The following is a 72,089-nucleotide window of genomic DNA, read 5'->3' on the forward strand; positions in this document are numbered from 1 at the left end:
ATCAGAGTGGCAAAGGGTTGAAAATGTATATATTCCTAAGAGATAATAAAATTATCTCTTTTAAAATTACACAATACCATATAAACAGTCTGTCAATAGCATGATATGCCTGAGAAAGTGTTAAGCATAATGGGGAGTATTCATTGGGATCAAATGTAAGTTGGTGATATTTATTTAGAGCTTTCTCTCTCAATAGAAAAGTAATTTAGGAGCTATCATATTAATTAATATAGATAATAGCTTTAACTTTTTTATGATACAGAACTTCATCCTATGGATTAAAATGATGAATAATATCTGTGCCTTCCAGAAATCAGAAAGAATATAGTGAAAGCTATCTGTACAAAGCAATCACAATATTACATTAAAAGTGTTTTAACAGATACTGAAGCCAAATTCCTAGAGAAGGGAATTTGAGTTAACAATCTGCACATATTTTATGGTAATGATAAAAAGAACAAACACAGACAGATAAAGATTTCAGTGATTGAAACCTTTCCTTCACCCTCCACTTCCTGTTCTCACTCTTCAGTAGGAAAGTCTACATGAAATTACATGTGGTAAAAGACAGGCATAAATTAAGGCCAAGTAAGTAAGACAGTTCTGGCATCTATGAATTGATGCAGCAAAGGAAAAATGAGTCATTTATCCCAAATAGGAGGACACGACAGGCAATTATGAAGACTCTAGAACCTATAAAATATTTTGAAGAAAAAAATCTTATTAAATCCCTTTTTCATGTACAAATTGCCATTCCTTTATTCTTCAGATAAAAAGTGTAGTACAAATAATTTTATAGAAGCATCAGTTATCTCTCCACTGCTTTGTAATAAAAGGAAAATGGTCACTTAAAATCACCAAATATGTCTTCATGATAATTTTGAATAGTCATATTTTTTAAAATTTTTATTTGACATTCTACTAAAAATATTTATAAAATAAATACTACCATAGATTCAAGTATCTCCTACATACCAAATTATTAGACATTTTTTAAAAATGGTGTACTCCATGATTTTCATTCAAAATGTCAATTTATCCATTTAATTACTTTAAATTATTTTAAGATCTTTAACAAACATAAAAATTCCTGAGCTACCAACTATTATAGCATCTTTATTTTGACTTGTTATTGAAATTATGTTTTACAATTCTCAGTATTTTTCTAATCGTATGTCTGAATTGTTTTTATCATTGCAACCTCATCACTTCTGATTTTATTATTGAGCTGAAGAGATTCAGTCAAAAATCAATAATGCATAAAACACATTAATTTTGAATATATCTTCAAAGTATTATGATAATAAGTTAAAATTTACTATAATTTTAGGTTTGGTTAATTCATGTGAAACATGTTCATATTCACTATTTTGTTTTCTAAATCTATATTACAGTATTTCCATTGCTTAACCCTCTGTTAGGATTCTTTGGTATAAGAAACAGAGAAATCAAGCTCCTATAAGCAAAAACATGATTTTTTCCCCTCACTTAGAAGACTAGAAATGTGGTTTTAAGCAGAATTTCATGCAGGTATTTAGAGAAATCATCAAAATCCATTTGACCTCTTTTTCTCTCTTCCACTTCTCAGTGTGCTGAGAAAAATGTGGTTGATAATTCCTGATTCACATTCTGCTAGCTGTATTATCCAAATCTGCTTTTTTCTTAAACTTCTAAAATGATATAATACATATCTAGAGAAGAATAAAGATCTGGCTTAACAAATGCCATGTTTACACAGTTGCATATGATATTATAACTGGAATGTCCTAGAACATGTTCTTAAAATTAAGGCCAAAAAGAAATATACTAGGTAGGCAGCCCTACCCCTTTCACATGAATGGATGGGAAAGGAGTCCTTGTCCAGAGAAGGAAGAGTGAGTCTCTGAACAGACAAATCAACTCTAACTGTGATATTAGAATATAAACTTTGAAAAGTTAGAAGAATGAATGATAAAAATAAACATGTCAACCATTTATTAACTAACTCATTAATGAGGAGAGTAGTGCGATGGTATAGCTGGTTCAAATATCATGTGAAGAGCTTAGATACATATAAGTTAATTAAAATAGAATGCAGAAATAAGGTGTTTTTAATAAAGAAATTACAGTTAATGTAGTACAGGATGCTTAACCTTTATTATCTTTTCTACTAGAGAAGAGATATCTACATTACATTACTATTGGGTCTAATTAGTAAATCCAGCTTGAACATCTGGAAGTTCTCCATTCACATACTGTTGAAGCCTAGCTTGGTGAATTTTGAGCATTACTTTGCTAGCATGTGAAATGAGTGCAATTGTGAGATAGTTTGAACATGCTTTGGCATTGCCCTTGTTTGGGATTGGAATGAAAACTGACCTTTTCCAGTCCTAAGGTCACTGCTGAGTTTTCCAAGTTTTCTGGCATTGCTTCTTAGTGAGAGGGTAACAGGCAGGAAGGCCAGGGGTCTCCAAACGGAGGAAATAGGCTGCAAGTGTCAGACATTTTTCTCTCTCTTAGGCGGCAGGAGGAAACAAATTAGCGATATTTTTTTTCCTTCTCTATACAAATTTAAGGTTTCTCTTAAAATGCTGTGTTGCCATGACACCTGGTTTCACCTGAAGCTAACTATTCTCAAACCTTGAGGTAACCAATACATTTTTCTTATGGAAATGTTTATCTTAAAGCTATGTTAACATGCTATGCATTTACCCCAGACTCTAAGTTCCACCAAATGGCTCAAACTACTTGACAAATCAGTATGTTATACTCGGGTATTGTTCCCCTAATCTATGTAAATGAAACTATTTGTGTGGTAATCTGCCCTTCTACAAGATTCAAGTCAATCGTTTTATGGCCTGGGATGAATTATCTGGTGCCAAAATTATCACAAAATGCAATTTACAGAAGAGGGGCCTGGTGCCATTCTGAATTTTAAGACATTCCTTTCTTTTCATTAACAGACTGCCAGTTACTATATAACATACAGCTGAAGACTAGCAGAGGGGTACTTTTCTGCCCCCTTCTGATGCCTATGTCAGAAGCTTTCTCTATCTCCTTTATACTTTAATAAAACTTTATTACACAAAAGCTCTGAGCCATCCAGCCTCCTCTCTGGCCCGGGATTGAATTTGTCTCCTCCAGAGGCCAAGAATCCCAGCGTCTTATCATTCAGCAACAACCTTTCATTAGGAAGAACAACTGTTTTAAACTATTATATGCACCTAACATTATTATCATACAGAATAACATTAGTGTTCCTCTATACCCAACTGTGTTCAGGCCTAAATAAAGGATGTATTTTTGTAACAACTATGTTTCAGATGCTACACTATGCTAGAAATACATACGTGGTTAAAGTATGAGGTTGCTCAAAATAATGTGAGGTCATTTATAAAGAAAAATGTATGAATAAGTATAATCAACAATACTCATTTACAGCTTAGCATTCAACAATAATGATTCAAATTAAATGTGAAACAAAGCCTTACTATATACAATAGGTGTTATATGTACATAAAAATATAGTGAGAACAGACCAGACATTTATAATTTTAAAAAAACTTACAGGCTTAAGTGTAGTATGATTTATACTACATAATCAAAGATGCACATGTTATACTATTAATAATATATTTCAAAACAATATTTAGAATGGCAGATTTCTTCTATTTACTTCTGTAAGGAATGAGTCAAATTTATTTCTCACTTTCCATCACCAGGTAAAAAATAACCCTTAAATACTTATCAAAACCTTAAACCAAATCTCTTAAGTAGTGGAAACTATTTTTTAAAAAATTTTGGAATGCTGTCTCCAGTTTCATGTTCTGACTTGATTTGATGGAAACAAAAATCACCTGGAAATGATTTTTTCCAGCTGGGAACACCTTTCAATACAGGTCTCTCCCCTTCCCTGTTAGATCTCATTTTATTCCTATATCCTTAAACACTTCAATAGCTTTTTGCTCTCCTTCCATTTATGAGCATGCCAGTGGCATCCCCAAGTTTCTTCTCATCTCACTTTTGATGTTCCTATACAATTTTATGCCTCATCTTTTTCAGCAAGCACAGGGAATATTTTCAAATACATTAAAAAAAAGTATCTTCCTCAATTTCAAATTGGCAAAATGTATTGTACAACAAGGGATATTCTCCCTAGATTAGCAATTCATTTTATTTGGTTTCTAGTCATTAGTTTTAAGTCTTATAATTATTTTACCTTTTTTCTGTAAAATTTTAAGAAGTATAGGCATGTGGTTTTATCGGAATATTTGCTTCCTTATGGTTATTTATCTCTTTAAGTTGAATTATTATTAGAGAATCTAAATCATTTTTACAGAATCACTGTTGCACATAACTTGCCAGCATTCTTATAAAATAAAGCAAATGAAATGTAAATTGGTATAATTTTTAAAGCTTTAAATATTGTCTTTGTTGCAGACATTTTTCTTATGGTTTCTGTAGTCTTGCTTTCAGACAGAATTAAATATTGTTAGGTTTGAATTTAATTTGATATTCATTTTCTACTTTTGGCACAGGTATATTAGGCCATGGCCTAATGAGACTAAAATTATTTTCATTCTTATTCTATAAATCATTTTGTATATTGTCAAATTCAAAACCAGAAAAGCATCTTAAGGAAATTATCAAACTTCAACTTATGTTTTTAATACACAATAGAAATATATGTGCTATCAGCTATCATTGATAAATCAGTGAGTGCCCTCTTCTTTAGATTTTTTCCCTATGGCATGTTGATAAAGCATTTGACAAAAGAAGCAATAAAGATATATTATCTGTTTTTATTGCTGACTAAATGGAAACAATACCTGTGAGATAATAATTGAAACATTTTATAAAGCAAAATGTCTGGCTATTGGCAAAGAGGATTTACATATAAACCTCATTTATGAGTGTCTCACTAATGCCAAGTATATTGCTCAGGAAATCTCAAAGTTACAATGTAAAATATGGCTCTGCAACCATTCAGTTAAATTCAGTTCAATCATTCAGTCCTGCCCAACTCTGCAGTCCCACAGACTGCAACATGCCAGGCTTCGCTGTCCATCACCAACTCTCGGAACTTGTTCAAACTCATGTCCATCGAGTCGGTGATGCCATCCAACCATCTCATCCTCTGTAGTCGTCTTCTCCTGCCTTCAATCTTTCCCAGCATCAGGGTCTTTTCCAATGGGTCAGTTCTTCTCATCAGGTAGCCAAAGTATTGGACCTTCCAGTACCCCTACAATTTTGATCTTTTGAATTAGCAGCTGAATAACTTTTGGTGATTGCCACTGGGAGCAACTTCCAAAAAGGGCTTGATAAGTAAGGGAGTACTACTACTCTATGGAGAAATTGGGATAAAAGGATAGTTGGATGAGGGATTAAAACTCACTTTTTGTGAGCTACTTCATACCTGGGGCTGAGTTTACAAAATCTTTTGATCAACTGAAGATTCCTTGAGGTCACTTTCCCCCCTCAATTTATACTACTTAGCATACTCATAAAATCTATCTACTGTTTCTAAATTATAAAATATTTAAGTGGTCAGTATCTGAAGTTGGACAATTTGACATTTAAATCCAGCTGCCTTTGTCTTTTTTCTTTCATTCTTGCCTTAAGCATGCCTAATTTGTCCAGCTGTCTCAAACCATCTTTCTTGTCTCCACATATCACCCTTAAGCTGTTATTTTATCGTCAGGATTGATAGTGTAATAATAGTGAGAGTGCTTTCTTTCCCAGAAACATTTCATTTAAAGGTAAATCCTAGTACTAATGTCACCAGCTAGTAGATGAGGAAGGGCTTAGTATGTTTCGGAGCTTTAGAATCCTCTATTTGTTATAGTCACATTTCTTATTGTAGGGCCAACCATCTATTTCATACAGACATCAGAATTTTTATACCATTCTCCCAATAGAATAAGCAATATAGTGAATTAATTTTAATAAAAAGCTTTGTATGAGGATATCACACATTCAGTTCTGAGCTCAACTAACTGCTACCTTTGTGAACTTTTGAAATTTGCTTGAATTTTCAGAGCAACCATTGCCTTTGTTGTTTCATTTGTCAAAAGATTTCCTCAAATCTTGGAGAATTTGTGACAATATATTCAAGGGTGACACTGCTTAGTAGTGATTAAAGGAACCATGTACACAGGAAGTAATATACTAAAGAACAAATAAATCTATTATGTACCAGGCATTATTCAAATCTAGGTAATAGATGCCAAAGATATGTCTTGATTAAGATATACCTTAAAAAAAAAAAGATATACCTTAAAACAATATTCCCAGGGATTCAGTTTTGAAAAGGCCAGTGTCTTACCCATCCTTCCTTCTCTCCCTTTCTTTTTTCCCTTCCTTCCTTCCTTCCCATTCTCATTTGACTTCTTATAATCTTCAAATATAGTCCTAATTAAAATCATTTTTAGTCATAGCTGAAATAAAGTATGTTCAAGGAAGCATAGTTAATAACCAGAAAATAGACAAAAATATAGTTGAACCTTCTCTGCACGTATGAAATATAATCTTTTATATATATATATACACATGCATAGACACACACACATACGTACATGAGCATAAAGATGGATTTCTATTGCTACTTTGACTTATTTATATTACATTCTATAAACACAATAATTGATTTATAATAATACCACTATATAATATTGTAAGACCTGAAAGTATAATTCACATTCATTATTCTTATTTATTAACTTTTTGCTGTAGGCATAGAGTATAATCTTAAAATAATTTTTAAGATACCTGCAGAGGCAGGAATTAGATTATAATGGTTGTAATATGAATAAATTTTACTTATAACAATCCCTGATGTTAACAGAATCTAAATCATTTGGGTGAGAGAAATTCCTAATAACAGTCTATCATAATCAGAGTTAAACTATAGCTTTAATTATGAATTTTACTAATTAGAGTCACTTAATTTATGATATTGACAAGCAGTTTAATATATCACATTTTAAAACTCAACCTCACTATTTTCCAATCTTGTAAACTAAAATGTGTTTCATGGATATTAAAGTCATTTTCATGCCAGAGTTTTCATTTTACATTGAAAAAGAAAGCATTCATATCATATAGTTTCCTGGGGATTTGTTTCACATTGCTTTTTTTTTGGGGGGGGGGGATTGATAATTGTCTGGTTTTTTTTTTGTTTTTTTGTTTTTTATTAGTTGGAGGCTAATTACTTCACAACATTTCAGTGGGTTTTGTCATACATTGACATGAATCAGCCATGGAGTTACATGTGTTCCCCATCCCGATCTCCCCTCCCACCTCCCTCTCCACCCGATTCCTCTGGGTCTTCCCAGTGTACCAGGCCCGAGCACTTGTCTCATGCATCCCACCTGGGCTGGTGATCTGTTTCACCATAGATAATATACATGTTGTTCTTTCAAAACATCCCACCCTCACCTTCTCCCACAGAGTTCAAAAGTCTGTTCTGTACTTCTGTGTCTCTTTTTTTGTTTTGCATATAGGGTTATCGTTACCTTCTTTCTAAATTCCATATATATGTGTTAGTATGCTGTAATGTTCTTTATCTTTCTGGCTTACTTCACTCTGTATAAGGGGCTCCAGTTTCATCCATCTCATTAGAACTGATTCAAATGAATTCTTTTTAACGGCTGAGTAATATTCCATGGTGTATATGTACCACAGCTTCCTTATCCATTCATCTGCTGATGGGCATCTAGGTTGCTTCCATGTCCTGGCTATTATAAACAGTGCTGCGATGAACATTGGGGTGCACGTGTCTCTTTCAGATCTGGTTTCCTCAGTGTGTATGCCCAGAAGTGGGATTGCTGGGTCATATGGCAGTTCTATTTCCAGCTTTTTAAGAAATCTCCACACTGTTCTCCATAGTGGCTGTACTAGTTTGCATTCCCACCAACAGTGTAAGAGGGTTCCCTTTTCTCCACACCCTCTCCAGCATTTATTGCTTGTAGACTTTTGGATAGCAGCCATCCTGACTGGTGTGTAATGGTACCTCATTGTGGTTTTGATTTGCATTTCTCTAATAATGAGTGATGTTGAGCATCTTTTCATGTGTTTGTTAGCCATCTGTATGTCTTCTTTGGAGAAATGTCTGTTTAGTTCTTTGGCCCATTTTTTGATTGGGTCATTTATTTTTCTGGAATTGAGCTTCAAGAGTTGCTTGTATATTTTTGAGATTGATCCTTTGTCTGTTTCTTCATTTGCTATTATTTTCTCCCAATCTGAGGGCTGTCTTTTCACCTTACTTATAGTTTCCTTTGTAGTGCAAAAGCTTTTAAGTTTCATTAGGTCCCATTTGTTTAGTTTTGCTTTTATTTCCAATATTCTGGGAGGTGGGTCCTAGAGGATCTTGCTGTGATTTATGTCGGAGAGTGTTTTGCCTAGATCTTTAATTTAGATCTTACATTTAGATCTTTAATTTAGATCTTTAATTTAGATCTTTACATTTAGATCTTTAATCCATTTTGAGTTTATTTTTGTGTATGGTGTTAGAAAGTGTTCTAGTTTCATTCTTTTACAAGTGGTTGACCAGTTTTCCCAGCATCACTTGTTAAAGAGGTTGTCTTTTTTCCATTGTATATCCTTGCCTCCTTTGTCAAAGATAAGGTGTCCATAGGTTCGTGGATTTATCTCTGGGCTTTCTATTATGTTGCATTGGTCTATATTTCTGTCTTTGTGCCAGTACCATACTGTCTTGATGACTGTGGCTTTGTAGTAGAGTCTGAAGTCAGGCAGGTTGATTCCTCCAGTTCCATTCTTCTTTCTCAAGATTACTTTGGCTATTCGAGGTTTTTTGTATTTCCATACAAATTGTGAAATTCTTTGGTCTAGTTCTGTGAAAAATACCGTTGGTAGCTTGATAGGGATTGCGTTGAATCTATAGATTGCTTTGGGTAGAATAGCCATTTTGACAATATTGATTCTTCCAATCCATGAACACGGTATGTTTCGCCATCTGTTTGTGTCCTCTTTGATTTCTTTCATCAGTGTTTTATAGTTTTCTATGTATAGGTCTTTTGTTTCTTTAGGTAGATATACTCCTAAGTATTTTATTCTTTTTGTTGCAATCACATTGCTTTAATAGCAAAAGTACAGATGTAAAAAATTCATCTAAGTAATTTATTGTTAGTTAACTGGTATTTCAAGACAGTGTACTCATTATAGATATTTGTTACTGAATTTGGAGAATTATTTATCAGGCTGTAAACCTACTGAACAGATATAATTTTGGAGGTTGTTGTATTCACTTATTTGGCCAATACTGGGGATTTTTCATCAGTCAAATTCTTATAATGTCATTGAAAGTGAGAATCTACAAGATAATTGTTTACCTTTACACAGATAATTCTGGAGAAGGAAATGGCAACCCACTCCAATATTCTTGCCTGGAAAATCCCATGGATGGAGAAGCCTGGTAGGCTATAGTCCATGGGGTCGCAAAGAGTCGGACACAAGTGAGCGACTTCACTTCACTTACACAGATAATTATTAATTTATTAATAAATAATTATTATTTTCCCTTTTTAGGGTTTAAACATATTTTTCATATATTTTAAACACTAGGATAAAAGTTCAAATGTCTTTCTTGAAAGCAATTTAACCATTACCCTTTAGCTAATCATTTAATGCTGATGATCTCCAGAATGGGATTTTGTCACTTTGTGATTTCATTCACAAGGGTTATTATTACAAGAAATCAAATCAAAGGCCTAGGGGGAATAAAAATATTCTTAAAAATGTGTGCCATATTTCCATTCTTCTATCTACACTTACATTTATATCTCTAAAATCAGTTATATTTAGCAAGAGATACCATAAAGTACTGAGCAGAGAAATGGTAAAATATACATTTTTTGTATGGAAGGCAGCAAAAGATGTAATAAAGTAAATTGTGGAAAGGTGAAAATTCATTAGTTGTATAAGATAAGTAAATTATTGTAACTGATTACTCTTTCAATATATCAGACTATAAACAATGAAACAATTAAAATTATTTATGCTTTCCAGGGGCATGACTAAAGAGTATTCTTATACTTGGCAGGTGCAGGCATTGTTTTGAAATTAATCAAGTAACATTTATTAAAACTAACATCAAAATAAAAATATAGATGGTCTGTGAAGTAGTCTGTCCTAAGTCTCGGATCAGTTAAAATGAAGGCACCAAATCCTACAGATTCAAGCAATAATATTTATTAAGTGCATTCAAGAAAAATTTAAAGCAAAATATACAAGCCCATCAAGGTTTTTACTGAGTAGGGAGCAGAGTAAAGGGAAAGAGGAGAAGAAATGAAAAGGAAAAAAAAAAACAGTGTATTTCATTACTGTACACATTAGAATACTCTGTCCTTTATATGCTCCTTCTGGTTCAGCAAATGGATAACATTTTGAATGTTACATGTACAATGTAGCGTGTTTCTGTGTGTGTGGTGAGGGGAGGGAAAGAAAGAGGGAGGGAAGGATGTCGGAAATGTAGTGGTAAAGAGAGAGAGGATGTGTAGAAATTATTTTTTTAAATAAAGTAAGAATAACAGATAGTTGAACAGAATGAGTCCTACTTTTCATTCTTTAATTTAGTATTGCAAAGTAGCTCTCAAATTTACCATCCCCTAGGGGGTCGCATAGAATTGGACAGGACTGAAGTGACTTAGCAGTAGCAGTAGTAGGGTAAGACATTAAGAGAGGAATTGCTAGTGTTTAAGTGTGTGAGGGTGGTATAAACTGATTAATCTTACATTGGCTTAGCTATTTAATATTATTTAGGATGATAATATTTGACGAGATAAATAAAAATTTTCTTTGGTCAGAATAAGCTGATCAGTATTAAATTATCTCAATTCTGTTGTGAATGTAAAATAATGACTTTTTCACTTTTAGCATATGCAGTGTGGCCAGTGCGTCTATTTGTCATGATTAGGAAAGTATGAACACTATTTTCTAGGGTTAAAAGCCTAATACAGAGGCCAACATCTGTTTTACCTTTGATCATTTCAAAAGTTAGAAAAACCACACACACACACACACAACCTGAAGAAGATATCCTTTATACATTGATACAAAAATCTATGGCTTTCTGATAGTCCAGTAATAACCTAGAGTGAAAAAAAGTAGATACACACCTTTTTCTTCTCCTACAGAATAAAATACGTATACATTGCCTTTTTCAAATGCTCAAAAAAGTTAAAAGTTACGTCTTTACATCAGATGAGCTGGAAACTCAAAGGGAGGACCTGAGCCCGATATAACTGTTTCTTTTAAACGGTCTCATTTTGATGGAGCATGAAAAAATGACAGAGGTAGTATTTTCTGAAGCAAATGGTGGTAGCTTCAAAGATTCAGTCTCTTAGGACCAGTGCCTCATTTCTGGGTGTTGAGGTAGACTGTTAGGGCTATTGGAGAACAAAAGCGTTCCTAAATCTCAATAAAAGAATCTATAAGCAAATTTATTTCCCAGATAAAAGTACAGAATGAATTCTCACAGAAATATAAAGAATGAAGATTTTTAAAGTTTAAATTATTTATTGGTTAGATATATGCACATATTTACATTCTTATATCTTTAAATGAGGCTAGAAGTCCTTAAATATTTAGAATATAAATAATAAATGTTTATGGATATTATATAATTTTATGAAAAATTATTTACATTGCAGCCTTAGCCCAAAGCTTTAAGTCCGTAGGGTAGAATTTTACTCACTAATAATGCCTTTTTTAGATTTAGTAATTCATTATTTTAATGTATTCTAAAGTTTATCCACATTAGCATGATTTCTGGCCTGTAGAATTATGAATTTATTGGGAGCTTTCCATTGTTTACAGTGCCCAAAACAGCTTGATAATATCTATGATGTACAGAATGGCATTTAAGTCATTCAAAAATTTTAGGCCAAATTCTAATATGTTGTCAGTAGAACCACCCTACACTGAATGCGTTGCATGAGGAATTGAACACTAGCATAAATTTCTTCTTCATTCTATATCTTGTCTTTCAATTGTATTATATCTTTATGGATGAGTCACTTTGCTGTGCATCTGAAATATCACAACACTGTTGATCGGTAACACTCCAATATAAAATTAAGTTTTTTTTAAGACACTCATATATGTGTCAGTATGGCATGCTGAAATACTTTTATTGTTTTTAAGCAAATTACTACTCCCCTGCTATAATGAGGGCATCTCTGGTGGCTCAGAAGGTAAGGAATCTGCCTGCAATGTGGGAGACCTGGGTTCTATCCCAGGGTTGGGAAAATCCCCTGGAGGAGGGCATGGCAACCCACTCTAGTATTCTTGCCTGGAGAATCCCCATGAACAGAGGAACCTGGTGGGCTGCAGTCCATGGGGTCGCAAAGAGTCAACATGACTGAGTGACTAAGAACAGCACACTGCTATAAAGAAAAATGATGCAATCAAAATAGCCCCATATGTAATCAGTATTTTATTATAGAGGCTACATCTTAAAAGGTATGGAGTGCCCTAATTCTTTTTCTCTCCCTGAAGATAACCTTCATTAAAAGTGATTTCTTTCCTTGAACAGGTAAATGGCATATTTATAAGTTGACAATATGTAAGCTTGTAGTAGGATACCTAATGGAGCATAGCAAAAAGCAAATGAAACAATTTGACTGCCTGATAACCATTTCAAGCTATGCTAGTTTCAAAGCAATTATAGCAGTTAGAACATATCCGACTATTCAAACATTAACTGTATTTCTGTTAGTGCAAATCTATAACCATTACATGATTAAAGTAATCTCCAATACTATGAAACATTTCCCATTACTTCCTCTGGCATGCAGCTAACTGGTGAAGAAAAACTATCATATACTGAGAAATTTTTCTCTGAATTGGATCAGATTAATTCTTGTGGGTAGTCTCAGGAACCCAGTTCAACTGCCTAAATACATTAATTTCATCAGAAAATCAAAGAGAATGGCAGAAAATAATCTATAGAGATAAGGAATTTCTTCACTGTGAGCTTTTCTTCATTGTGTAAAAACCCAATAACTAATTTTACATAAGTGTAATTGCAGGGTTTGCATATATGCATTGAAAAACTCTAGAGCACTTACACTACTATTTTAACAGTACTACTTTTAAATTGTATTGATAATGTTACAACATATACTTTGGTTCTTGGGTTACTGATGATGTACTTAATTTTCTTTTTCAAAAAGATGGGCTGATACCTATACTGTGCAGTAATAGAATTATCAAGCAAATACTTCTATAACATTCTAATATACTAGTTATATAATACATTGTTTTAACTTCCTAACATTTTCCAGGGATTCATCTAGGCACTAGGGAAATGTGGTAACTGAGTTGCAGGCCCTATTTGTAAAGATTGTATATTCTGTAGAAATGCAACAGAAAATAAACTTTGCACTGCTTTATATGACTTGATACTATGTACAAGTAACGTGAAAAGAAATGAAAATAAGATGAAGAGGAGCTGGTGCTAATTTATCTAGGAGGATCAAGAAAGGTAAGATATATTTTCTAAGGGATATTTGAGATGAGGAGTGAAATATGGGGGAAAAGTGGCCACAGAGATATCTAGAGAAAAGATCTCATAAAGAAAGAAAAGTAAATGTATAGGCCATGATATGGTAATAAAGCTGACATATCAAAGAACATTAAAGTGGATGCTGGAATGCATCACTCAGGTTCTACCCTCCCAGGACAAAAACATTCTCCACACTGCTAAAATGTTTGATTATACTTATTCCTATGTATTTGTGTCTTTATCTATATATCATAAAGCTAGATCAAAGCTCTAACAAGGTAGCAGAGCTAGGGAGTTGCTGCTGCTGCTAAGTCACTTCAGTCATGTCTGACTCTGTGCGACCCCGTGGACTGCAGCCCACCAGCCTCCTCCGTCCATGGGATTTTCCAGGCAAGAGTACTGGAGTGGGTTGTCATTGCCTTCTCCAGAGCTAGGGAGGGAGTTGCAACAATTTAGTTGCAACAATTTCCCTAGATTATTTAAAGAAATAGATGCATCAGTAAATAGTTCTTGGTTTTCATTATATGCATCTTTTGAAGAAAATCAGGAAGAAAGAGCTAGTGGGTTTTGTCCAAAAATGACAATAGGTCCAGACTGGAAACCATGAGGAAATGACATTTCCTCAAAGTGTCACTTTTTGGGGTCAGAAATTCATTGATTGAATTTGGTGATTGAATGACCTTTGTATTGAACAGATGTTTCTACTCCAGTAGCTCTTTAGTGGTAAAGATATTTTTGGTGAAATAAAAAGGGTTTTGTTGGAAACGCTTGCACTGTGTTCTATCATTAAACTAACAAGTATGGCTGGCAAACACTAAAACCTGTTACTTGTGTAACTGATGCTAAGCTAAGCTGTGCCTGGCTCCCACTGTTGACAAAAAGATCTTGGTGAATGCATATTGGCAAAATTATACTAAAACACTAAGAAAAGAAGAATTTCCATGCATCTAGACCTTATTCCTTTAGAACTGACTTGCATTTATCCCTCAAACATGTCAAGTTTGCCTCTGCATTTGCTGTCGCCACTGCTACCAAGAATGTCCCACACTAGAACTTGACCAAGACTGCCCCCTGCTCATTCAGCTATCAGCTTACATTTTACCTGCTCGATAAGCCTGATATAGATCACCCAGTTGAACTATCCTCCTCCTCCTCCCCAGTCAATCTCTAGTATGTTTCTTTATTTTTCCTGGCAGTTACCAGCTTCTGAAACTATCTAATGCATTCTTTCATTCTTCCCTATCCAAATGAAAACGATCTTTTCCTCTTGTTCAATAGTCTGTGAATGTCGCTTCCAGCAAGTACAACAGAGTGGGACATATCAGAGGACCTAAATAAAAAGGTGTCGAATGAATGGCAACTATTTAATACTTTATAGTGTAAAGCTATTAACATTTGCTGATGTTTAAATTTTATAAGCAGCCCATTTTTCTCGTTGCCAAGAAAGGGATATCGTTTTAATTTCTCTATTGGCATATCCTCTGCACCTGCTACATTGTCGTCATTTTCTCACCTTATACTTACTCTTCAAAACACAGTAACCAGGCTTAAACAGTCAACAACCTCAAGTACTTCTAAAATAATTAACAATAACTTCTAATTTAAAAGCTGAAAAAATTGAAAACAATTTTAAGTTATATATTTTTTTGAATTGAACTTTTGGTGCTTATCCTGCCTTACCCATCCTACCTTAAGTTAACACCATAGGTCTTTCTTCTCTTGACATTTCTCCATTGGCTTCTGGATGCTTCTTGATTAAGTTTCCCTTCCTACAGCTTTATTAGATGCAAGTCTCTATCTGAAATTGGTTACCTCTCTGCCCACTGTTGGACTTCCCTGGTGGCTCATATGATAAGGAATCTGCCTGCAATGCAGGAGACCCAGATTTGATCCCTGGGTTGGGAAGATCCCCTGGAGAAGGGAAAAGTTACCCACTCTAGTATTCTTGCCTGGAAAATTCCATGGACAGAGGAGCCTGGTGGGCTACAGTCCGTGGATCACAAAGAGGCGGGACACCACTGAACGACCAACAGCTTCACTTTTTGCTACTGTGAGCTGTCAGTGTTAGTCCAGTCCATATTCTTCTTTTCCCTTCCATTCTAGCTCCTTTATTATCCTGTTCCGTATTCCCCCTGCATTATATTATCCTAAACTCTTTCAGAAGCCACTAAGCTGGCCTCCCTGAGACAGGTTTGCCGCTGTTCTCGACAAAGTTGTCAGAAGAATTTGCTGAAATAATAGTCATACTCTAGCTTGAAACTTCAAAATGGTTTTCTTAACCAGTTAATACATCAAGAAACATGAAAGATTCTGCTCTTCATCCTCAGCATGTAGTTCACAGAGGGCATTCAATACATGTGTAAAAAGAAAGAGAAGGAAGAACAATTCTTCAGACCATGCCAAATTACTATGAATAATAAAGTTTCTTTCTTCTTGAGATAAGAAATTGGAAAAAGAGCTTTAAACAAAAAGTTACAACCCTGGTATTTCCAACTAGTGGTTAAAACCTTGCAAAATACAAAATGTTGAGAAAGGGGACTTGCCGGGTTTAATGAAATTGAATAATTAATGTATGTATATATTTATGTACATGCATATATATATTACAGAGCTACTCAGAGCAGGAAATAGCAAAAACATCAATAATTTCTCCTTTTATTCCTCCTTCATATTGTATTCATAGAAACTAGAATCAGTGAAAACAAAAGAAATAGGAGAGTTAGGCAAGGGTGGCAAAGTTCTAGGGGGAAAAATGGGATCAAGGGGGGATTTGTCATTTTAAATGGAAGAGAATGCAGCATATATTATTGCTATTGGTAAGGTTCCATTAGAAATGGAGCAAGTGAAGGGAGGAGAAGAGATAATCTTATACATACCTGTGATATTTAATCTAGACATATTCCTAGATGCTTTTATGTTTTTTTTCCTTTTTTAAAATTTTTTTTATTAGTTGGAGGCTAATTACTTCACAACATTTCTGTGGGTTTTGTCATACATTGATATGAATCAGCCATAGAGTTACACGTGTTCCCCATCCCGATCCCCCCTCCCACCTCCCTCTCCACCCGATTCCTCTGGGTCTTCCCAGTGTACCAGGCCTAGATGCTTTTAAATGCATTTAGAAGCTTGCCTATCAATAATCAGTAATCCTTAGGAAGACAACAAAAAGATATGTTTTACTTAATTGTCGGTATGTATAATCTTTTAAAATTATCATGCTTAATATTTTAGATTATTTTGTATTTCCTGAACAGATCATGAGATATAAATATTAATCCATTGTATTTATTTGAAAATGAATGTAGCTTGTATATTCCAGTGCAGACCAGTATGAGAAAATTATTTTTTTGTATAGAAATTTCCTAATAAAAAAAGCAAATATGGCCTTTCTTTACATCTTATTTGTCCAAAGGTAAATTTTAAAGATCCCTTTTAACTTTAGGGTTCTCATTTTCTGTGGATTTTAAATGTTTTAGAAGCTTTTATATATAAAATATTTTCATTTAATTGTTTTCTTGAGTGCCTTAAGCAGGAGTAGCGTTAAAAATTAATATTAGTAAAAATGGCTTATTTATGATACTAAACATTTATTTATAATAAATGTAAATAAATAAATAAAATAAAAGTTTATACTTCTGTTCAAACATGTAACAAATAATATGTCAATATATTTCCATGGGCTTCCTCATGATAATTTTTATATATGAATGTACAAAGGCAAAGAAGAACTTGGATTCAGAAAATCAAAACTACAAATAATTATGTCTCATTCCTAAACAAAATATAATTTCAGGGTCAAGGAAACCATTGAGTTTTGACAGAAGAATTCAGTGTTAATTTCATACCAAGAAATAAAGTTGTGTGTTGTCTCTGAACTTTGAGGGGTAGAGCCTCTTTATAATTCTTCACAAGACCTACAGCTAGATTATTAGAATAATATCAGTTGTGTCTACTCTGTACCTTTCATCCGCAGCTGAACACAAGAAAACAAAAAAAAAAAAGAATTGTGACACAAATGATACTGTTTGCATGTCTCATTGTTTGTGAACTTGAACTATTATAGTCTATTGAGGTGTCTTTTTGTGTATTTAAGCTAAAAATATCAAACTGTTTCTTAAACTACTTAAGTAAAGGGCCACTGAGCTCAAATTGTGTATTATAATCCTTTCCTTCCTGAAAACAGCAACAATATTACAATGGAACAAATATGATAATTATTACTATTGCATGTAGAGCTAGAATTGCATTTTATAAGAATTAATAAAAAGTCAATTATATTTACTGTGACTTTGCCATATGACTTAAGATAATGAATACATTATCCAGAAGTATATTGGGCTTCTCTTGTGGCTCAGTTGGTAAAGAATCTGCCTGCAATGTGGGAGACCTGGGTTCAATCCCTGGACTGGGAAGATTCCCTGGAGAAGGAACAGCTACTCACTCCAGTGTTTTAGCCTGGAAAACTCCATGGACCATATAGTCCATGGGGTTGCAAAGAGTTGGACACAACTGAATGACTTTCACTCACTCACTCAAGAGTCATATTAAATGTGGGATTTGAATGATAAATATATTCCAGTTTATTTTTAAAACAAACATTACAAACTGTACTTTAATGACTATTTGTCTTTATAATTATACAAATTTTAGAGACATAATATATAATGGGTATGGTTTAAAATTTATGAAATAAGGAAAAACTAAATCTAAATTATTTTTTAAAAATTTATTTATTTTTAACTGAAGGATAATTTCTTTACTGTATTTGAATCAGTTCTAATGAGATGGATGAAACTGGAGCCCATTATACAGAATGAAGTAAGCCAGAAAGATAAAGACCATTACAGCATACTAACACATATATATGGAATTTAGAAAGGTGGTAATGATAACCGTATATGCAAAACAGAAAAAAGAGACACAGAAGTACAGAACAGACTTTTGAACTCTGTGGGAGAAGGTGAGGGTGGGATGTTTCGAGAGAACAGCATAGAAACATGTATATTATCTAGGGTGAAACAGATCACCAGCCCAGGTTGGATGCATGAGACAAGTGCTTGAGCCTGGTGCACTGGGAAGACCCAGAGGGATGGGATGGGGAGGGAGGTGGGAGGGGGGAGCGGGATGGGGAATACATGTAAATCCATGGCTGATTCATGCCAATGTATAACAATAACCACTACAATATTGTAAAGTAATTAGCCTCCAATTAATAAAAATAAATGAAAAAAAAAAACCTCAACATGAATCAGCCATAGGTATACATATGTCCCCTCCCTCCTTCCCACCTCCCTCCCCATGCCACCCCTCAAGGTTGTTATACAGCCCTGGTTTGAGTTCCTTGAGTCATACGGCAAATTCTCATTTGTGGATTAAAGGAAGCAGTCTATGATAATTCTCACCACTCAGATTAACACAGTGCTTTACAAAAGGGCATGCTGTGAAGGAAGAAGATATAATTTGGAAAAGATTTTTGAGTCTTAGAATAATTTTCTAAGATAGAAGTTCTACAAAGATATTCACATAATCAAAACTTCAGAAATTGTAGCTTCACAAAAATCTTGTGAGCTAGTGGTAATGGACAGAAAGTGCAATAGGAAGGCCATTCAATTCAAATTCTGAAATTACCTTGATCCATGGATGACAGATATAAAACAGGCAGTGGATTCAGATAGACCTGAGTTTTAATTCTGGACATTCCACTGACCAGCTCTGGAACATGGGACAGTAGCATGGGTCACTTTATCTGACTTCTGCTAAGTTTTCTTTTTTCTTTTTTTTTTCATTTATTTTAAAAATTCTATTGGAGTAGAGCTGATTTACAATGCTGTATTAGTTTTAGGTGTACAGTAAAGTGTTTCAGTTATATATGTATTCATTCTTTTTCAGATACTTTCCCCATATAGATTATCACAGAATATTGAGTAGAGTTCCCGGTACTATACCGTAGGTCTTTGTAGGTTACCTATCTTCTATATAGTAGTGTGTGTATGTTAATCCTAAACTCCTGATTTATTATTCCTCCTGACATTTCTCCTTTGGTAACCACATTTGTTTTCAAAATCTGTATGTTGCTTCTGCTTTGTAAAAAATTCATTTCTGTCACTTTTAAAATTATATTCCACATATGAGTGATATCATATGATATTTGCCTTTGTCTGAATTTCTTCAAGTAGTGTGATAAACTCTAGGTCTATCCATGTTGCTTCAAATGTCACTGTTTAATACATTTTATGACAGAGTAATAGTCCATTGTAGTATATGTACCATATCTTCTTTATTCATTCCTCTGTTGATGGCATTTCATTTGTTTCCATGTCTAAGGATTGTTAAGTAGTGCTGCAAAGAACACTGAGGTGCACGTATCTTTTAAATTATGTTTTTCTCCAGATATATGCACAGGAGTGGGATTGCTAGATCATTTGATAGTTCTACTTTAGTTTTTTAAGGAACCTCCATACTGTTCTCCATAGTGTCTACACTAATTTACATGCCCACCAACGGTGTAGGAGGGTTCCCTTTTCTCCACACCCTGTCCAGCATTTATTGTAACATTATTGTAAACATTTTGATGATAGCCATTCTGAACAGTGTGTGATGATACCTCATTGTAATTTTGACTTGCATTTCTCCAAGAATCAGTGCTTTTCATGTGCTTTTTGGCCCTTGCTTAACTTCTTTGGAGAAATATCTATTTTGATCTTCTAAGCATTGTCATCTAAAAATGAACCACATGAAAATTCAATGAGTAGTGCAGATAAATGACTTAGCATTGTTCTAGCACATGAAGAATATTCTAAGAAAATTGGGATTTTAAAGACATTTTAAAAAATTGATGATACATGCATTGGATATGGTATGCAGAATGTAATACACTTTTATATTTAATTCAATATTATAGTTTTTTATTTTTAACTTATTTTATATTTGAATGATTATTGAACATGGTTTTAGCTCTCCAAATTTATTCTATTAATTTCCCACTTCATCTCTTCCATAGATTACTTTTTAACTGCTTTGTTAAAAAAGAGAATTTCTAAATTGTGAGTGTTTATATTTGCTGCATACTTTGCCAAGCTGTGGTGGTTGTTAGACTGCCAACATAGGTATTTAAAGAAAGTAGGACTAACCCTTAACTAGACAGATGAGGCTATTTATAAACCTGCCAAGCTTCATTTACCATGCTAGTATATAGCTAGTATGAATGCAGTATCTCTTGTTATTCTCACTTAAAATGTAGCTTTTAAATAATAAAAACTTGAAAAATAAAAATTTTATGCAAGTGTAGCTTCTCAAATTTTACAAATAGGCCCAAAAATCAAGGAGTATTGTCTATCAAAAATAACACATTTCAAGGTGATAATATTTTAGTCCAATATAAAATTTATTTTTAGGACATCAGAGGTTTTTTGGTCTTTTTTTTCAAGTTGTATGCCATGATATTATGGCAATACATCATTAGAAATGATCAGAAATGATTCACATATTTTCTTTCATATTGAAGCAAAACTTTCCTTGTTTTAAAGATGAAGACTCTGTAATTTAGAAGTAAAGTCACATTTCCAAAGTCAAACAGAAAGTTGTCTACTAGAATTTGAAAATGATTCTCATTCCAAAGCTTTCATTTCTGTCTACATTGCTATAGAGCCTCTGCAAGCCAATGAACCAAATGTTATATTATTACTTAATATTGAGATTTTTCTTGTTTTAATATAGGAATCTCATAATTGTATTCACCAGTATATACTGTAAAATAATTTCATAAAATCATCATACTTTAATTTTGAAAATATAGTCTGGATAGTTCAAATCTAAGGCTCACAAGTATGATTATTTGTAACTCTACTTATGCTGTGTAGGTATAAATATTTGTTATTCTTTGAAAAAACTTAAAGTGATAAAATTTTCTTCTTATAGATGTGAAGAAATGTGATATCCAGAGGTGAAAGTGAAAGTCTCTCAGACTTGTCTGACTCTTTTGACCCCATGGACTGTATAGTCCCCAGTATAGTCCATGAAATCTCCAGGCCAGAATACTGGAGTGGGTAGCCTTTTCCTTCTCCAGGGGATCTTCCCAACCCAGGCCTCCCTCAGTGGAGGCGGATTCTTTACCAGCTGAGCCAGAGGTGAAGTGATTTGTTAAAGGTCAAATAAAAAGCCATGGCAGGGTCAGAATTAGAGTCTGTTCTTACTAGGCCATTTTCCTCCAGCAGATTTAGAAGCACTGTGGGAGAGAAAGAGGGAGGAAGGGAAGCAGGGATGGATAGAGAGATTGAGAGAAATTAAAAGGAAACTGTAAAATCAGAGTAGAGTCAAAATAAAATTAATGGTCTTTAGCATCACTAAAAGCTGATATGTTTCTAGGATAATCTTTAATGGAAAAGGAAGAAAAAAGACATTTAAAACACACTTAGAAAAGTAAATTACTTTACAACACCAGAATCACATCGTGATAGAGATGCAAAAGAGAGAAAGGATGATTATATGAGAAAGTCATGCAGGACTTTGAGACAATGAGGCCTATTTGAAGTTTTGTGCTCAAGAAAGAAATCCAATTGTAAAGGCTTTTACAGAAAAAAAAACAAAAAAAACAAAAAACTGGCTCAAGCCAAAACACAGGTGCTCTGATATCAAATAGACAAATAATCATGACAGCCTAGAGTCTTCTGAAATCTAGAAGATAACTAGCTTCCGTAGTTTGGGAACATGGAGTTAGTTCATAGTGATTTATCTAACTAATACAGAAGCAGATGATATTAAGAGGTGGCAAGAATACACAGAACTATACAAAAAAGATCTTCATGATCCAGATAACCACAATGGTGTGCTCACTCACCTAGAGCCAGACATCCTGGAATGCAAAGTCTAGTGGGCTTTAGGAAGCATCACTATAAACAAAGCTAGTGGAGGTGATGGAATTCCAGTTGAGCTATTTCAAATCCTAAAGGATGATGCTGTGAAAGTGCTGTACTCAGTATGTCAGCAAACTTGGAAAACTCAGCAGTGGCCACAGGACTGGAAAAGGTCAGTTTTCATCCCAATCCCAAAGAAAGGCAATGCCAAAGAATGTTCAGACTACCGCAGGATTGCACTCATGTCACACGCTAGCAAAGTAATGCTCAAAATTCTCCAAGCCAGGCTTCAACAGTATATGAACCATGAACTTCCAGATGTTCAAGCTGGATTTAGAAAAGGCAGAGGAACCAGAGATCAAATTGGCAACATACACTGGATCATCGGAAAAGCAAAAGAGTTCCAGAAAAACATCTACTCCTGCTTTATTGGTTATACCAAAGCCTTTGACTGTGTAGATCACAACTAACTGTGGAAAATTCTTCAAGACATGGGAATACCAGACCACCTAACCTGCCTCATGAGAAATCTGTATGCTGGTTGAGAAGCAACAGTTAGAACTGGACATGGAACAACAGACTGGTTCCAAATCAGGAAAAGAGTAAATCAAGGCTGTATATTGTCACCCTGCTTATTTAACTTATATGCAGAGTACATGATGTGAAATACCAGGCTGGATGAAGCAGAAGCTGGAACCAAGATTGCCTGGAGAAATATCAATAACCTCATATATGCAGATGACACCATCCTTATGGGAGAAAGTGAAGAGGAACTAAAGAGCCTCTTGATGAAAGTGAAAGAGAGAGGTGAAAAAGCTGACTTAAAACTCAACATTCAAAAATTAATATCATAGCATCCAGTCCCATCACTCCATGGCAAATAGCTGGAGAAACAACGGAAACAGTGACAGACTTTATATTCTTGGGCTTCAAAATCACTCTGGATGGTGACTGAAGCCATGAAATTAAAAGACGCTTGCTCCTTGGAAGAAACTGAAAGTGAAAGTCGCTCAGTTGTGTTAACTCTTTGCGACCCATGGACTGTATAGTCCATGGGATTCTCCAGGCCAGAATACTGGAGTGGGTGACCTTTCCCTTCTCCAGGGGATTTTCCCAACAAGGGATCGAACCCAGGTCTCCTGCACTGGCAGGCAGGCAGATTCTTTACCAGCTGAGCCATGAAGGAAGCCCTGGAAGAAAAGCTATGACCAACCTAGAAAGCATATTAAAAAGCAGAGACATTACTTTGCTGACAAAGGTCCATATAGTCAAAGCTCTGGTTTTTCCAGTAGTCATATATGGATGTGAGAGTTGGACTATAAAGAAAGCTGAGTCCCAAAGAATTGATGCTTTTGAACTGTGGTGTTGGAGAAGACTCTTGAGAGTCCCTTGGACAGCAAGGAGATCCAACCAGTCAATCCTAAAGGAAATGAGTCCTAAATATTCATTGGAAGAACTGAAGCTCCAATACTAAGGCCACTTGATGCAAAGAATTGATTCACTGAAAAAGACCCTGATGCTGGGAAAGACTGAAGGCAGGAGGAGAAGGGGGCGAAAGAGGATGAGATGGTTGGATGATATCACCGGCTTGATAGGCATGAGTTTGAGCAATCTCTGGGAGTTGGTGATGGACAGGGAAGCCTGGCATGCTGCAGTCCATGGGGTTGCAAAGCTTTGGACACGACTGAGTGACTGAACTGAACTGAACCTTTTCAACCAAAATTGCCATTCCCATCTTTCCATAATTTTTTTTTTTCAGTGTCTCTCTAAACAGTTAATTGGGTTTCCCTGGTGGCTCAGTTTTAAAGAACCCACCTACGGATGCGGAGGGCGTGGGTTTAATCCCTAGGTCAGGAAGATCCTCTGGAGAAGGAAATGGCAAACCACTCCAGTGTTCTTGCCTGGACAATCCCATGGACAGAGGACCCTGGCAAGCTGCAGTCCATGGGGTGGCAAAGAGCTGGACAAGGCTTGGCAACTAAACAACAACAGCAAACATTTCATTAAGAAATATTATTGAGAATTAAATGGCTAGTAATGAGAACACTAGCATTCTTCCTGTTTCGTTTATCACCACACAAGTTTCTGGAAATATCAGTATCATTTAATGCTTTTCTAAAAGGTATTTGTGATATAATTGAGTAATATCAAACATAGAAATAAGCAATATGGATCAAAGAAGCAGTATACTATAGGGTAGCACCTGAAAATCCTAGTGAATCATCCTAATCTAGATATTTTGCACCAGCCACAGGCCATGTCCTTAGAAGTAGACTGGGTACAGTTTAGAAATCTGTGATTTTAAAAGGCATCAAGTGGGAATTAACAGAAATTTCAAACATCTGAATTCAAGAAAAAAGCTTATAGAAAATAGAATTATTTCCTTTGGATTCTTGCAGAGATGATATATCTGTCAATAAATTTAAAAAATTGACTTTGGGATCTTGCCTGGAAAATATCCAAAAGAGCTGAAAGTGGGGGGAAAAGCAGAGAAAAGGCCTTTGAGTTACAACTTTAGGTTTTTTATCCTCCTTATTGCTAGTAGGCTTTGTGATCTGAGAAGAGCAACTTAGTCTCTTTGAACATTATTTTGAATACGTAAGGTAATTATAGCTGTCTCATAATCTTGTTACAGTAAATTTATTAAATAAATGAAAGTGTTTGCAAATTTTTTAATAGTTAGCTGTAACAACTCAGATTGTGTATCTTTAGTTCCAACACTGAGCTTAAAATCCACTACTGAGAATATTTTGGGTGTCTGATCTTCAGCCTATAGATGCGGCTTCCAGAAGTTAGATGTTTCACTATTTTTTTCTATTCTTTGATGGGTTTTAACTACTACAACAGAAAATTTAATAACAGCTGCCAAGAGAATATGAGTGTTTTTAATTCCACAGAAGATACTGAAAAATTTTTCCTAACAGTTAAGAAGTAGAATGTCTAACTTGGTTAAATGTTCTGTAATAGACTAAGTTTCTAGTCTTGGATTTACTTTATTAGCTAATAAAGAATTTTATATGTTTACATGAGATAGAAATTATATGTGTGTGTGTGTGTGTGTGTATTCTCTTGAGGTAAACTTGGACATTCAGAGAAGAAATGCTATTGCTGGGTCATGTATGCAAGGTAATTGGAAGAGTTTTGGATATTTTTTTCAATCTGGTTGATACAGAATTAGCAGTGTAACATATCCACACCTGGAACTTTCTGCTCATTGCAAAATATTGGCAGTTATTGAAGCAGCAGGTTGCAGGACGTGTGGCTTCAGTTCATGGAAATGCTCCGACCACACATAGACTTTGATATTGTACAGACAGGATGTTCTATTTAAGGGATCTGACTAAATTGTGCCTCTGCAGGGTTGGTGTCTACAGGAACAGAGAGTAAGAGTCCTTGTCATGTAAATATATTTGGCCTGAACTCTGCCCAAATGTCAGGGCTCTTTCATTTCTCATGGATTTTATATAGAAGCTCATGAGTAAAACAGCTGTTGTTTTGTAGGAGATGGTATACAGCTTTAGGCAAGAGATTTTAAAAACAAAGCCTATTTCAAAGAGAATATCTCTTTTTTCAGTAGGTGAATTTATGATTCAGATGTTTGATTCATCAAATTAAAACACATAGGTAAAATTCCCTAAAAAATGAACTATAAAATTACACTGCAATCATATATTCTCTGTCTTCATTTTAATGCCACATAAATTGTTTATTAAAAACTGCCTATAAACCAAGATAAGAGTTAGTTGCAAAAATCAAACCATAAGCTACTGAGTTGCTAAAGTATTGAATATTTTCTCTATCTTGTTTCAAAGATATTAATAAATATTTGAGTACTGGAATTCAATATATGTTTACATTTTCTTTTTTGAGGGGGATGTGGTGAAGACATAAATACTGATTTGATAAGAGTGTTATTTTAATCTGATGATGCCACAGCTATTTCTTCTTTATATCTTAAATACCAGTAATTAGTGAAAATATTAATATGTCTGGGATTGTTGCTATTTACTTGTTAAATTGTGTCTGACTCTTTGAATCTCATGGACTTCAGCACACCAGGCTTCTCTGTCTTCTACCATCTCCCAAAGCTTGCTCAAATATGTATCCACTGAGTTGTCGATGATGCTATCTAACCATCTCATCCTCTGCTTCCCCCTTCTCCTCCTGCCTTCACTCTTTCCCAGTATCAGGGTATTTTCCAATGAGTTGGCTCTTCCCATTGGGTGGCAAAAGTATTGGAGCTTCAGTATCAGTTCTTCTGATGAATATTCAGTGTAGATTTCCTTTAGGATTGAATGGCTTGATCTCCTTGCTGTCCAAAGGACTCTTGAGATTCTTCGCCAGCACCACAATTCAAAAGCATCAATTCTTCAGCACTCAGCCTTCTTTATGGTCCAACTGTCACATCTGTGTATGACAACTGGAAACATTGTAACTTTGACTATACAGACCTCTGCCTACAAAGAGATGTCTCTTCTTTTCAATACATTGTCAAGGTTTGTTATAGCTTCCCTTGCACAGAACAAGTGTCTTTTAATTTCATGGCTGCAGTCACCATCCACAGTGATTTAAAACCCAAGAAAATAAAATCTGTTACTGCTTCCACTTTTTCCCTTTTTATATGTCAAGAAGTAATGGGACTGGATGGGATGATCTTAGTTTTTTGAAGGTTGAGTTTTAGCCAGCTTTTTCACTCTTCTTCTTCACCCTCATCAAGAGGCTCTTTAATTCCTCTTCACCTTCTTTCCATTAGTGTGGTATCATCTGCATATCTGAGGTTGTTGATATTTCTCCCAGCAATCTTTATTCTAGCTTGTGATTCACCCAGCTCAGCATTTCACATGATGTACTCTGCATAGAAGTTAAATAAGCAGAGTGACGATATATAGCCTTGTTGTATTCCTTTGCCAATTTTGAACAAGTCAATTGTTCCATGTCTTTGGGATATTTTAATCTAAATGCAAAAATCATTGAAAAATTTTCTGAATATCTTCCTAAATTTTTCTTTAACAAACTTAAAAATTTTTTTTTGTAAAATATTATCATTCCATCACAAAATTAACAACTCCCATTAACTGTATTATTTCTCTTTATTTCTAAAACAACTAGCTAAGCTAATCACATTTCAAAATATACTCTTTTAAAAAAAATCTTGTTTTGAATACTCACTATTTGGAAAGATCAAAATAAATCAATTAAACATACATAATAAAACTCTCTAGTACTTAGTTTTGTCTGTTTAGCTTTTTAAAATGTCTCTGTTTACCAAGTAAGATAAAATATGCTTTGGGAGGAATAAGCTTTTCTGAAAAATGACCTTACATGAGAATCCTAGGTGGCCCAGACCACAAGTTCACAGGAGGGTTCAGCTTCTCTTCTCCCAACAGCAGGGGTGGTGTTGAAGCTTAATTTCCCACAACACTCTTGGCTTCTTCAACTAGGCAGAGATGTTTGTAATCACACACAGGCTCCAATAGGCTGTCTGCTCTATAGTCTCCAGGTACAAAGCAGCTGGCTTTTCCAGCAATTCCTGTAAAGAGCTGCTGCCTGAATCAATACTGCCCAATGTCAAGCAGCCCATTTATTCTCCAAATACAAAGCAGCATTCTTTTGATTACCATATTGAGGGTGCTCACAATGTTGAAATCCACACCAGGTCCAAAGATGGCCTGACCCTGACACCCCTTTCCATGAGCTGGTAGAGAAACTAGGGGATCTTTAGGCTGCTAAGTTGATCTTGCGATTTTTTTCCCTTTTTCCAAAAAACCCTGCTCCTTATCTCAAGCCCAAATCCTGTGTGACAGATAATTGTCCTAAAAGGACCCACCCTCCATGATGATACATTTTTTCTTAATTCTTTACATAGTATCCTTTTCTGAGAAAATTTCTGTTTTCAAGGAAAACATGAGTTTAAACATGTGAAAAAGGTTAGTAATGCATAATTTAAACTTCTTAATGACATTAACACAATAGGAAGAGATCTCTGTTGTAAAAATTTCTTTTCACAAGTGGACACTTTCTATAAATATTTGAAACATACAAGTAACTTGAGAGACTAGCAGCCATTTTTACTCTTTGTAAAAGGATAGTCAATACTGGACACACCTCTGAGAGTCTATGCAAGTGATGACAATGTGAAAAACTGATCAGGGGTGCCTATGGAGAGCACATGTCCTGCCAAGAGGAGTCAGACCAGATTGAGTTCTACCTGAACTATGTTTATGTGAGTATTTAAAAAGGAAACACTATCTTATTTGGGGGGCCTTGAAAGCAAACACCACCATCACATCTCTACATGCAATTGTAGGAAGATTAAGACCAGCTGAAATATTTTGACTTTCAAAATGCAGAAGTTAGTATATTGTACCTTTTTAAAGACTTTCTATTCTGAATTAATACCTTAATTTAAAGAGTGATTAACAAATTAAAGACATCGCATTTTCAGTTGTCAAAGCTAATGTTTTAACAAGCATCCTTTTGATATTGTTAAAATAACACAAAATGGAGATCAAGTTTGAGAATCCCTCATGCCGAGAAAACTATTTAACCCACGTAGTTAAAGCAAATCTAACTTATTTCATAAATGTAAGTGAAATAGCTTATTTCTTAGAAACATTTATTATCATCATAATCTTCCTAAAATGGTATGCGATCATTACTTTTAACCAATCTCCTGTTGTCTGGAAAACCCCATTCTAATAATCAATCATTGTAAAGGTTAAGCAACTAACCTTTCCGTTTATAAGCCATCCTGTAACATCATGCCACAGAACATCATATCACTTTTGGATTTGAAAGCTCCCAGTTCTCAAGCTTTTCTTACATATACAATAAATCCTTGTGAAATACAATGTTATTGATCTAGTGTTTTAAATTTCGCTATTTTTAGATTTTTGACAGTATGCTTGCTGACCTAAATGAAGAGTGCCAGGAAAGGAAAGTGAAAGTTGTTCAGTCCTGTCCGACTCTTTGCGTCCCCATGGACTATACAGTCCATGGAGTTCTCCAGGCCAGAATACTGGAGTGGGTAGCCTTTCCCTTCTTCAGGGCATCTTCCCAACCCAGGGACTGAACCTAGGTCTCCTGCATTACAGGCAGATTCTTTACCAGCTGAGCCACAAGGGAAGCCCAAGAATTCTGGAGTGGGTAGCCTATCCCTTCTCTAGCGGATCTTCCAGACTGATCCAGGAATCCAACCCTGGACTCCTGCATTGTAGGTGGATTCTTTACCATCTGAGCTATCAGGGAAGCCTGATATTTTAAACAGAAGAGTGCTAAGGGAATATATTTATTACAATAGGAAATAGAGAGTCAAATCACACAGCTGTTATATCATTGTCAGAAAATTAATTTGCACTAAAAAATTTAATGCCTCTCAGATATAAAGTACATTTTCAGATATACCCCCAGAGAAGTCCATAAACAGAAGAGAATAACTATAGCTACAAGTATTGTACATTATGGTATATAACTGAAATATTCTGATATTTTTCTTAAGATGAAAAGGGACAAGTTTTGGTGAAATTATAGAAATAGATATGTATTTTTTAATTTTATTTTTGCTTAAGAAATAAAGCTAACTTATAAGCTTAGCTCCCCTCTTAAATGTGGCGAGGATCTCTCTTATAGATTTATGTAGTGGCTATTGAATTCAAGGATATATATCTGTTTATATCACACGATCAAATGTAAAAAATACAGATATATTCTTACACAGCATATGAAGTACTAGATTATTGGTAAAAGTGTGTGAGCTTTTTCAGTATATCATGTAATATATCAAATGCATCACTTAATACTATGAGTTTTAAAAAGCAACAAGATTTTAAGTATATTTTGAAATTATGCTGAAGCAAGTGAAATTTTGTATTCACAAGCAATTAAACTCTGACCCTGGTAGAAAGATTCCATTTCAAAATGCAAATCTGAAGCCCTCTACAAATTCATGAAACTCTTGATAAAAGTTTTGGTTCCTAAGAGCAAAACCTTTCTTGTATCTAGAGCAGTCATACTAAGTGTTTTGTTCAATTTAATAGAAAAATCTAAAATCTAAATGAACAAAAATAAGGAAAATTTCAGCTTGACTTGACTTTGATTTGATGAAAGCAGTCAAGTTTCCCATTTCTGTTCAATGTATATTTGGATTTGTCTTTTCAGTTCACTAAGCCCAGCTAGTGAATCAATACAAATTAACAGTGATTTGTCAGTATTTGATAAATGAGTTAATGTCAGTGAGCTGCCACTGATCCTATGTCATCTGACTCTGTCTAGTCAGCACATTTTCTTAATGCTCTAAGAATCTTAAAAAAAGACAGCATAATAAAAATCATTAATTAAGACCTTCCAAATTTGTCCAGTAAAATCTGCTTAATCTGAAAATAGTACATTATGTATTAAAATACATTATGTTTGACTATATGTTAATCTGTGGTTAATGATAATGTTAAACTTTAGGAAACATGTAACAAACAGGGGAAAAAAAAGATAAAGCATTCATTTTTCATGCATTTTTCCCAAATAATTGATTACCAAGTGCAAAGACTTTTTTCATTGTTATCTTATTTTCTAACATTTTATTCATCTGAATTGTGAGTTGTTTGTTTTTGTCCTAGTTCTGTAAAAAATGCCATTGGTAATTTCATAGGGATTACACTGAGTCTTTAGATTACATTTGGTAGTATAGTCATTTTCACAATATTGATTCTTCCAACCCAGGAGCATGGAATCTCTCTCCATCTGTCTAACATTTTATTCATAACTTACACTAACTTCCTTACCTAACACAAATGACTAGTGTAACAAAAGGGCTGCTGTTCTCTCACTATGTAGATTAATTTCTAAAGCAGAAAATCTCCATTTTAACATAACAACCATTACCTATTAATCCTGTTGACATTTAGAGAGGCTATAGAAAAGTGGCATGAAAAAAAAAATAAAAGTGGCATGAATGAATGACTTAAACTGGGCCCCCTGAAATCACAGGCCCTGAAGCCAAGGCTTGGATGATAATACTTTATGGGAAGGATGCAATCCCAAGAAACATGCATGGAGAGTTGGAAGAAAAGAAGGGAAGATCAAAAATAATATGGTGTGTTAACCAGCTGGCTAGAGCTTTCCAATAAACACATGTGCTTTTGCAGTCAAGTACCAGGTTTCCAGAGGTGTATTATGGCACCATTGAGTTTCTGGATGGCCCTAGAGTCCCTTCTCACTTATTCAGAGTCACCCGAAGGGATATAACCTCCCCGGCACTTCTGTGTTCTGTTGCATAGCTCTTCCAGTACCACCAAAGAAGCCAAGCTCTTGTGCAGGCAATTTGGTCAGGGAAAAGCAGAGTGTTCTCTCTTGTCAGCTGGCACCGTGTATGAGGGCTTCTAGTTCTATGGTGGTGTGGCAACAGAGAAAGCAGCTGGGGATTTTCAAGTACTGAGATGACTCAAGCCAATGGAAGGATTATTTTGGCCTAGAAATAATACAATTGACTAAAACGTGTCAGAGTGGCAGGTGAGCATATCTGAAAGAAAGAATAAACTGATCCTTGTATAATGGTACAACTTAATCCATAATAATTGAGGCAAAGAGGTCAATGTTCATCACTTTCAAAAGGATATAATGCAATAATAACTAATCTTTAATAAAGGTATAGGAAGGGAGGTGGTGAATATCTGAGACAGAAGGAAAGAAAATAAGCATGAAAATTTCAGATATCTTTCACTTGTGTTCAGAGTGAAAATTCATTTGATGCTGAAATTTCTCTTACCCTCTTTCCAAATGAGAGTGAGAAATGTTCCCACAGGAGACTCACCAACTAATCTCAGGTTCATGGGGTATTTGGCTTATAATATGCTCAAGGTGACTTCCCTATGCTATTTCCATTGTGGGAAACACTTCATCTCTCCTTGCCCTAATTTCTTTCTCCTGATGCTGTCTCAAAAAATAAAATGAAATAAGATAAAATAGTCACACTTTTGCAGGTTGCTCTATTCCGGGTATCTCCTAAATTAGCTTACCTCTTCAAAATTTTATATCCCTCCTTGTAGTTTTCTTGGTTTATTTGTTTAACATGTTGTTGAATATAAAGCATATACAGTAAAACTAAAACCTAAAACAAGAAATGAAATGCCTCTCTCAATCATTAATCATTTTTCCATCCTTTAATTGTAAGTAATGTAAGTAATGTAAAATAATAAAAGCAATGCTATATATGTGGGGCTTCCCAGGTGGTGCTGTGGTAAAGAATCCACCTGCAATGCTGGAAATCTGGGTTCAGTCCTTGAGTCAAGATTTCACTGGAGATGGAAATGGCAACCCACTCCAGTATTCTTGCCTGGAAAATTTCATGGGCAGAAGAGCCTGGTGGGTTACATCTATGGGGTTACAAAGAGTCAGACATGACTGAGGAACTGAGCGTGCACACACACACAGACACACACACACACACAAACACATAGACACACACAGACAGACACACACACACAGAGCAGGAGTATTTGTTTCTACTGCTTTTGCCAAAACTTGACCTTCAGACATTTGGGGGCCATTTTACTGCATGTTTAGTGGTACAAATAGAGTGATTTCACAGTGTGATTTTATTCGTTTGAGTATCTTTTTGTAATTTTATTAATTGTTTAGAAATTCTGTTCTTTGAAGTGTGTGTTCAAAGCTTTATTATTCTATTAAGTTATCCATCTTTTTCTTGTAGATATTTTTGGGTTTATTTTATTTGGATAATAGCTTTTTGTTGATCAAATATTATGCAAATATCTTTTCATATTTTCTGAATTGACTTTTATCTTTCTTAATGATAGCTTTTGATACCCTGGCCAATTCATGAATATTTTTATTTATGGTAAACATTTTTGTGTTCTGATTAAGAAATATTTACATACACAAGTTTATAAAGATATTCTTTTTTAGAAACCAAATAGTTTTTCCTTTCACATTAGAGTTATAATTCCCCTAGGACTGATTGTTTGGTAGAGAATCACTGGGATAAGCTTTATTTTTCCCACTTTTAAAAAGTAAAGCTGATATAAAATAAAGTGCACACATATGAAGTACATATTTTGATGAGTTTGATATTTGTATAAACTTGCAAACTTATCACCATAAGGAAGATAATAAAGACAGTCATTGTCCATAACAGTTTTTGTAATTCGTACGTTTCTCCATCCCAAGTGGCCACTAGGCTCTCTGAAACAGTGGATTAGTTTATAATTTACAGAATTTTACAAAAATGAAATAACATGTAGTATGTCGGAGGCTTCTTGGACAGGCATCATTCATCTGATGTTACTGGCTTAAGATTCATTTCATGTCACATTTGCTTGTTTCTTTAGTGCTAGGTGGTACCACATTGTTAATCTATTTGCTTCCGGTTTTGTGTTGTTTGTGTTATATAATGCCCAAATTTGCTATAAACATTCAAGTGTGAGACCTTGTGTGGACATATGTATTCATTTATCTTATGCAAACACCTAGGGGTAGAATGTGATTATACTATTTTATGTTTCTAAAAGCAATGCAAGAAAATTGCAATGGCTTTATCCAATTATTCTATCACCACTTGCTGAAAAAAATTATTCTTTCCTCATTAAATTGTCTTGGCACTTTTTCCAAATCTGTTGAACATATGTGTGTGGATCTATTTATATATTCTCTACACTATTTTTCATTTTCTATATATTTTTCTTTATGCCAATATGACACTGTCTTAATTACTGTAGCTTTATAATAAATCTAAAATCACAACTTGTAGAAGTCCTTTGGTTTTGTTCTTTGGGCTACACTAGAATCTTTATATTTTCATCTAATTTGTAGAGCCAGCTTGCTATTTTTTTAACTAAAAAACCTGCAAGGTTTTGATCAGAATTGCAATGAATATTTGGAGAATTTAATATCACGATACTGAATCTTCAACTGCATGTCCACTCCCACTTTTTTTAGTTCATCTTTAATTTCTCTCATCAATTTTTGAAAAAGTTTCAATGTATATTTCATTCACCTTTTCAAATTTATCCTAAGCATTTAAGTTTATGATATGGCTGTACTTAATATGTCTATTTCAATTTCCTTTTATTCATTGCTATAGTAGTACAATTTGTTTTTATAAAAATGTTAAAATTCGCAAGCTTATTAAACTTATTCTGTTAGATTTTTATACTTATATTTTGTGTATAAATATAGTTATGCCTTTTTTGAATAAATACAATTTACTTGGTTTTAAACATTTTGATTTATGTTACATTTATTCCTTTTTTAATGCCATATACACTTCAGTATAATGATAACGATAGTGGCAGAACAAACTTCCTTTCCTTGTGACTATTTTAGGTGGGAAGCATACAGTAGATTTTTGTTTTTTTTGCTAATATGTGTGCTTACTGCCTCATTTTTACAAGAAAGTATCATCAGAATGCTATGAATCTGAGGGAAGATTATTTCTTAACCAAACTCTGTGAATCTGGTTGAGCTGAAAATATTCTTTTCATTTTATTTTAATTGTTTACACTAGATGAGAATATTTACAATTACCTAAACATATTCAGATGGCTAAGTTAAACTATTCTAGGATTCCTAACAGTAAGAAATTTCAACTTTAGTTAAGGATATGCTAGAAGCATGTCTATTCATACTCATATATTTTTATCTAATAGTTTAATATGGTCTATGAGAAAACCTGATTGATCTTAGAGATTAGTTGTACACTGTATAGGATTAAATAACATCATACATCTAATAGTGTTGGTTGATGCAAACTGTGCAAGATGCTGAAGGAGATTGTTATTTTGTGATTAATGGGGTGATAGCATTCTTTTAATATCTATCTCAAAAAAGCTAATATTTTGTGTTTGTATGGGACAGATTTTAAATGCATGTATTTTTCTTTCACAGAAATTTTGAATTAATGTTTGTTGTTACAACCCAGAAAGAAAGAGACTGAGATTTTTATCTATTCTTAATTATATTGATAATGTTGATGTTTTAATGTGAAGTTCAATCTAAGACCAAGTTACAGATGATTGATAACCACTTAATAACAAAGCCAGGCTTAATTTTATGACTAAAGTACAAGGCCCAGTGCTAACAGCTAAGTCCTTAAACCTAAGTTAGTTTAAATGACTTGAAAATTTTGAGTTTATATTATAGTCTCCATCTCTGCTGAAATTCCCCATCTGTTCACGCAGTGTGTCTACCTTTGCCTTTAGACCCTTTAACATGCAAATCATAGTTATTTCAAATTTCCTAGATGATAGCTCAAACATCTAGGTCCACTATAAATCTGGTCCTGTCATTGTTGATGGTGGTTATGTGTGTGTGATAATTGTTGATTCTTGCCAGGAAATGTCACATCTTCTCTTATACTAGACTGCTAGTGTAAGGATTTGACTTACTAATCTAGTCATGGGTTAAACCAGGTTTGTATTTTGTAGTGTTTATAGTTAAATTTAGTGCACAAATGGCTTTACATTTCTCTTGCAAGTAGGGTGATGAAGAGTTTTTCTTGGTGTTTCTGCTTGCTGTTCAGATTTTCGATTACTCTCTGCACCTGCACTTCAGAGGAAAGTCTCTCTTCATCCTCTTACCCCTTCTCCATTGCAGTCTGCTGTTTTGTTTTCCTGGTGTTTCCTGGCTTGGTGGTGGCAACAAGCTATGTTCTCTATCATCTTACTGAGCCTCAGTGCTTGGCAGGCTCTGTCTCTAGATCTCAAAGATTCAGCTTTCACAGTGATCTTGCCTCTTTCCCATGGTAGTCAAACTCTGTCTTGTATCTTCAATAAGTTTATGTAGAGAATTTCCTGCTAGTCCTTAAAAGGTTGGAGGCTTTAAATAGCATTGGTGTAGGACGCTTGTCACACTTTAGCCACAGGGATGGTGGCTTTCTTGTGTGTGTGTGTGTGTGTGTGTGTTTATTTTGGTTTTCTTTTGCCATTTTCCCACTGCCAAGAGTGTTCCTCCACATACTAAGAGTTCATTAATTTTCCTCCAGGAGCTTAAGGCTTATTTTCTTTGGATGGAAGTTTCTACACAAAAGTATACTGCAAGAGTGGCAGTATCCTTCTCCAGGCCTGCATCCAACAGAGGCCACCTTGTACCTGACATTCTTGTGAGCACCTGGTCAGAGGCCTGTAGAGTAGGTCCTGTGAGTAGGTATAAACTGGCTTTGTGTCAGTATTTCCCAGTTTCCCTTCTTTCATGTTATTTCATACTCAACTTCAAAACAATATAAGTTCTTCCTTTTTATATAGAAATTTAACATCATCCAACTAAAAATGCCAAAGGTTTTTTATAGCTAGATAAGTTAATTTTTATCTGGAAAAATAAATGAGTAGGAAAGACAAAAACATTGATAATGGAGGTAAATTAGGGAAGTGGAGATAGGTCTGTCATATATTAAAATACATGATAAAGTTGCTTTAGTTAAAACAGTTTGGTTTTGGTGCATGAATCGTTATGTTACTGCTGGACCTGAATTGAAAGCTAAGTGAAGGGAAAGTGAAAGTGTTAAGCCGCTCAGTCATGTCTGACTCTTGTGATCCCCATGGACTGTAGCCCACCAGGTGCCTCTCTCCATGGGATTCTCCAGGCAAGAATATGGAATGGGTTGTCATGTCCTCCTCCTGACCCAGGGATTGAACCTGTGTCTCCTATGACTCCTGCACTGGCAGGTGGATTCTCTACCACTAGCATCACCTGGATGATGCTGAGTGACAAATGTGGCCTCTCAAAATCACTGGCAAAGAAATGGAAACCTTAATAAACTGAATTGAGGCAACTAAGACAATGATAATACATTTTTATGTATCACATACTGTATTGTGAAGATGTAGATGTAAGTCAGTCATATAAATGTAAACATTTGAAACCATGTAAGTACTATTAAAAAAAAAAAAAAGTTGTGCCTGATTTGCATTATACCTCTAGGATTGTGATCACAAAATCAAATTAGAGATAAATTTAATTGGTGTATATAAGTGTTTGTTTTTCCTGGAGTGGGGGTGGAGTATGGGACTGCATTACTGTTTGTTTGTTTTTTTATGTAGAACATATACTCTCTTTTGGACAGATTCCTATCCCTCCCTATTGGCTAATAGATAACCTGCTTCATCTACTTTCCTGTAGGGTCCCTGAAGCTATTTTAGCTATCTGATTCACAAATATAACAAGGAAATCTAAAATTCTCTCTGGTCAGGAATGCTGAGAATTAGGAGCAATTTGAGCATTGAACCATTATTTCTCAGTTACTGTGATATTTTGCAATGTAATTCAGGGAAGGAAGAGGTAAAAGCTTGCTTCTCATAATGTCATTGTAGTAGTCCTGAAGAAATAGTATAATATTATTAATAGTAACTATTATTGACAAATGATTTTATAAAATAAATTCATACTTATTAAGCAGAATATATTTAATTTTAGATATTTGTTGGGTGAATAGACATGTGCTAGAGTAAATCACCTGACCATACCCAAACCCACTATCCCTGTCATCCATGGCAAAGAAACTTTCCCCTTTTGCTAGTACACATCTCTCATGTCAGGAGAGCTGATAAAAACTGAAGAAAGGACAATGAGAATGGCTTGAACTGCTGCCAAGGGATGTGGAACTTGCCAGGCACAAGAAGGATATAATGGAACTGGAGTTACAGCAGAGGACTCCAGATGTGGAAAGTGTAATCTGATAAAATTTAAGTCAGAGTAAGAAAAAAGCTACTTTCTTCCCTACCTTTCTCTCTTCTCCCTCCTAGCCCTGAGACTTGTAGGTCAGAATTCAGCTAGGCAGACTGCAGACATTTAAACTACTATATGCAAAATTAGAATTTGAATGTAGGCTTGTCTTGGTTTTTTTAAGAGCTAAAGATAGGAGATTTTGTTTAGTAGAAAGCATCTGGAAAACTGTAAAATTCGTCCAAAGTATCAGTGGGAAGACTGGAAGAGAAACTCATTGGAGTGTGATTAAAGACAATAGAGGCAAGTCTATGTATTTATGGATACAGATTTGACCTTGTCACCAGGGCAAGTTTGCAAAGTAAAAAACTGTAAGATTCACTGAATAAAGTTTGGTATTTTTAAAAGAATATTATATAGAAGGGCCATTCCTCATTATTCTATATAGAATTTCTAAATTAAAGTATTGTCTTAATTATACTGGCCGAAATAAGTCATTATGTGTTGATCTGTATGGAAAACTCAAATGTATGAACAAATTTTTTTTAAAAGCAGATACAGAGATTTTTATGAGTGTTAAAATAGTAAAGTATTCTCTTTCCCCTAATCACTTAGCAGTAATGTTAGGAAGACGTTTCATTACATGATGATTTTTTTTTTCAATAGAATTTGTTATTATAATGCTTTAAAATTTGCACCAAAAAAAAAGGATTTTTTGAGTGATTCTGTCCTTTTAATCAGAAAAGTGGCTATCCTTTAGTGATAAAGCCATATGAATATCAATACGTTGCATAGATTCTAAAAATATAAAAATACATTTTTATATGATTAGAGCCACCTGGTGGCTCAGAGGTTAAGGCGTCTGCCTCCAATGTGGGAGACCCAGGTTCGATCCCTGGGTTGGGAAGATCCCCTGGAGAAGGAAATGGCAACCCACTCCAGTATTCTTGCCTGGAGAATCCCATAGACGGAGGAGCCTGGTGGGCTACAGTCCACGGGATCGCAAAGAGTCAGACACGACTGAGTGACTTCACTTCACTTCAGAGCCACATTGTAACAATGCTATAACTCTTAGGGGGATTTCATTTCTAAGAAAATGTTTATTCTCTGCTGAATATTTATATCTCAGTTTCATTCTAATCTTTACAACATTGAGGTTTTAACTAAATTCTGGAGAACAGAGAGATTAGATGCTTATCAAATACTTATGAACAGCAAACTACTGACCTAAACAAAGAAATACATGCATTAAATTATTGTGGCACTTTACAAACAAAAGTACATAAATAATTCTGAATAAAGTGACAATTGCATACTTTTTTTCCCTTCCAGGCTGATGGATTTAACAGTATTTAATTGTACAGTTTTCCAAAGAACTAAAAAATATTTACTGTGACTCTGTGTTAGGAAAAACATTGCAATTTTTATCTTGTAGAATATTTAACAATAATAGAGAAAAGGTTCTATTGTGTATAAACCACAGTAGCTTGAAAAGATAAATAGTTTGGAAACTTTATTTTGAGAAGTATATAAGTAAGATATGGAGAAAAGTATGATTTATGTCATGCAACACATAAATATGCATTATAATTATAGTTATAGTAAATCTGGGATATTATTTCACTTTTAATATTATTTTAACTATGGGGTTAAAAAATGTACTTAAAAATCACTACAGTTTCCCTTCTCTCCTTTTTACTGAAGCTCAGAAAAGGTAGGGACTTTTCACTTTGTTTCTGTCTCCAGCCAATATTGAATGAAATACTAAAATCCTTAGAAAATGTGAGAGTAATTCAGATTAATCACACAGAGCAGAGTATCCAGGGAAATTTTAGCAAAGTCCTGCTCATAATTTAAAATTTAAAATTCCTGATATGTTTGCCATATGGCTTCCATATGTGTTCAGAGATTTATAATTCTAAGCCGTTCACCACTGAATGGCTTAGACTTTGAGTAGACTGAGCTTTGACTAGACTATTATTTCAATACAGCACCAGTTCTGCACAAAAATGAAATTATGATAAACATGTTTATTTATAGTTTGCAAATAAACACATTAATTTGAGTCACACTTGCCAGAAATACATTGTTTCCATCTAGTTCTAATCCTGGATGTTTTTACTATCTGGAATGTCATCAGAGCTTAGCATTTTGAAATGCCCATTGGCAGTACATGCTTCTTTTTCAATCCTACATCATCACAATGCTTAATTTAATAATGGGATCCAATTTGTTCTCTAAGCAGGAACATTTTAATTATGTAAAATATAAATAGAGAAAGCTTGGTTATAGCAATTCTTTCTTTCCAAAATGTAAAGCAAACATAAATTTTTTTTTCCTCTCATCTACCATGTTATTGGTTCTCAGGAAATAATTAAAACAAAGAATTTATTCACCCAGAATAGCAAGTCATCCAAATCAAATCTAGCAGTTTCATAATATTATTTCATAATATTATTTCATAATATTTCATAATATTAGGAGCATATTCATAATATGCTCCTAAGCATATTATGTTATTGTAACTCTCAAAACCAAATAAAATAGATGAGATAATGACAATAACATTATATGAAAAGAGATATACATGAAATAGTAAATATGAAAGTTCCTATCTATATCATTTATAATGAAGCTGATAATATGTTTTTAACTACAGAGAATTCCATATAAAGGATAAAGTTATATTTAGAGATACAGTTACTTTGAGATGTAATATTTAAGGAAAGGCTGATGAAAATTCTGTTAGCACATATATTTCTCTATGTGTGTGTTTAACCTATCATTTTGAGGTATATATTGTTAGATTGCTTTTTACCTTGCAATGCTTTACATAATACATTTTTAATAAGACAGTATAAACTGAAAATGAGCTCTTCTTTTGGACTAGCCTCTGTTTTCCAGACTTATATAGTAGATGACTTGCTCACTATCCTATTTGATTTTTTTAATTGACATTTTAAGTGTAACATTTCCAAAAGAAATTATTTTATTTCTGTTCTGCAGTCACTCCATCTTAGTACATAGCATAACTCATCATCCCTCCTTTTGTTCAGGCAAAAATCAAGGGGTTGTCCTTTACTCTCTGTTTAACTTGAACCATTTATCTAATCTGTTGTGAATTTCTATTGATTCTACCTCTGTGGTAGGCATTAATTGAAGATGACCCCTGTGATCTCCATCTTCTGGTGCTCATGTTCTGTGTAATGCCCTCCTCTTGATTGTGGGTGAGACCTATGATTTGCTTCTAGCCCGTAAAATATGGCCAAAGATGAGGGATTTGGCAGATATAATTAAAGCCTTAAATAAGTTAATTTTTAGTGAATAAAAATGGTTATTTCTTTGGCCCTGACCTCATCAGATGAAAGCATTCAGAAGTGACATTGAGCCCTCTGTAGGTCAGAGATATTCTGGGGGCTAATGGGATCCAATGTAGCAGTTAGGATATAAGTCTAATAACTGTAATTGTTTGAGAGTAACTCACACAAAAACATTTGCCCCTGAAGACTGAAATTCAGCCATTCTTGTTTGTTAGTAAGAATTTGCTTGTGTCGAGATAAAATAACTTTGTGAAGGAAATCATGTAAGACTTTCACTTCATTAATTTTCAAACTAAATCTATACAGCACTCAAATAAGATTAAGTAACTCAGAGAGAGAGAGAGAGAGACTGTTGTCATATACTTATTACAGAAGAGGTAGTCATACAAAATCAGAGAGCCATAGTCTGGAGGAAAAGGAACTGAATATAAAGATGACCAAGTTCACATTGCTGGCTAGGGGTGGATTCAGGTCCCACACTTTCTGAAAATATGCCACTACATAAAACTGCTGGAGACCAAACATAAGAATTCAGAGGTAAATATATCACAGGGCCATCTTAATGTAGTGTTTCTTACAGGTTGTGTTCCTAAATCCAGGTCAGTAAGCGAAAGTTAAATATCTTATCCTATGAGGATGAAGAGAGGAGGCTGCCTCCATAAAATTTCAGAGTTAACAGCATGCGTCTGTATTAAGGATGATGGGATTTGCTATTCATTTTAAAGCACATCATTGCTTTTATTATGCAGCTATTTCTGACTCCTAAGTAAATGGAGCCACATCATAAATATGTATGTGTATTTATTCTCAAGGAGAGCCCAGGGGTGTGGAGAAAATTATTCAAGTGCACAGCCCCTCTCAGTGGCACTTCAGATGGAAACACACATGCAGTGTTATAAGGAGGTCAGGCTCTCTGAGAGTTAATATAGAAATCAATATTCTTCTATGATTCGTATAGGTGGTAACATGAAAAGGCATGAGCTCTTTGGCTAGCTTCATGGAAAGAATTGCTCCTTAGGGAAATTACACCAGCAATTGGGTCACTCATTTGTTATTGAATTTTTGTCAGCAAAGTTGTTTGTGTTCTGGTCAGCAGCAACTTTTATTTATAATTGAAACATTTTCAGTACAGGTATCATAGGAATTAAATGATAACGGGGGGCAAGTGCTTCCTGTTTATGAGGTAATAACTATATTAAGTCTAGAATTAACTTGGATATTGAAGACCCTTAAGAGCCTAGTAACTACTGAGTTACTAGGCAAAGCACACTCTCCTTCTGATTATTAAGTACATTAAAAAGTACCATGAATTCAAAATACTTAAAAAAGTAATTTATTAGAAAGTCTAGAGATAGTATTATTCTTTTCTGGACTGTTTTTGATAGTTATCTAAGAATCATCACTAGTTTGGCAAAATTGTTAATTTATTTAAAAAAATATTTTAGCTATTCCCTGTATAAGTACAAACCGGGCACTGTGCTGGTTTTACGGGATGACTAGATAGATGTGCAGAATAATACTATCATACAATGAGCACTACAGGAGAAAAATAAAAGTGGAACCATACAAGTACAAAAGAATGGATGGATATCATTTAGTATTCACAATTAAATGTTCCATTTGTACTAAGATATAGAATATTCGAAGTTTGCTTGGAGGAAAAATTCTCATTTCCTCTGATAAATCTAATTTTCAAAATTCTTAATTTTGGAAAAGTATACACATTTACACCAAAATGCTGTAAAAACTTTCCATAAATCAAAGAAAATAATTGTGATTAATTTTCCCCAAGAAATTCCAATAAATGTGAATAGAAAATAAATGTCAGCATCTAGTTCATAAAGACTTTTTGACAGTTTGCCTTTTTTAGGTTTTATTGCAAATCAAAAATTTGACCCATTGACTTGATAGTTGTTTGAGTTAGAGTAATAATTACTGAACAGTATACTTTAATTGGGCTTCCCTGGTAGCTTAACTGGTAAAGAATCCTCTTGCATTGTGGAAGACCTGGGTTTAATACCTGGGTTGGGAGGATTCCCTGGAGAAGGGAACAGCTACCCACTCTAGTATTCTGGCCTGGAGAATTCCACGGAGTGTATTGTCCATGACTAAATTTTGAAGAAACGATTCAAGGACAAAACCCCTAATTTCCCTATGATTCTCTTCTTTTATTATATATTGACAGTTTAGGTCATTAGTTTTTCTATCATTGTTGTCTCCTTATAATTTTCTGATTCCAATAATTTTGATTTTTCCCTGCTTCTCTTCTTGCAAATATATACACTTTCCCTAGATGATCTATAACCAATACATTACAATATCTATCTATTAGCCCTCAGAATTATCACAAAAATCTTTGCTTTCAGCTCTATGCCTATTATTATTCCTTTATTTCAAGGCTGGGTTATTTTAACCGCCTTCTAATTGGTCTCCTTCTCACTCTTCTCTCTGCTTTAGTCCATTCTCCATGATGCCTGTGATCCCCTCAGAACTCTGGTTATATCCCTTTCCCACATAAAGAACTTTGGTGGCAGTCTATTGAACAGACCAGGAAGTTCACACAGCTCCTTCTCAAGCCATACTTTTATCTATGACCATCTCTTGACATTCTACCTTGTATTCCATTTACTCCCATGCTACAATCATCACTATATGTGAACTATATATGTTCACAATGAAAGCCTTATGTGATCTGACTGAATATATCACAATATACATTGTCCCCCTCCTCCTAAGTAACTCAAGATCTGACTTATAATACTCCTTGATTCTTCAGGGAATTTGTCAGTAAACTTGCAGTCTTTCACTAAGCTATGCGTGCATTCAAATAGAATGTATAAATTAATGACCTTTGTTGGAAGGAGTTAGTACATATGGAGAAGAGCCTGGCAACCCATTCCAGTATTCCTGTCTGGAGAATTCTATAGACAGAAGCGTTTGGCAGGCTACAGTTCATGGGGTTGCAGAGTCGGACATGACTGAGTCTATGAGCCTGCAGGTAATACATAAACATGTGTGTTTGTGCATTTTAGAAATGAAAGAGATAAGAAACAAGAAGAAGAACAAAGGAGGAACAAATGGGAGAGGCAAAGAGCAGAAGATAATTTGAGTAATTCAAAACAAAGTTTGGAAACTTTATTTTTGCATTTAACCCAGAGTTAACTCAACATTTGAGTGGTGAAAGCAGCAGGTTACATTCATTTCCCTATAAATAATAACACTGAACATATCTGAAGTTACATTTCTATGACCAAATTCACTTAAAAATGGAACAAAATGCTAAGAAAATTTAAGCAAAATTCCCAGCAGCTTGATTTTGATTATCTAGGCAATTGAAGCAAAAACAGTTTTAATGCTTGAATTAACCAAGTGATTGCCTAAACTCGTCACTTCACTTTAGCTATGGAGACAAACACCTCACTGGCTTTCTGCCTAATCATACTTTTTCTTTTGCAAGTCACTAGCAGTTTCATGTATACATACTAGTTAAAAAACCTAATTATTTAACTGGTAAGTTTAATAATGCACTAGTAATAAAGAAGGAAGCAAATTGTTTACATGGCCACATTATTCAGAGTCACTCTAGGCATTATTTTGGTGAGTTGTCTCATATAATAGAAATAAATCTAAACACTAAGAAATCAGGAAATTACTTTTCTCATAACAAGAGAAAATATCCCCCTGCCACATTTTTCCTTCTCTATTCAGATATGCAAGAGGGGCTGGCCATGTGACATCATAATATTAATAATCTGTATTAGCAAAAACATGTATTGTAGTATTTGAACATAATTAAATTCTTATAAATATTTCAACATTGTAAATTAAGAGAATTATAGTTACTTAATTTTAAAGGTAAACTACATTAAGTAGTTTTGACTCAACTTTATTAATTTTTTTAAAGCAGGAGTTTTCACTTCTGATTAATTCCCTTTACCATCCTATTATAATTTTTAAATTTTTTCTCACTGATTTAATATAAGTAGCATTTGTTTTACATTTGGCAACCATGTATTTTACAACAACTCTGTATTTAGCATCCTAGTAGTTGTAGCATGCATTATGTTTCAGGTAACTAGCTTATATGCAAAGCGGTAGACTGAGAGCAACCTGGCAAGACAAATCTCCCCATAGATGGAAAATGTGCCGAGATCAGTCTCAGTTCTACTCTATCATGTTTGAGTGTAACCATCCTTGCATTTACTTCTCCCCTTAAATATTACTCTTAGAATTATTTATTTTCTTGATCCCTTTCTGATCTTTTTGTTTTTAACCAGATTTATTATGACATACAACACATCATGAAGAATACATAAAGCCATAAGTGCATCACTTAAACCAGTTATCAAATAATGTTCAACTATTAAAGATCAAGGAATGAAATATTATTTAGCGACACAAAACTTCTCTTCCAGTGTGCCTCTTTGGAATAAGTAGCCCACCCTCTAAAATTAACTCCCCTAGTGGACTTTATTGCAATCCCTCTTGCTTTTCACTTTAGGTTAGTGTATCCGTCTGTTCAGGCTGCTATAACAAATTCTTGCAGACTGAGTGGCTTCCACAACAAATATTTGTTTCTCACAGTTCTGGAAGCTTGGAGGTACACAATTAAGGTGCTGGCAGATTTGGTTCTTGGTGAGGGCCCATTTCTTGTTTTGCATACAGCTGTTTTCTCACTGCATTCTGACATGGAAGAGAGTTCTTCTTACAAGGGCATTAATCTCATCTTGAGAGCTCCACTCCCGTGACTTATATACTTTTCAGAGGCCTGATCGCTAAATACCATTACATTGGGTATTAGAGTTTCAACACAGTAATTTGAGGGAGACACAAGCATTCAGTCCATAGCAGGTGCTATCCAATTATTTAGTCCTAAATTTTCCTGAGTATTCTGTTTTTAAAATATATATGGCTGGAATCATATAGCATACATTGTGTTGTATGTCTCTAGATTTTTTAAACTTTATGCCATAAAATTAATCAATATCTTGGTATGCAACTATTTCACTCAGGTCTATTGGTGCATAATATGCCATTGATGATTATGGCATACATTACTTAATCAGTCTATTGTCAGTGAAGAGTTTACCCTATGATTTTTGTTGTCTATGTTTCCGGGTACACAAAAGCACTCATATCTGTAAAGTATTTTCAGGAGTGGAATTCTTCACAATAGGGTATATTAATTCTTTCTCTGTTTATATGAAAATTAATGCATCTATCACTTTATCTTTGTAGTTGAGCAGTGGCTCCTTTAACACCTTCTTCCAAAAAGATTTGCTTTGAGGCCTAATCTTTCTATCTGCCTAAGTTATTCAAGCAATTCCCCATCCTGCTAAAACATAAGAAAACTCAAAAAGAGAATAGATTGAGTGCTTTAACTCATTGAGATTTGACGATGGAGCACATAACTAAATTATAATGTGATGCTCTTTTTTGGTTTTTAATTGGTTGGTATACTTTTCTGGTATTTTATTTTAAAATATTCCATAATAGTACACTTATAGTCTATCTGCATCAAATACAAAGCAAATTTGATGCTTGGCAAGTATGAAATAAAATAAGACATTGCATTATGGGATTTACCTCAATTAAATCTAAAGTTTAGGAAATTACTGCCACTAAATTAACAGTAATTGAATCAATGAATCATATTTCCAACTCTTCACTGTACAGACTAGTAATAGGAATTATATCTGGAGTTTTTTTGTTGTTGTTGTTGTTTCCTTTTTCTTACCCTAAACATTCTTTTGGCAACACTTTTCTTGATTTTGTGTAACAGAAGGAAAACACAACCCAGGGTCATCAATTGAAATTTACCTGTAACTTTCTGTTTGCAAAGTACTTTTCTGATCAAGAGTTACAAAGCTATTGCATTTTCATTTACATTTCTTCAGGACAGGAAACATGAATGAATAGAGCTGCCTTGTAGATATAGGACACAGAAGTTAACCAAAGATTTCTTAGGGAGATATTTTATTTCCATATCATACACATAGTATAGATATCATATTTGCATTATTTCCATATATTTTTATTTTTGTCTCCCTATAGGGACATGTATGATATATACAATAGTTTATTCTTCTCATGTTTTGAGCAGTTGAAAATGTCTGGAGGAAAAAGGGGTAGCTCTCTCAAAGAGAAATACTCATCATTTGGCCAATAATCGCATTCCAAGATATAGGCAACAAAATTAAAAAAGTAACCTTCTTGCTAACTATTTTGGCTACACATTGTTGCATCTTTTCTATCTCATTAGAACATACTTTTATCCATTTAAAATCTAAACTTATTGAGAATTAAGAGATATTTAATTAATTGCATTTTCATTTTTCTAAGTAAAACCAAATGATAAATTATATATTTATGATGGCATTTGACCAAGCTCACTAATATCATTAAAATTTACATGTTTAACTTCGCCAGAAACATTTTTGAAAATGTTTTACTGTGAATGTGAGTTTAGATAGTAACTTGATAAAATTACTCACTCTTTATTTTTGCCAGACATGGTGATCAACAGTCACCATTGGGAGAAGAGAGCTGTTGTTTACTCATTCAATCATGTCTAATTCTATTGCAACCTCATAGACTGTAGCCCGCCAGGCTCCTCTGTCCGTGGGATTTCCCAGGCAAGGATACTGAAGTGGGTTGCCATTTCCTACTCTCAGAGATCTTCCAGACGCAAGGATCGAACCGACGTCTACTGCATTGGCAGGAAGATCTTTACAACTGAGCCACCAGGGAAACTCCAAGAAGACAGCGGTGAACCTAAATATAGATGTAGACATTTTCAAGGTTTACATGATTCTTCCTTTTTCACTCTTTATGATCTGATGAATTGAAATTATTTATTATTATTTACCCCTGAAAAATCTATTAATTAACCACACACAAAAAATACTTATCGAATTAGAGCAGACTCTGTTGCTTTTCACATGAAATCTACTTACTAATGTGTCCAGAAAGTGAAGTCGCTCAGTCGTGTCTGACTCTTTGTGACCCCATGGGCTGTAGCCCACGGGGCTCCTCCGTCCATGGGATTCTCCAGGCAAGAACACTGGAGTGGGTTGTCATTTCCTTCTCCAGGGTATCTTCCGACCCAGGGATCGAACCCAGGTCTCCTGCATTGCAGGCAGACGCTTTAACCTCTGAGCCACCAGGGAAGCCTAATGTGTCCAGAATCTACTGGTTATCTAAACATCTTCATTTTGAGATGACAATAGATACTCATATTCAAAATTGTCAAGATCAAACCCATTACCCTTTATTTTCTAAGATTTTCCTTTCATGGCTAACTTACATACCTGGTAATTTAGCCAAATTCATGGACTTCATCTTTTACTCATTTTTCCCTCTGTTACTTCACAATAATCTCTCTGTATGTTATTAATATTATCTCAGAAGTATCTCTCAAATCCAAGTCTTCCTCTCTGACAATGCTTTAGTTCAGACCTTCCCCGTCTTTTTCTTTAATTGTCATGTGATTTCTGTTTGACTTCACTTCCTCTAGTTTCAGCCCCCTCTGTACTGCCAGGAGAATGATATTTCCATCCTCTTACTAAAAAACGTTCAAGAATCACACAAATAGCAACTTTGATCACTCTCACCTGCTTTTTACTTTTTTGTGAATCCTTATCTTTTTTTTTTTAATTTTTATTTATTTATTTTTTTGTCATACATTGATATGAATCAGCCATAGATTTACACGTATTCCCCATCCCGATAGACACAATCCAAATTTACTTTCATTGCATATTAGAACTTTCACATTCATGTTCTCTAACTCTTTACCATAATAATTCATTATCTAGTACTTTTTTACCCTGAACTGGACTATTTGTCCTAGTTATTTAAAGTTACATATAGCTTCAAGTTACATAAATCATTCATGAGTCTATATTACTATATATGCTATTTCATCTTCTCATCATGTCTGCTTACCTTTTACCTGAAGTTGGGTTATCTTTCGTGTGTATTATGAAAATAGGGTTCAATAATTTGCTAAACATTTGACTACCTATAATTAAAAACTTCTATAATTGGCACTAGGGATACACAACATTACTTTAAAATACTGTCTATTCATTCATTTGACAAATATTTATTGATTACCTACCCTGAGCCAAGCACTGTAATTGTGATCATTCTAGATAGAGTACATTTTACTGGAAGGACAGATAATATTTGATGGAGGAGAAGGAGAGAGAATCTTCTGTTAGGATTTTAACTTTTATGGAAGCAATCAAAGGAGTAAAATGATAAGGAATAGAGAATGGAAGATTATACTTAAGAGAATCTCTTCAGGAGATGACATTTGAGATGATTTCTAACCTATAGGAAAATTCATAGATGAGACCATCCATCTAGGTAAAGAGTCATGTGATACACATCACAGAGAAATCAAAGATTTATTGATTGAAGCAGAAGAAGATGGAGAAAGAGAAGGAGGAAAAGAAAGAGGCTGGATAGGAAGAGACAAAAGTCTATAATGAGAACAAGAGAGAGTCCAGATCACATAGACCTATGTAGAACCTAAATAGAAAAATTGGACTTTACATACACTGTAACACCATTAGACGATGGTAAGCAGAAAGCAACAGGGTCTTTTATCATCATGACATACCACTATTCTGAAGCTGACTTGATATTGCACTAATTTCTTTATGTGTCAATGCTTCCTCCCACACATGGCACTCCTTGAGGGCAGAAAGAATCCTATGAGCTCAGCATGTACATTTTGAACAAGGGAATGATTGAATGAAGAATGAATGAAAATAACTTCAAAGTCTTTAAAATAGTTTTATAACAAATAAGCTAGTGAGTAAGTTTATATCACTACTTATTGCCTAAACAAAGACTAATATTATATGTAAAATCTATTTTTCTCAGGATAGCTATACTAAATGGAAAAATGCAATAACTGCAAAAATACTTTATAAATCCCAGTCAGAGGGAAATCAGATAATTTTATCTACTTTATTCTGAATGGTGGTAATACTAATACAACAGAAACCAGCACAAAATAAAACACTCAGAATCAACAAATAAAAAAGAAATTCACTGACACTTAAAACAAGCCTTTCTTGAAACACATTTTTAAAACTCTTTCCATCCTTCAAAATTATATTTCATTCATTTTGTAAAAACCCATTGTTAGTTATTCCATGAAAACTAAAACACAGCGTGGCTTTATTAATTCTATTTCCCTGGTACTAAAAGTGGTACACATATTGCTTATATCTTCATTTATAAAACAAGTTGTTCCTTAACATTTTGTGTTGACACCTATAAGAATAGTCAGGAAGAAAACAGCTCCAAATAACTGGTCAGTGGAAAGCTTGGAGAGCTGCAAATACTATCCAGTGCATTCCACTTATGAGGGTATACTGCCTGAAATGACCTTGCAGAAGACGATTTGGAAGCACTTGAAATCTTGCTTCAACAGCAGATCTGATCGTTGTGGTTTTATTTATTTTTTGCCAGAGCTTAGCAGTTGGACACAAGAGTATTTGCTGCAGTAGTGAAAAATCAATATGATTACCTCTTTGCCACAGGGCTACATCTAACTACAATATCCTGGACACCACATACCAGCATCACTCACGGTTAATGCTGCATTGCAGATGGGAGCTGAATGAGAACAAATAACAGTGACATTTCTACCCTCGAAAAAGTTACACGTGGCATTAAGATTTAACACAGGTTGCATTAAAATGAAGGATTATGGTTGTCTTTGTGGTATGAAATTAGAAACTGTCTTGTTATTGCTGCTTTTTGAGATCAGATTGAATATATTTGACCAAAAATGGGAGGCCCAGCTTACATAAGAATTGAGATCACAAATATTTTTATGACTTTCTGTCACATTGCTAAAAAAGAAATCAACTCACTTCATCTTGCTTATATATTTAGTGAAAAATACCTTTTCATTGAAATAGCATTTAAGATAAAATCAAAATATTAGCATCATCCTTCAGCATGTTAAAACTGGTGATGTGTTCTTGACGTTCATCTACAATGATTTGGGTAAAATGCTGTGAAGAAAAGAAACTTTTAATTAGAGCAATTTAAGGGTTTATTTGCCATTATAAATAACGTTTCTATTTCCATGTAAAACCAGAGGCTAGAAGTAGTCACATGTTTATCATCCACATTTCTACTCTCATATTTTCTGTATATATGATGCTTGAAATTATATTTCCTAGTTAGTAACTTATTTTTAAAATAAATTTCAGGATTTATTAGTGGCTAAAGACAGAGTAGTAAAGCTGTAATTGATTTCTCTATTCACAGTTGTGTCAAGCATCATTTCTGTATTCTACAAGGGAAATAGAATAGCTACACCTCAATAAATTGTTGAAAGTAAATTTATACATATGAAAACCATTAACTAACAAATAGAATATATTTACCCACTTCACTTTTAGTGCCCTATTATACTGACTCAGCTGCCGTACAAGCTTTGATATAAATAGCAGATAACAGCCTCTGACTTGGAGACATTAGCCTCCATCACAACTGGTGACTTGCTTTTAGTGATTTGGACTGTGGTGCAGGCTGTTCTGTGTATAAAACTACTTAGAAATTATGTGACAGATTCAGGCCAGAATTCAGAGTCCAAATGGAAAAACTGTAAATCTGTAGGCTTAACATTCTAAACTAAATATATGACTCAGAGCAGGTGGCTATGCATAATTACAAAACTCTGTCTTAAGCTTTTAAAAATATTTATTCACCTAAGATATTAAATTGTATTAAAATAATGAAATTCTTCAGTGGAAAAAAAAATGTGAAGGTCTTCTGCTTCGAAATATATGTGTGTGTTAATATTTATTCAATTAATAACAGTAATTCACCACAAATAGGTAGAAATTTTATATCCTCTCATAAATGAGGTTTGGGCATTGATGGATTCAGCTATTTTAGAAAGAGCAGGGTAATGAAGCAAGCTGGTATGAATTAAATTCAACTTCAGGATGTACAAAGGCAGCATGAGAAACCTAGCTGGCCTGAGGGCTCCTGAACGTGAGTTTCACTCCAGTTTCAGGAATGAATTAGAACCAGAGGAAGGTGGAGATGAAGAGGAAAGGATGGGCTTTTCTGTTCGAATGTACTGCACCCTGCCATGTCATGTTGAGTGGGAATGAGATTGATAAGTTGCACCTGGCCCAGATGAGGTGATTTCACAGTGGTAAATCTTAAAATAAAATATTTTCCATTGAATAAGATGTTTTCCACTTTTATGATACTAATGCTTTCATCATAAAAATCAACAGCCAACACTAAACAAATGGGGAAGAGTTTTGTCCCTGTGTTCAATTGTTTTCTGGATGTAATTTATGTCTATTTTCTTTTCTGGCAATTTTATTACTTTTCTACTCTTTTTTGTTATGTATAGCTATACATATAAAATACTTTTTCAGCATGCATTATGATATTATTAACTGTAACTTTAATGCCATACATTAGACCTCTAGACTTATTCAGCTTACATAATTGCCATTTTCTACCCTTTGATCGAGATCCAGTGCATGCTTTGTGTACTACACACTGGTCATTTTTTTCTTTTACTTTAAAAGGTTCTATTAAAGAATTTTAAAGTATTAAATATATTAGTTTTGGCTTCCCTGCTGGCTCAGCAGCTTCCCTGCAAGCTCACCACCTGCAGTGCAGAAGATGTGGGTTTGATCCCTGGGTTGGGATGATCTCCTCAAGAAGGAAATGGCAACCCATTCCAGTATTCTTGCCTGGGAGAGCATATGGACAGAGGAGCCTCATGGGCTATATATAGTCCCTGGGGTCGCAAAGAGTGGCATAGGACTGAACAACAACAATGTATTAGATTATATTATATTTTATAAAGCTTACAGATAGTGTACTGAAAATGAAATAGATATTTCTTCCCCTCCAATTCTATGACTCTTTCCTCTTCAAAGAGGTAACCAACTATGGTTGACACTTAACAAAGGTTTGAGATGTGGTGGTCCACTTATTTTTGAAAATTTTGGGGGGGATAGTAAATAGCTCAGACGGTAAAGTGTCTGCCTACAATGTGGGAGACCTGGGTTCGATCCCTGGGTCGGGAAGATCCCCTGGAGAAGGAAATGGCAACCCACTCCAATATTCACACCTGGAGCATCCCATGGACCGAGGAGCCTGGTAGGCTACAGTCCATGGGGTCGCAGAGTCAGACACGACTGAGCGACTTCAATTTCACTGCAGTGAAACAATTCACAGTAGTTTGAGTCTGTGCAGGTGGAACCATTAGACTGAGGAAACATATGGAGGAACTACAGAATCAGAAGGCCTATTGTTAAGTTATATGCAGATTTTCCACTGGGCAGGAGGTTGGTGCCCAAAACCCCTGCGTTATTCAAAGGTCAATTGTATATATTTAACAGGTACCCTTCTATTTCATTATTTTATATTTGTAAGTTTTATTATTTACTATGTAATAATGCACTGCTTGTATGTTCTTTGACATATAAACAAATATAATCTTCTCTTTCTCTTATTGTTCCCTCAAGATAATTTATAATATCTATACATTCATAATATAGACTAAACAACATAATCATCCATCAATTGTTGATGGATATTTCACTTTTCACATTTTAAAAATTGCTGTAAGCAATGAACATCACTTCTGTTACACATACTCACTCTGGCTCATACATCTAAACGTTGAAATGCTCAGTTCAGTTCAGTCGCTCAGTCATGTCCAACTCTTTGTGACCCAATGCACTGCGCCATCGCCAGGCTTCCCTGTCCATTACCAGCTCCCAGAGCTTGCTCAAACTCATGTCCATCAAGTCAGTGATTTCATCCAACCATATCATCCTCTGTTGTCCCCTTTTCTTCCTGCCTTCAATCTTTCCCAGCATGAAGGTTTTTCCAAGGAGTCAGTTCTTTGCATCAGGTGGCCAGAGTATTGGAGTTTCAGCTTCAGCATCAGTCTTTCCAATGAAGATTCATAACTGATTTCCTTTAGGAATGACTGGTTGGATCTTCTTGCAGTCCAAGGGACTCCTAAGAGTCTTCTCCAACACCACAGTTCAAAAGCATCAGGTCTTTGGCACTCACCTTTCTTTATGGTCCAACTCTCACATCCATACATGACTACTGGAAAAACTATAGCTTTGACTAGACAGACCTTTGTCAGCTAAGTAATGTCTCTGCTTTTTAATATGCTGTCTAGGTTGGTCATAGCTTTCCTTCCAAGGAGCAAGAATCTTTTAATTTCATGACTGCAGTCACCATCTGCAGTGATTTTGGAGCCCGAGAAAATAAATTCTGTCACTGTTTCCATTGTTTCCCCATGTATTTGCCAGGAAGTGATGGGACCAGATGCCACGATCTCAGTTTTCTGAAAGTTGAGTTTTAAGCCAGCTTTTTCACTCTCCTCTTTCACTGTCATCAAGAAGCTCTTCAGTTCCTCTTCACTTTCTGCCATAAGGGTGGTGTCATCTGCATTTCTGAGGTTGTTGATATTTCTCCTGACAATCTTGAGTCCAGCTTGTGCCTCATCCAGCCCAGTGTTTCCCATGGTGTATCTTGTGCACACCAGGATCCAGGAGAAAGGAGCAGTGACCCCACAAGAGACTGACCCAGACTTGCCCGTGAGTGTCCAGGAGAATGCGGCAGAAGCATGGGTCGGGGGTGGCCTGCCGCAGGGTCAGGGGCACTAAGTGTAGCAGTGCATGCATGGGACCTTTTGAAGGAGGTCCCCATTATCTCCATTACCTCCACCAGAGTTTGGCCCAGGTAAATAACATCCCAGGTAAATAACATCCTAAAGGAAATCAGTCCTGAATGTTCATTGGAAGGACTGATGTTGAAGCTGAAACTCCAATACTTTGGCCACCTGATGCAAAGAACTGACTCATTTGAAAAGACCCTGATGCTGGGAAAGATTGAAGGCTTGAAGAGAAGGGGAAGACAGAGGATGAGGTGGTTGGATGTCATCACTGAGTCGATGGACCTGAGTTTGAGTAAATGCCAGGAGTTGTTGGACAGGGAGGCCGGGCGTGCTGCAGTCCATGGGGTCACAATGAGTTGGACATGACTGAGCAACTGAACTGAACGGAACTGACTCTGCATATAAGTTAAATAAGCAGGTGACAGGATACAGCCTTGAAGTTCTCCTTTCCCAATTTGGAACCAGTGTTGTTCCATTTTTGGTTGTAACTGTTGCTTCTTGACCTGCATACAGATTTCTCAGGAGGCAAGTAAGGTGGTCTGGTATTTCCACTTTTGAAGAATTTTCCACAGTTTGTTGTGATCTACACAAAGACTTTAGCGTAGTCAATAATGCAGAAGTAGATGTTCTTCTGGAACTTCTTGCTTTTTTTATGATCCAACGGATGTTGGCAATTTGATCTCTGGTTCTTCTGCCTTTTCTAAATCCAGCCTGAGCATCTGGAAGTTCATGGTTCACGTACTGTTGGAGAATTTTGATCATTACTTTGGTAGCATGTGAGATGTGTGCAATTGTGCAATAGTTTGAACATTCTTTGGCATTGCCTTTCTTTGAGATTGGAATTAAAACTGATCTTTTCCAGTCCTGTGGCCACTGCTGAGTTTTCCAAATTTGCTGGCATATTGAGTGCAGCACTTTCACAGTATCATCTTTTAGGCTTTGAAATAGCTCAACTGGAATTCCATCACCTCCACTAGCTTTTTTGTAGTGATGCTTCCCAAGGCCCAATAGACTTTGCATTCCAGGATATCTGGCTCTACATGAGTGATCACAGCATCGTGGTTATCTGGGTCATGATATCTTTTTGATGAAATGCTAAGTGATAACATATAAAATTTTTAGGTTCACTAAATATTGTCAAATATCTTCACAAAGAGAAATGCAATTTAATATTCTCACATCAACATGAGAATCTGTGCTTCATCCTCACTAAAATTTGACATTATCAATTTTTCCTTCATGTTGCATCCTTGTTATGTATAAAATTGTATTTCATTTTTATTTTCAACAGCATATATTTAAATACTAAGTGATATCTTTTGTATGCTCTTTCATTATTCAAGTTTATGATTATTCTCATTGCCTAGATTCTTACCTTATATTTCCATTGAATGTTTGTCTTTCTGTTTTATTGATTTATAGAGACATTTAATATATCTATGTATTATTTTTAGAATGTGTTGCAAATATCTTTCATAGTCTTTAAATGTAAAATTTTATTTCTTCATGTAAAGATGTGTAATGTTTACCAAATTCATCAATATTTTATTTTATTTATGATTTTCTGCCTTCTGCATAAGGAGTTCTTCTTTAGTTGACCTCACAAATGAATTTTATTTCTTTAAATAATTTTATAGGTGTTTCTTAATTTCTTTTATAAATATAGTCCTTAAATCATTTGGAATTTACTTGATAAATATTGTGAGAATTCAGTATTTTTTATTTATCAAGACAACTTCTAAATATTATTGATTGGATAGTTTATTATTTTCTCACTGATGTCTAATATAAATTTTATAATACACCTATTTCATTGATGTTAATTTCTGAATTTATCTTCATTCATGTTTTTAAATATTGTCTTCATTTTTTATTTAAATTAATTTATAATCAATTTTCTTAGACTATGAGAAATCTATTGGTATATAATATAATTAAATTTATATTATAGATAAATTTGGGAAAAATTTAAATGAAAAAAATATTGACAAACTATTACTAATTATTCAATTGCATGCCCTTAACACTGTTTTATAAATTAATGCATTATTATTTGTTAGTTCCTTACAGTTTTGTTGAGATTATAATTAGGATTTTTTTAAAATTTTAAGTATTTTAATTGAAGTATAGTTGATCTACAATACTGTGTTAATTTCAGTTACACAGCACAGTAGGTCCTTATTTTTATCCATTTTTTGTATAGTAGTGTATACATGTTAATTTCAAACTCCTAATTATCCTCCATGCTTTCCCCTTTGGAAACCATAAGTTTGTTTTCTATGCCTATGGGTCTATTTCTCTTTTGTGTAGAAGTTTATTTGTATGCTTTTTTTTAGATTCCACATATAAGCCACATCATTATTTAATGTTACTTTTTCTGATTTCTGATAAGTGGCATTTCTTCAGATTTTTAAAAATATTCTATGCAGTCGATTAAATTTGTGAACTCTGTAGTAAGGCTGTTTTGAGTAGCGATAGACCATTTGAACAAACTAAGTTCCAAAGAAAAATTTTTTTAAAAATCAAAGAACTATTCCTAAAACAAAAATACAAAAAACTACGAAGTCAAGATAATACAACATTTCAAAAATCAGATATTTCCAAATCAATTAAAATTACTCCAGATTCTAGAAAAAGATAGAAAATTTCCAAACTCTTTCATGAGTGGCTTGGATACTGATAGCTGATAAACACTGATTACAAAAAGATAATTATAGACTAATATAAATTATGAATAGGAAGACAAAATTCCTATATAAAATAGTGAAACAATTTAATTGTACATTAAATTATATATCCTGCCTTAGCATTTTTTCCTGGAAAATTCAGTATTAGGGGATAAATATCATTCAACATAACATTAGATCTAAAGGGGAAATCATATTATTTTCTTATAATAAAATATTTAAACAAAGTGATGAAAATAATATATAGCAGAAAGTATGTGTGTATGTGTGTGTGTGTGTGTGTGTTAATAGACCTGGGTCTAAGTCATAGCACTACTACATGTATTTGTGTTATTCTTGGAAGTGAGTCACCTACTCTAAGTTTCTTTATTAATAGCCTTAAAATAGGAACTGTGTTAGTCACAACTTTTCCAGCTCTTGTGTGAGAAACCTACTTTATACTAAAATCAGAGTTATTGTGAAGATACAAAGCCTATCCATGATTTCTCTTTTTCGTCATACCACTTGACCAATTCTTTCTGCTGGCTTAATTTTCAAAATATACCTACCTTCTGGTCTCCTGCAGTAAAACTGATTTCTACACTTCTGCACTTGTACTATGGAAGTGCTTCTCAAGTGCTGTGTGGTGAATGACCAGCTTTGTTCGTTTGTTTGTTTTCAATTTATCATAATATCTCACTTCTAAAAATTATGGTGAAAGTGAATTAGCTTAAAAAATCACACACTTTTATGTAGTCACTATCTCTCAATTTCATACAAGTTTTCAAATGCTTACTATTCTTATGCTTATCCTGAAGAAGTAAAAATAGTTTATGGACCAACATCCATTTGAGTAGGACTACTCCTAACATTTCCCTCAGTTTATTTCATGTTGAAAGAACATAATTTAGATTTTATCTCTTGTTGCCTAAAACCAAACAGCGTCTTTCCATCCCAGTTAGAATAATAGCCAAACTCTTTAGCTCAGTGGAACAAGCTTTGCCTTTAGCTGGTTTCTGTTTACTTTTTGTGCCCATTTTTGGCTACTCATTCACTTGCTCAGATCACTTTATTCACTCTGGCCTTCTGGCTCTTCTCTAACAAATTGAGCATATTCCTGTCAAGAATAGTTTTAATGAGTTTTATCAAATATACAGAAAATGTGCAGAGAACAAAGACACACCTGAGAACCTACAGTTCTGATTGAAGTATACAATATATTTTTTTCTAGATCTAATTTCTGTTTCCAATACACATATAACCTATTATTCTGATTTTCATTTTTGTCGTTTCATGCATACTTTAAATGTTAATATATTAATGTCTTCTTGTTAATGTCCATTAGGATGATATTTTTCTGTATTTGGTATTCTTTCAACCTTTTTACTCTTAATCTTCCTTTCCATTTCTCTTTATATTAAATGTTTACTTTGTCTTAATCCTTTCCTCCAGTCTTGATAGGGCTTGCTTTTTTACAGTATTCAAGTCTCTGCTCAAATATCACTTCCTCAAAGACCATCCAAAATGGTTCCCTTACAACTACCTGAATGCTTCTCAAACATATCTTGATTTTTCTTCTTATCAGTACTACCTAAAGTCGCTATTTATCAATTTGCTTGACTAAAACTTGTCTTTTCATTAGGGGGAAAGCTCCATGAAGGCAGAGGCATTTTCTTGTTTACTGTTTTATCACCACAGTTTTAAACTGGCACATAGTAGTTACTTCAAATATATTTTACATGTATAGCTGCATGAATTATCTCTCTGTGAACTTAATGGCAGGTGTTGCAGAGAAGCCTTGAATATGTGCTAAATCATTTTAGTCATGCTGACTCTGTGTGACCCCAGTGGACCATAGCCAGCCAGGCTCCTATGTCCATGGGATTCTCCAGGCAAGAACACTGGAGTGGATTGCCATGCCTTCCTTTAGGGGATCAGCCCAACCCAGGGGTCAAACCCACCTCTCTTATTCTACTGAGTTGGCAGGTGGGTTCTTTACCACTAACGCCATGTGGGAAGCCCAGATAAGCCTTAGGAAGGGACTAAGAGAAATTGTGACATACATCAGAAATTTAGGCAACTTCTCTTATAGAGAAGTCGTTGCTGCTTTTGATGTTTACTCAGTAACTCATATCCAGCTCTTTTTCGACCTCGTGGACTATAGCCCACCAGGCTCCTCACCCCATGGGACTTCCCAGACAAGAGTACTAGAGTAAGTTGCCATTTCTTCTCCAGGGGATCTTCCCCACCCAGGAATCCAACCTGCATCTCTTACATTACAGGCAGATTCTTTACCACTGAACCTCCTGGGAAGCTTCTATAAACAAATACCATTATTTTTACTTTTGAAAAAAAATCTGCATATAAATATTTTCTATTTCTCAATCTACACTGAATTAAAACTAACCATGCTAACCAAGCTTACAATCTTTGTTCGGGTTCAAGATAATGCAATCATGTATTTAGATAATTTTAATACTCTCAACAAAGAAAATGTTGTTCTTTTTTGGCCAATGTCCAAATGGCCCAATCACCTATGGTTAAGAAACTAGATGGGGTATGAAATCAAGAGAAGATATAGCACCTAGGATTCAAATCTAAGGATTAGATTGAATATGAAAGCATTATTTTGAATGTATCAGACATTCACAGAAAAAGTAATTTGAAATATACTAGCATGGACACTTAAAGGAATTATGTGAAGAAGAAATATCATGAATGAAATTACCACTTCTATTCCTATTATATAACCAACAGTATATGTGCAGGTTTAAGCCATTTGCATTTATTGTTTTAAAAGAGATGCTTAATCCTAATTCTGTCAATTTTAATTATTCACCTGTTTTCATGAGAGAGATTGGTAAGTAATCTTGTCTTGTAATAACTTTGTCTGGTTTGTATTAGGATAATGTCTGAGTAACAGTAAGGTAAGAACTATTCCCTATGCTTTATCTTCTAAAGAGATTGTGGAGAACTGGTGTAATTTTCACCTTAAAATTTTGCTGCATTCACCAGTGAGCCGATCTGGACATGATGCTTTGTGGTTTGGAAAGTTATCAATTATCAAATTAACTTATTTAATAGATATAGGCTGATTCAGGGACTGAAACTATTTTAAATACATAAATATGGGCTTCCCTGGTAGCTCAGCTGGTAAAGAATCTGCCTGCAATGCAGGAGACCCTGGTTCGATCCCTGGGTGGGGAAGATCCCCTGGTGAAGGGATCGGCTACCCACTCCAGTGTTCTTTGGGTTCCCTGATGGCTCAGGCGGTAAGATTCCACCTGCAATGTGGGAGACTGGGTTCATTCAATCCCTGGGTTGGGAAGGTCCTCTGGAGGAGGGCATGGCAACTCTCTCCAGTATTCTTGCCTGGAGAAACCCCATGGACAGAGGAGCCTGGTGAGCTACATTCCATGTGGCCGCAAAGAATCAGACATGACTGAGTAACCAGGCACAGCACAGCACTTCCAAATTCATTTTCTGAGGACAGTATTATCTTGCTTAAAGCCAGATAGGGATAAATTAAAACAAAAGCAGAAGAAAATAAGGATTTATATCTCTAATGAATATACACTCATGCCTTGGAGATGTTTTTAGTTTGATTCTAGACTACCACAATAAAATGAATATAGAAACCACAGGAATTATTTAGTTTCCCAGTACATATGTAAGTTATGTTTACATCATAGTGTATTCTATAAAATGTACACTAGCATTATGTCTTTGTATAAAGCATATATCTTAGTTTAAACAAACTTTATTGAAAAAACTGCTAACCATCGTCTGATAATTCAGGGTGACCACAAGCCTTCAATTTGTAAAAAATGCAACATTTGCAAAGCACAGTAAAACAAAGCATGATAAAATGGGGTATGACTGTAGATGCAAATATCAACAAAATATTAGTAAACTAGACAATACTTGAGCAAAGATTTCTGAGAATTCTATTTTGATTTATTTCTAATGGTTTCTTATTGTATCCTTTGGGATATATAGATTTTTTAATATTTGATTCAGGTTCTATATTGTGTGTATTTGTATAACTTAGCACAGTATACTGGTATTGACATTTACCAGTTCAAGTCTAGTGCAGAAATTACCTCTTTTTAAGTTCCCTTGCCCTCCTCTATTTGTAATGCAATCATCTTACATAATTTCTGTGCATATATATAATCTCATCAGATACTGTTCTAACTTCTGTTTCAACTGTGAAATATAATTGAGAAGCTGCATGAGGAAAAGTCTATTTATTTATGCATAATTTGCCAATTTGTGTATTTTTCCTGTTCCTGATGTTCCAAGATTCCTTCTTTGGTGGTTTAGAGAACTGAAAAGTTTACTTTTTTATACATGCTTTTATAAAGTGACAAATTTTATGACTTCTCATTAGTGTGAGAATGTCTTTGTTCACTTTAACTCCCAAAAGATATTCCACTAGGTAGATTATTCTGGGCTAAAGTTCTTTTTGAAATGTTTGAAAAATATTGTGATACCTCTTTTTGGTTTACACAGTTTCTGATGAGAACTGAGCTGTCATTCAAATTGTGTTTTCCCTATAGTTGAGCTTTCATTTCTCTCTTGCTCCTTCAAAGAATTTTTTCTTTAACTTTTAAAAGTCTGACTAACATATATTTTGCATTGGGTTTCTTCAGATTTTTCCTGTTTAGACTTTGTTCAGCTTTCTGAAACTATAGGCTTATGTTCACTGTCATTTTGAGGAAGTTTTCAGTTGCTATTTCTTTAAGCACTTGTTCAGACTTGCCCTTTCTCTCTCCTCTCCTTTCAGGAGTCTAATGACACAAATGTTAGACTTTTTAAAAATAGTTCCATAGGTCCCTGCAGCTCTCTTAATTTCTTTAGTCTATTTTCTCTCCTTTATGCATATTGGGCAATTTGTTTTGATCTCCCAGTTTCCTGATTGTTTCCATTTTGCTATTGACCCCTTCTACTGAGCTTTTCATTTGGGTATTATGTTTTTCAGTTATAAAATGTCTATTTGGTTCTTAATTATGTCTTTTATGTCTTTGCTTAAAACTTTATATTTCTTTGCTGAAGCTTTATATATTTCATTTGCGTCAAATGCATATAAAATATATATGATATTACGTACATAATAGTTCATGCAAGCGTAAGTATCATGGCTGTTTCAAAATCTTTGTCAGATAATTCTAACATGTCTGCTATTTTAGTATTACCATTTATTGCCATTTTCATTGTTGGAGATAGTCCTGGTTCTTGGCATGATGAGATTTTTTTTTTAATTGAAAACTAGGCATTTTGAGTATTGTGAGACTAGATCTTAATTAAACCTTCTGTTTTAGCTGGCTTTCCCTGATACTACTTTGGCAACAGTTAGGACACCACCTTGCTCCTGCCAGATGGAGGTAAAACATCAGGTTCCCCACTGAGCTGACGCTAGCCAGCAAGGGCGGGGAGTGTGTATCCTCATCACTGCTGGATGGGGATGTAAATTGGGACTTCCCATGTGGTCTCCACTAAAAGGGTGGGGAAGCCTCATTGTTGCTAAGGAAGTGTTCCAAGTCATTCTTCAGGCATTTTCTGTCATCACTGTAGCAGAAAAAAGGAGGAGCACCTCATTGTTTCAAGTATGGTAGAAATCCAGGCTACTCAAGTGGAGTCTACTGAAACCATAGTAGCGAGGGTGCTTCTATGTTCAGTGGGAGGGAGAATCTTAGCTCCCTTTTTGGTCTTTACTGACATTCCATGTTGGGTGTACCTCATGGAGTCTCACTATGGTGGAAGTCTAGGCTTCTCACATTGCCTTTGCTTACATGGTTGAGGATGAAGGATTATATTTTTGTAGTACGCATGTGTGTGTGTTTGTATGTGATGTTTAGGTTGGAGTAGAGCAGTTATTGTGTAAAGTTGTCTTTTATTATCTGTATCCATCTTGAAAATAATTCTTTCCTATCTCTAAATCTCTCTGGATAAAGCTGCTACTTTACCATTTCCTGACTAAGGAGTGGAGTGTTTTCATGGGTCAATGTTTTCTCTTGTGCCTGCTCCTATTCCAAGAAGCCCACTGCTAATGCTTTGGCCATTTGTTCTGTCAAGAGGACAGAGTTCTATAGAAGGATTCATAACTTCTCTCTGTTATTCATCCTGCAAGTGTGCTTTGATAATTTGTTCAGAGACCAGTGATTTTAAGATTTACTTGCACTTTTCCCTCACGATTTCAGACATTCATGTAGAAATTTGGACCACAGTGTATTCAATTGAGTCCTGATTCGATGCTCCAAATTACGTCTCCTTTTGTATTGAGTATACTAAATGAGATCCATCAAGCTTGGTTCTCTCTCGTGTCAGGATTAGTTATCCTCAGGACTTCCCTAAGTTGAGACATATTTTCCTGTATTTTAATAGTACTTCAGGCAAGCCGATATAGATCAGCACCTTGACAGTTTCTCTGCTATTCTACCCCACCCCTTGGCCTCAAGGGGAGACTCTTAAGATACAGTTTACGAGCATAAGCAGTATGAATGTGACCAGCGTGTAAAATTTCATTCTGATAAACAGCATGGATTTCTAACTTTGGAAACTTCATTGTAGCATAACATCCTTACTTGACTCATCCTCAAGTTTTATGGATTTTATGAGTACTACAATAAAGAAACCTACTGAAGCTGTCCTGCTTCATCTAGACTGAGTGATTACTTTTGTTGTAATCAAGGTTTTGAATATGCTTATTACCATCTCAGAACACATGCATGCGCCTTTTTTTTTTCTTATTTAATCACAAATTGAGTCAGAGTATAGGTAAAATTTAGCAGATGCTCTTTTTAACATGGTTAGCATTCAGGAACAAAGTCTGTACTCCCTACTTTTCCTCCAACTTAGCCCAATAAGCATCTTTGATGATTAAGTCATTCAATAGTACATCTATTATTGAATGCCAACTCTGTTTCCTCAGATATGCAGATGACACCACCCTTATGGCAGTAGGCAAAGAGGAACTAAAGAGCCTCTTGATGAAAGTGAAAGAGGAGAGTGAAAAAGTTGGCATAAAGCTCAACATTCAGAAAACTAAGATCGTGGCATCTGGTCTCATCATTCCATGGCAAATAGATGGGAAAACAGTGGAAACAGAGGCAGACTATTTTGGGGGGCTCCAAAATCACTGCACATGGTGACTGAAGCCATGAAATAAAAGATGCTTACTCTTTGGAAGGAAAGTTATGACCAACTTAGACAGCATATTAAAAAGCAGGGATATTACTTTGCCAACAAAGGTCTGTCTAGTCAAGGCTATGGTTTTTCCAGTAGTCACATATGGATGTGGGAGTTGGACTATAAAGAAAGCTGAGAGCTGCAGAATTGATGCTTTTGAACTGTGGTGTTGGAGAAGACTCTTGAGAGTCCCTTGGACTGCAAGGAGATCCAACCAGTCCATCCTAAAGGAAATCAGTCCTGAATATTCATTTGAAGGACTGATACTGAAGCTGGAACTCCAATACTTTGGCCACCTGATACGAAGAACTGACTCATTGGAAAAGGCCGTGATGCTGGGAAAGACTGAAGGCGGGAGGAGAAGTGGATGACAGAGGATGAGGTGGTTGGATATTATCACGGACTCAATGGACATGAGTTTGAATAAATTCTGGGAGTTGGTGATGGACAGGGAGGCCTGGCATGCTGCAGTCCATGGGGTTGCAAAGAGTCGGACATGACAGTGACTGAACTGAACTAAACTGAACTCTGTTTCCAGAGATAAGCAGACAAATATAAACATTACAAGTGAGAACCTTAATGTACTTAATATCTAATTGGTAGGATAGGAAAATGTATATGAATACATTGATATAAGAGAAAAAAAATGAAATGAATATGATTTGTAAAATAAGTAAAAAGAAAGACAAACTATTTGCAACTGAAGAAATTGGAGCATCTTGTTTGTAGGATGAATAAGTTTAGTCTAAAATTGAAAGTCGCCCAGTCTTGTCTGACTCTGTGACCCCATGGACTATACCATCGATGGAATTCTCAAGGCCAGAATACTGGAGTGGGTAGCCTTTTCCTTCTCCAGGGAATCTTTCCAGCCAGGGATTGGACCTAGGTCTCCTGCATTGCAGGCAGATTCTTTATAAACTGAGCTTTGAAGGAAGCGCTTGAATCTAAAAGGAGGAAGTCAGTCTCAGGAGGCTGAGATAGATTGGGAGTGGGAAATAGATCATTATAGATAGATTGCATGGAGACGAAATCAGAAACTTAAATCCATGGGAATGAATTTAGCTGTTGATATCTTGCTATTGTTTGAGAAGGAAAAGAATGTTTGTTTGTTTTTTCTGTGTTTTAGAAAAAGAAGCAGAAATGGATAGGAGGGAAAGGAGAGGGGAAGTAATGACATTAACCAGATATTACTATTAGAGGTCCTAAGAATGTTATTTTCCTTTCGCAGTTCTACTTGTTTTAATTTTATATTTCTCCTAAGTCCAAATAGTGGTGTGGGTTTCATCAAGTGCATACTAAATAAATGTAGAATGTACACAGCTCTGTAAGCACAATGTCCTTTTCTTTTATCTGACAATGAAGAGCCGCAGGGACAATTGTCCTGTATAGTCCCTTTGTGATTTACCAACAAGAAAGATTGTATTTCAGGTACAACCATAGTTACATAATTTTTACAGTCAAGAGGAAACTGTATTCCCACTTAGGAAAAACTTGTCTTTCTGCCATTGAAAATTTGTAATAATAATGAAGCATCAATCTAGTTTAAATAGAGCCATTTTTTCTGCATGACAAAACTGAGTGACTTCTTCTACCTATCTCTCCTATATACTGAAATACATATCATAATAATTAATAGGAAAGAATGTTCTTAGAGAAGATCTAATCTGATCTCCACAATATGCAGGTGAGAAAACAGACTCAGAAAAACTTCTTTCAGTTCTACACATTGATTTCTCCTTTCTAGCTTCTATTTAATTTTTATTCAGGTACCCAGTACACTATCTGTATGGGTATAGATAGCAAAAACTTAGCAGCAAAAGAAGCTGCTTTTTAAATAATATTATACTTTACCGTCTTTCCCCACAATAGTAATGCTATGCTCAGCATGTGAGCCTATATAACAGAGCAGATTTATTACTTTTAACACCAATAAACTACACGTTTACACTCTTTATTTGAATTATTTATGTAATACTCCTACTGCTGAATCTAGATTTATATTCAGATCTATGAAATGGTTTAGTAGGTGTCTTAATAGAATTTTTTCATTGTTTCCCAAAAGGAAAAAATGCAGGCAAGCATATGAAGTGACAGTAAGAGTTATGAACTCATATGAAAATTGGTATGGAAATAAATATTGTCTTCACTTTTTTATAAACAATATTGAGGTACCCTTAAAGAAATATGAACTTGACCTAACATATTTCAATTTCTAGGACTTAGGTGAGAATATAATTTTCTGAATTAAAACAGTTTTCCTCTATGAACTTCACTATTGGGGACAGATGCTATAATTGTCAATATTTTTTTATAGTGCTAATGATGAGAAGGACTAGGGGGTTTAAGAAGAAATACATTGCCTAGAAGTGTAGCATTCTGCAAAGGTTGTATCCTTTTCTGAATGATCATGTTTTATTGTTCTTAATAATATACATTAATTTTTTCTATATACATAAGTTCATTTGATAAATTATATAATTTCTCATAAGCATCTGAATGAATAAACTTCAAATCACTGAGCATTAGATCAAAATTATCATAGATTTCAGTTCAGTTCAGTCTCTCAGTCATGTCCGACTCTTTGCGACCCCATGAATCGCAGCACGCCAGGCCTCCCTGTCCATCATCAACTCCCGGAATTGACTCAAACTCATGTCCATCGAGTCGGTGATGCCATCCAGCCATCTCATCCCGTGTCGTCCCCTTCTCCTCCTGCCCCCAATCCCTCCCACCATCAGGGTCTTTTCCAATGAGTCAACTCTTCGCATGAGGTGGCCAAAGTATTGGAGTTTCAGCTTTAGCATCAGTCCTTCCAATGAACACCCAGGGCTGATCTCCTTTAGGATGGACTGGTTGGATCTCCTTGCAGTTCAAGGGACTCTCAAGAGTCTTCTTCAACACCACAGCTCAAAAGCATCAATTCTTCAGCGCTCAGCTTTCTTCACAGTCCAACTTTCACATCCATACATGACCACTGGAAAAACCATAGCCATGACTAGATGGACCTTTGTTGGCAAAGTAATGTCTCTGCTTTTTAATATGCTATCTAATATTCCTTCCAAGGAGTAAGTGTCTTTTAATTTCATGGCTGCAATCACCATCTGCAGTGTTTTTGGAGCCCAAACAAATAAAGTCAGCCACTGTTTCCCCATCTATTTGCCAAGAAGTGATGGGACCGGATGCCATGATCTTAGTTTTCTGAATGTTGAGCTTTCAGCCAACTTTTTCACTCCCCTCTTTCACTTTCATCAAGAGGCTTTTTAGTTCCTCTTCACTCTCTGCCATAAGGGTGGTGTCATCTGCATGTCTGAGGTTATTGATATTTCTCCCAGCAATCTTGATTCCAGCTTGTGCTTCTTCTAGCCCAGTGTTTCTCATGATGTACTCTGCATATAAGTTAAATAAGCAGGGTGACAATATACAGCCTTGATGTACTTCTTTTTCTATTGGAAACCAGTCTGTTGTTCCATGTCCAATTCTAACTGTTGCTTCCTGACCTGCATACAGGTTTCTCAAGAGGCATGTTAATCATAGATTTAATACATATTAAAAATTCCTGATTATATCCATATTTTTTGACTCTACACAAATTTAAGTCATTCTGTTACTTTATTTTTGACTTCTTTACATAATACTTGTGTTCTTATTATTTCTATACATAGAACAAAGGAGTTTATTAGTAAAGGTACAAAAGATAAACCTTATCAGTGGTGGTTATTTTTTATAACTGATTTTAAGATGTCTCCCAAGGAAAACAAAATTTTATGAAACAGCAACAATTTGTTCTAGTAAAAATTTTGGTGAGACATTGAAGAGGACAAGTGATTCCAAAGGGTTGTGTAAAGTCACTACCAATAATATCACATTTTTCTTTTCTCTATATGTCAGTTCATAATAATGTGATGATATTTAGATGTTCAGCTATAAAATTAAGAAAATTTAGGAAAAAACTACACTCTTAGAGAATGTAGTCTAATGATGAGTGTGTGAATGATACCCCAGTTAGTTTCTTATGCAATCCAAGTAGTAGTGCTAAAAGGAAATCAGTCAACAAATTTAGGCAAATTTTCTGCACAGTGGCATTTGGTATCTTTTGTTAATGTGCAAAGAACAGAAAATAATCATTATTTATAGAAGTGCTTAATAAATATATTTATGTTTTGCAACAAATAAAACAATCCTAAAAATGATGTGATTTTATTGAATAGAACATTATACCTACATACAAGAGGTGGTACTTTAAAAGATGCAATGTTTAATGTCTCTGCTTATATGAGAACTGTATGAACTTAAAAATATATATATATATACACACACATATATATGTGTTTACTGAGAATGTATGTTCTAAACATTTAAAAATACTAAAACTCCAACTTCTCACATGTATCACCATAAGCAAAGAGTTTATTTAAAGAAATCTATACAAAGATATAACAAGATATGGTTGAAATGACACACAGTGATATATGTGACAAAATTTAATCCCTCTGATGAACAGTACCAGATGACAGGGTACTGGTGTAGTTTGAGAGTGAACCCCGAAGTCTGAAGAAGCATTGACAAATATTCTTAATGACCTGATATCCTGTCGAAGCGTAGTTCTTAACACTTTAGGAGGGTGTATATGATACCTCCAAATTACTGAACAGATTATTTCACTATGCATAATAATACTGTGACCTATTTCAACCTATGGGCTACTGAACAGTCAGTTTATAGATGAGTCTATGTAGATAGGTAGGTAATTATTATATAAACAGTTAGGCATGCTTTTCCAATTATAATAAACTTAGGACCAATTTAACTTGAGAAAATTATAGAGGCATTTTCATAGAACATGATATTTATAAAAATTAATATAGCCTCAAATGTTGCTAATATTATTTATAAATAATGCAAGTTATTATTTGAGGCAGCACCAATATTAAATATTGAATTAATATTCTCCTGAGCTTACACAAAGACTAAATAAAACAAATACAGTTATCAGAGAATATAAAATATTTATGAAATTCTAAAAAATAGAAGATGAGAATCATAAGCACATCACAAGAAGCTATATGTATGATTAATTTTTTGGAAAAAAGTTGTGAAATATATTTGTTTAAACCAAAAAATAGAAAGGATTTGGTGAGTGAGTTTGACAATAAATTAGACAGAATTGAACAGAGAATTAGGGACTTGGAAAATGCGTCTAAAGTAACTATAAAGAATGCAGCAGAAATCAAAGCAGCTGTAGTTTATAAAAATAAAGTCAAAGTATATGGTGATACCATGAGAAATTCTGACACATATTTAATCAGAATTTCTAAAGAACAACGTAAAGATATTTCTTCAATATGTTAAAAAATAATAACTGAATTTTTGAGAGTTGAAGTAATTTATAAACTTACTGATATAGGAACTGTAATATGTGTGGCTGCTGCTGCTGGGTAGGATAAATCATCTCCTAGATATATTTTATTAAAAGGATGGAATACAAAATGAGAAGATATTAAAAGTATCCCTACCCAGAAAAAGAACAAAAGTTGACTGTTGGCTTTTCAACAAAAGCAGGATATCTGAACTTAACAAAGCAGACTCTAGGGTAGGTATGCCAAGGTTAAATTCCATGTTTGTCATTTACTAACTGTATAGCTATAGGCAAGTTAATAAAATTTTGTGCACATCTGTTGCTTCACCATTAAAAGAGGGATAAAAATAATAACTAATATATAAGTTAGAGTAGTTACAGAACAGCAATTATATGTTCCCAGACTCAGAAAATTTTCTGGTAAATTTTAAATACTCAAAAGTTTTGCAATTATTTGTTTAAAGTTTGTAAGATAATACTTAATTCATGAATTATATATAAAGTATAGTTGTTCAAGAAATAGAGTAAATACAGTGCTTTCAGAAAAATAAAAGTTGAATTTACTAATAAACAGACATGATCATACAATATTTGAACTCAAAAGACATATTTAAACAAGAAGGCAGATTATCTGAAATTGGAAGAAGAAAGGAAAAAGTGACAATTGAAATTTAAGAAGAAACGAATTAGACAAAACAAAGCTAAATGTACTAGTGAAGTAGGTAGGACATAGTGTGTGAAAAATAAAGTAATAATAATGATAATGTTGCTTAATTTGGAACTAGAAAAATTAAGACATACCATTCTGGATAAAAATATCATTGAATGTGGGAGGGAGGTATTTTGAATTAGTTTTTATAAAGGTTTTGGAAATTTCCTAAAAACAGGCAAGATCTTTTATTTAATTGTCAATTAAATTAATCAAGGCAATATTTCAAGGGCATTTTTAAAAGACAAGAAGTAAATGTAAAATTTGCATACTAGTAAATAAAATAATATAAATAGTATAAAACCTATAAAATGTTTTATATGTTTTGATTATTATAGTCAAAAGTTCCAAGATAGTAAAAAAAAAATATAATAAGTATTAAACAACATAATATTGTATAAAGTGAAAATATGGTATACAGACATCACGACTGAGAGAAAAGTATTAAATTCATTTTTCTAAATACAGTGATTATCAGATTGGGTTAAAAATGAAATTCAGAATTTGTGTTGTTTACAAAAGACATCTAAAATGAAAGATTGCATTAGTTAAATAGTAAAACATATTACTGAAAAATACTAACAAGTATAAAACTAGCATATAGACAAGTATTACTGAAAATCATCTTTCAAATATAAAATATTAGGGAAAGAATAAGTTACTATATGATATTTTAATAATTGGGATGATTTTATACACAAATATATGTATAATAAAAATAGGAATCTCTATGGCAGATAATGGACAATTCTCTACCATAATGAGGGATATTAGCAAATCTCTCTGTACAGGAAGTTCATGCAAAGAAAAAAGAACAAATAATAGATTAAAAACATAATTAAGAAGACGGAATTAATGAAAATAAATACAATTATGACACACGAACAGGACCAAAAAAAATGTAGTCAACATTAATTTTACTATATTCAGTAGTGGAATTATTGACAAACACTTTAAAATAGATATTTTAAATATATTCAAGTAATTAGAGGAAATCATGTCTAAAGAAAGTATGAAAGTGTTGTATCACCAGCACAGGAATCAAAGAGAAATTCTGGTGTTGAAAAGTGTAATAGCTAAAATGAAAAATTCATTTGAGGAGCCCTAAATGTGCTTTGAA

This window comes from Cervus elaphus, chromosome 13 (assembly GCF_910594005.1).
Source record: "Cervus elaphus chromosome 13, mCerEla1.1, whole genome shotgun sequence".
NCBI lineage: Eukaryota > Metazoa > Chordata > Mammalia > Artiodactyla > Cervidae > Cervus > Cervus elaphus.